Consider the following 72,089-nt stretch of genomic DNA (forward strand, 5'->3'; position numbering starts at 1 on the left):
CATTTTAATTAATAAAGTTATTTCTCCTTATTTATTTAATTATAAAAAACCTCATCATTTTTTCTAAAACTATTTATTTTTAAAGAAATAAAATCCTTTTTAATTTATTCTACGAAAAAATGGGGTGTTACACATATGGTAACAACCTTCACATAACTGTTTGTGATGCAATCCTACCCCCCAAGGGCAATGGATAGAAGACTCCAAGAAGATTGGGCCAAAGATGCAAGAGAATGCCCTAGGATTCTCATGAGTCTTAGGGTAGATTTCGGGCCCATGGGCTAAGTATGAGCCCAATTATCTTTGTACATGTTAGATTAAGGTTTCATTATTTTTGGCCCTTGTATTTAGGGCTCCATAATGTAGGTAGGGTACCCTAGAAAAGTAGGAATTTTCAGCCCTTGTATTTTAGGGCACCTAGACTAGTTTTTGTATTAGGGGTAGTTTTGTAATTTCACATGCATTAAGTGAATATTTGATGTGTGTGGTGGGAAATAAATTTAATTGAATTGGGAGAAGCCCAATCCAATTAAATTTTAGATGGGGAGGTGAGCATTTGCTTGCTACACCCCATTGCCACATCATATAGTCACACTTTGTGCATGTCCTTCATGCTTTACATGCCTCATGACACCTAAGCACACTTAGTGGAGAATCTTGGACTTGATCTTGGATTAGTGGGCTGAACCATAGCTAAAATTCACTAATCATAATTAGTGAAATTTTGGCTCCAAAATTTGGCAATACAAATTCAATTTCAAATTCAAGTGAAATTTGAATAGAAATTCAAATTTCCCTCCAATTTTGTGTGACACTTAGGCTATAAATAGAGGCCATATGTGTGCATTTTTTAAAACTTTGATCATTTGAATATTAAACTTCAGATTTCAGAGCTCTTTTAGAGCACAAAATTTCGTGTTCTTCTCTTCCTCTCCCTTCATTCATCTCCTTCTTCCTCCAAGCTCTTATCAATTGCCTCCTATGGTGGTGAGCTTCTTCTAGACTCATCTTCTCCTTGAAGTGGCGTCTCCTCTCTCTCTTCCTTCTCCATTCCGCTGCCATTCTTCTTCCAAGAAGCAAAGTAATCCATTGATGAAGATGATCCTAGGCCTACAAGCTCCAATGCAGCTTACAACATGTGGTATCAAGAGCATCTTCATCTAGGTGATGTTCTTTTGCTTCCTCTATCTTTTTGTTCGGTGAATTCTCTTTAATTTCTTGTTCTTCATCTTATTCTCCATGTATATCCTCCATTGTCTTGTGGTTTGCTGCTGTTTAGAGTAGATTAAAAAAAAACAACCGATTAAATCTTAGATCTACACTTGTTCTTGCATTTCTATGGTTCAAATTTTGTAGATCTACTCTTGAATCATGTTTTTGTGTTTATTTTAGGTTCTATCATTTTTCATTCATAATATTCTTGTGCTGAACCTTAGATCTAAATTTTTCTTCCAAAATATTGATTAGAAAAAAAAAACCACAAAAATCTAAGTGTAAATCACTTAATCCATGTTGTCTTAGAGTCATGTTTAGTCATAGTAATTGTCACATTATGTTCTAAGTTTGTGTTGAATTTTTATTTTGTTGATTGAATTCTAGATACATTTTTTCATGTATTCTTGTCACTCTTAGCCTATCTTTTGAATTTTGAGTCTAATTCATACATGTTATTTAGTTCATAACATGTTCTAAATCAATTCCTAGAAGTAGTCTTGTTGTTGAACTCTTTTTTTTTGTTTTGTTTTCTAAGTTTCCTACATGATGCCTATGATGAAGTTGAGTTGTGGTGCTGAGTTGTGGCTGTATTTGTGAATCAAAATAAGTCTTAAGCTCTCTTGAATTGTGTTATTCAAGATAATTGAGCATAAGCAAACACAAATTGTAACTATCCAAGCCTTAAGCAACATAAACACTACTCTTGATTTCTAGGTTGAAATCGCTGGTGCTGGCAGCTTGAACATACAAACTTGTATAAATTCCAGGGAATTGGCTACTATGTGTTTTGAGCTGAAACTTTTACTAAATTTTCTAGACATCTGGACCAAAATTATGAAAAAAGAACCAAGCAATTTGGATTAAATGAAAAAATAAGAAAAATCAGACAATTTGGCAGAAAAATTAGTGTCCAAGAAAAAAAAAAGTGAAAGGGAAGTGTGCTTGTGATTTTGCCTCAAAAATTTGTTCTATAATTGGTGTCTATTTTATACCAATCCTAGTTCTGAAATTTCAATTGAAAATTATTGTGAAAAAAAGTGTCAAAACTAGAGGTTTCTTGAGTCTTTTTTTTTTTAGTTTTTTCTACTCTACTCCAGAGCCATTCTAGGTTTCTCTTTGAGTCCTAGCTTGCTTTTGTGTGCTTTTCATTGCTTTAATTGTTGAATAATCCTTGAAAATTTGTCTTGTTAAAACTCTATTGGTTTATCTTTCATTTCATTTTTTTTTGTCTTTGGTTATTGCTTGTCTCTTTGTTTCCTTGCTTGTGAGTTGCCATATAGGGAATTGGAAAGGAGGATTGGTGCCATACCTTGAAGAATTTGAGTCAAGAAGCAAGGGGCCAACCACCTTAAGAGCTATTGGACTAAGAAGCACTCCAAATTGAGTGAAACACTAAAGAGAGAATAGCCACCACAATTGAGGACTTTTTTTTTGTAATTTTGTAATTGGCAATTTGCTTTGCTTTCAAATTTTGTAACAAAAAGGCCTTTCATTGGAAGTAAGTTGGGAGCCTCCAATAGGTCACCCTACTTCTATTTGTGTGTAATAATTTTAGGCAATTTTCCCTTAGGATAGTGAGTGTTTTGTTGGGAACCTTAAATGAGGTCATCCAAACACTCTTAGGATCCGCCTAGTTTACATTTCTTGCACTTGAATTTCTTGCTTACTTTCATAGCTTATTTCCCTTCCACTACATTGTCAAACTGCCTAGATAGCTTGCCTTTTACCAATTAGTTTTAACCTTATCTTTCACACCTCTTTTAGTGTTTATTTTGGCTAGTTTCAACCATAGTTTCTTTTACCTTTTGTTTTCAAACTCCCAACAAGAAAGAACCATAACTTAGGAACCAACATGAGTCTTCATTCTTCATCTAGTGTTAATGGTGAGGGTTATACTCCTAAGGACCCCTGGTATAAGATATTAGATGAGTTGAGATCCTTTAAGTTGTGGAAAGAAAAACAAGAGAGAAAAGAAAAAGGTAAAAAAAGAGTGGAAGAAATAAGTCAAGATGAAAGAGAGAAAATAAGAGAGGAAGAAAGAAGAAAAATAATGAAAGAAATTAAAAGAGAAAAACATGCCTCCTATAGTAGTCATGACTCTTGCAAGAGTTTAAGTGAAGAACTTAGCGACTATTATAGAGGGCGCCATAGTTCACATACTAAACATCACTCCCAAAGAAAAGAAAAGGATAGAAGGCCTCAAGAGGTTAACATTAGCCTCCCATATTTCCATGGAAAAGATAATGTTGAGGCCTACTTAGATTGGGAAATGAAGGTTGAACAACTCTTTGCTTGCCATCATATTAGCGAAGAGAGAAAAGTTCCATTGGCTACCCTTAGCTTTCAAGGGTATGCCCTCTATTGGTGGACTTCACTTGTTAGGGAATGAAGGATTCATGGGAATCCTCCAGTAGAGTATTGGAATGATCTTAAGAGTGCCCTTAGGAAGAGGCACATTCCCTCCTACTATGAAAGGGAGCTTATGGACAAGCTCCAAAGGCTTAGACAAGGGAGTATGAGTGTTGAAGAATATAGACAACAAATGGAACTACTATTTTTAAGAGCTGGACTTAGGGAGGAGGAAAGAACAAACATAGCTAGGTTTCTTAGTGGGCTTAATATGGAAGTGAGGGACAAGGTTGAAGTCCTTCCATATAGGGACCTAGATGAGCTAGTCCAACTTTGTATCAGAGTAGAGCAACAAATTAAAAGAAAGCCTTCTTCAAAATCTTATGACTCTCACTCTTATCCAAGGAAGGACCGAGCCCATGGAATTTTGGGGGCTGCATCTTCAAAACCCAAGGAAGATAAGGGTAAGACCATAGAGAAATACACCTCTAAGACTAGTTCCCAAGAAAGGACTAGCAACATTAAGTGCTTCAAATGTCTTGGGAGAGGTCACATTGCCTCTCAATGCCCCACAAAGAAAACCATGATCATGAGGGGTCAAGACATTTATAGTAGTCAAGAGGAGACTACTTCTTGTCCTTCCTCTAATGGAAGTGAAGATGAAGTAAGGGGTGAAGAGTCTAGTGAGGAAGTCTACCCCCATGAAGAAGGTGACCTCTTAATGGTTAGAAGGCTCCTTGGAGGTCAATCTTGTGATTTATCTCAATCCCAAAGAGAGAACATCTTTCATACAAGATGCAAAATTTTAGATAAAACTTGTTCTCTCATTGTGGATAGTGGATCTTGTTGCAATTGTTGTAACACAAGATTAGTTTCCAAGTTGAACCTCACTATCATTTCCCACCCAAAACCTTATAAACTTCAATGGCTCAATGAGCAAGGGGAAATGATAGTTAACCAACAAGTGAAGGTACCTTTCTCCATTGGGACATATAAGGATGAAGTTAATTGTGATATAGTTCCTATGGAGGCAGGACATATTCTTTTAGGAAGGCCATGGCAATTTGATAGGAAAATCAATTACAATGTCCTAACTAATGAAATTACCCTCACCCATCTTGGCACTAAATTTGTGTTGCATCCTCAAACACCTTCACAGGTGGCCAAAGATCAACTAACTATGAAAGATAAGAGGGATGAGGAAGAAAAACTAGAAAAACAAAAGAAAAAGAAGGATAGTAAGGCCTTGTCTTCAAAGGCCAAGGGGAAGGAAAAGGAGGGAAAGGATTCCTTCAAGAAGATTGTTAAGAAGGAAAATCATTTTGGAACAAAAGGTGATATTAAAAGAGCACTCCTTCTTAAACAATCTTTCTACCTTCTCCTATCAAGGGAAACATCCCTTAGCACCGCCATACCTCTTGAGCTTGAGGTTATTCCTCAAGTAAAGGAGTTGTTGGATGAGGGTTTGGTTCGCAAGAGCTTAAATCCTTGTGCTTTGTTGGTTCCTAAAATAGGTATTATTAGGCACCAAATCCCTAAAATAGGTGGTATGATGAATGTGTTGAGTGGTGCAACCTTCTTTTGTAAAATCACTCATGCACCTAACATCTTCATGATTTGTGTACATAGGGACTCATTAGGTAGGTTTGTTCTTATTTTTTGTTTCAATGCAAACCTAGGTAGGAATAATCAACATGAAAATAAAGAAAAAAGGTATGTTTTATTCCATTACTTTCCTTAACTTTTTAAATAGTGATCAAGGGCTTCCCATGGACCCTAAAAGAATAAAGGTTATTCCTGAGTGGCCTACTCCACCAAGTATAAGGGAAATTTGGGGCTTCAATATCTTAACAAACTTTTACAAAAGGTTTGTCTCATATTTTTCTATACTTGTAGCACCACTCATTGAGTTGGTGAGGAACTATATTCTCTTATGGGAAGATGGCCAGGAAAGGGGTTTTCAGTCCTTACTGTACTCTAACATACCCAACATCACTAATACATATGTTTTTATTCTTTTTACAGGTGTTGAGAAAAGAATCAATGAGTTTCAAGAACCTCTGGATTTGAGGTCAAATCCTTTTCAAGGGGGATGGAATGATGCAATCCTAGCCCCCAAGAGCATTGGATAGAAGACTCCAAGAAGATTGGGCCAAAGATGCAAGAGAAGACCCTAGGATTCTCATGAGCCTTAGGGTAGATTTCGGGCCCATGGGCTAAGTATGAGCCCACTTATCTTTGTACATATTAGATTAAGGTTTCATTATTTTTGGGCCTTGTATTTAGGGCTCGATAATGTAAGTAGGGAACCCTAGAAAAGTAGGAATTTTCAGCCCTTGTATTTTAGGGCACCTAGACTAGTTTTTGTTTTAGGGGTAGTTTTGTAATTTCACATGCATTAAGTGAATATTTGATGTGTGTGGTAGGAAATAAATTTAATTGAATTGGGAGAAGCCCAATCCAATTAAATTTTAGATGGGGAGGTGAGCATTTGCTTGCTACACCCCATTGCCACATCATATAGTCACACTTTGTGCATGTCCTTCATGCTTTACATGCCTCATGACACCTAAGCACACTTAGTGGAGAATCTTGGACTTGATCTTGGATTAGTGGGCTGAACCATAGCTAAAATTCACTAATCATAATTAGAATAGAAATTTGGCTCCACAAATTCAATTTCAAAATTCAAGTAAAATTTGAATAGAAATTCAAATGTCCCTCCAATTTTGTGTGACACTTAGGCTATAAATAGAGACCATGTGTGTGCATTTTTTAAAACTTTGATCATTTGAATATTAAACTTCAGATATCATAGCTCTTTTAGAGCACAAAATTTCGTGTTCTTCTCTTCCTCTCCCTTCATTCATCTCCTTCTTCCTCCAAGCTCTTATCCATTACCTCCTTTGATGGTGAGCTTCTTCTAGACTCATCTTCTCCTTGAAGTGGCGTCTCCTCTCTCTCTTCCTTCTCCATTCTGCTGCCATTCTTCTTCCAAGAAACAAAGGAATCCATTGATGAAGATGATCCTAGGCCTACAAGCTCCAATGGAGCTTACATCAGTTTGCACTAACTCAAAATGAAAACAGAAAAAAATACAGATCCCTAAAATACCAGAAACTGTAAACATTCTCCCACTTGGTCGATTTATCCCATTATCAATCATAAAAGAAACTAAATACATGAATCATGATGACACGTCCTCTAATAGTGAGTATTATCTCCATGTATCACAATATATTAAGTCTTTCAACACTAGCTTTTAACTTAATGAATAAACCACATGTTTATTCTGGGTCAAAACTAAATGACATTTCTCAAAATAAATAAATATGTGCACAAAGTAAATAGGAAAATATCAAACTAAATAAGAGTTTATTCAAAACAATAAATGTGCGTACAATGAATATCACATACATGGAACCAAGTCTCATTCATACTACACGATCCTTAAAATTCTTTGGTGGCATGCCTTTAGTTAAATGATCAATAATCATCAACTCAATGTTAATGTGTTCTATGACGACTTTACTAGATCAAAACATTGCTTGGAAAACTCTCGTTGATTCTTTTTATTCTTGAAATACATGTCAATAAACTAATATCTTCTTCAAAACTCGAGTAATATTTTTTTTTTGAAAACATATACGGATAAACTTCATTGTAAAACTTAGGCAAATAAATCCCATTAAAACTTATAAAAGCATATTAACATCATTTCTTGAAAGTCAGTACAATTAAAAAAATTTCGTGATAGGTTTACAATAATTACGACCTTCAGAAATATATGAACTTTGCAACAGAATAATTAAATACAAGAGTAAAATAACATAGTCTTCATACATGATAATAAAAAGTATCATAATACCGTGTTATAGGAAAATAAAATGTAATTACAACTCATAAATGTCTGAAAGTAAGTGTAACATGTAAATCTATAACAAATATATTTATCTAAACCTATGTACACCTAACTTTGAAACGGATACATCCAAAAGAAAACCTAGGTCTCAGAGCAAACATCTACTCGACCTAGGGTACCAAACTGTATCTAAGACGGATCCTCAGAAGGATCATTCTCATCCTCCTTAAATGAAGGCTCTAACTACCACGACAGTTATATGTACTCCTTTATCTCCACAAGCATGAGATCATTATGGTATCCTTTGATGTCGGTACTTGAAAATTGTTGGTTGTATGGGTGAGTCCTTTGCTCCTCAAATTCCACAAACAACACACAAAACATACAACTTAAATAACCATGACATATGGTTTTTCTAGGCAAACAACACTCTCAATGCCCTAGAGCACATAACTATCACACTTGACATAAATGTCTATGGTACTTAACACCATTGACTATCACTCTTGGGACAATCAAATACTACACTTGGCATCATTGATAATCACACTGGACACAACTAATTGTCACACTCAACACATAACAGGGCCCAACAATGCCACCAAGCCTCCCAGGTATTGGTGGTCTTACACAACCACATGAATGCTAGTTAGGAGTGATTGCCACATACGAGTACAATGTATATGGATTCCCAAGCTCCTAACACCAAAAAGTATAGTCTTAGAGCTCTTTAGGAGTAGCAAAGTGAGGCATGTGAGTTCATTGCGCCAAATGAGTGCACCAAATGCTAGGTAGTTACCATTCGCTAATTCTCCCAGGTTCTGCGAACCTCTTCACCCGCTATACCTCAGTGTACCATGTAAATCATCCATTTCTAAACATAAACCTCACCATCTCACATATGGAACATAATCATATACATCACCATCTTATAGATGGAACATAACCACATACCTCACCATCTCATAAATGGAACATAATCATATACCTCATCATCTTATAGATGGAACATAACCACATACCTCACCATCTCATAGATGGACCATAATCATATACCTCACCATCTCATAGATGGAATATAATCATAACCACACCATCTCACAGATGAATCCTAATGACAAAACATGTCATCTCACAAATAGGATAGAACTAACGATTCCTTACTCTTCCTTCAATCTTCTTAAATCTTTTTTCCGCATCGTGTGTGTAGCCCTCGTGTCACGTACAACAAACATTCACACAACAAGAAATCATGGTGAGGATCAAACATACATACTAGTCTCAGGAATCAATCTCAATCTCTCGAGTAATAAAAAGAACATGTCTATTCACGGACAACACAAAAACTAAAATACAATCATTCAAAAATTATAGCAAATAATTTGTCGAGGGTTGGACACACTTGCACCCAAACCACAATGTGTACAAATAAAATGAAAATTTACATATATATAATAGAATATAAATTCGCATGTCATAGATATAATTGTCAGAGTTCACACTATGTTGGTCCTATCATTCAACAATAATAATAATAGTATACATGCCTTTCATAAAATGTATCAACAGAAAAATCATTACAATTTTAGAGCATGCATCAGTCATCAGATTTTGCAGTTTATCTCAACAATCATATAACAACTAGATCAATAGTTCCAAAACTAAATAATTCTAAGGTAACTTTATCCATATACACGGTTTTCAATTCTAATTTGTATATTGTCTCAAATCACTATGTTGCTTAGTTTGACAAAGTTTGACTCCTAACTTATTCTCAGTGCTCTTGGTGCACCAGGAATCAATTTTTCACAAAATGCTTCCCTACATTTTCACACCTAATAAACTCATTTTTGAGGAAAAAAATTTAATAAAACCAATCCATACAACTCTCATTGTTAGATTATTTTCGAGACATATTTTATCCGATACAATGTTCTAAAACTTTTTTATTCATAACTTTTGCTAGAAAACACTGATTTAAGTAAAATTTAAGGCTAACACTATGTTTTTAACACTCAACGAACCCATTTTTGGCATCAAAAACTCTAGGAAAAGATCTCAGCACATAGATCCAAAATAGGGAAGCAAGCACAAAAAATTGATGACAACAACATGTTCAAAGAAGTTTAAAACCAAGCATAGAACTCAAGAGTTGGAGAGACCCCCTTACCTCTTGTAGTCTCCACGTGAAAGAGAAGGGTGCAACCAAGAATGCAGTTCTCTTGAGTAGAAAACAAGCTTCAACAAAACTCAAGAACATGAGAGAAGATTCAGATGATAAAGAAGAATGAACAAGGCTAGATTGAAGGGTGAACTTGCTTACCAACAATTTTAAGCTTCAAGGTTTCTAGACCAACCCTCAAGAACAAGAAAGAGAAGAAGTTTTGTTGCTCTAAACTCCCCTAGAAGATGATGTGAAAATGAGAGGAAACGACAAGGTTTTGAGTTTTTAATGAAGCTTGTAAGTGTGCTTAAGGCTTTAGTCCAATGGATTAAGGTGTTGGCTTAATCACTCAATTTTGACTTATGAATGATCCTTGCTTGGCCATGAAAAACGTGTACATCACTACCAAATATGGTGTGCTTCACTTTTGAAATTTTACTTAAAAAGGCTATAGTAGAGTTTTGCCAAAAATGGTGAATTTTTTTTTTTATACTAAAATTGGTAAATCTTATCCTAATCTTCTAGATTAGTGTGCTAACCAACCTTAGGATATGTGTACTAATAAACATCAAATTTACCATATTATCATATGCAGCTTAAGACATTTATTTGATACTTTAGGCCTTATTTTGAATCAAACTCGTTATGTTTTAAGTTTTTAATATATTTTAGATAGGAATTACGATTATAAAAGTTTTTAATATGATTTTTTGAGTACAGAAAAATAGGGCAATTTTACAAGGTAGCCTCGCTCAAGTGAGGTATAGACGCTCATGCTAGCTCAAACAAAGGAGAAAATGAAATTTTACAAAAGATATCTCACTTAAGCAAGGAGCGCGCTAGACAGTGTGTCTAGAAATTGAATTAATTCAAAATAGAGATAATTATAGATATATAGCTCGAAGATAAATGAAGAAAATCACTTGAAAGATAATTGCAACAATTAAAATAGATTATATCAGCTGAAGAGATAATTTCCTTGTATAGATTATATTATTTTATAAATTAAGGAGATTAGTTGTCTCTATTAAACACATCTATGATTCTATAAATAGAAACATATGGGTAGTAGCATAAAAGACACCTCTTGACACCACCCTTCACTGAAAAACCATCTTCTATTCTCTCTTCTTGTATTTAATGAGTGGTTAGTTTCTTTCTTAGCTAGGAGAGGAAATGATTGAATCCTATTTGATGTGATTTTGTCACACTAATATATTTTTTGAGTTCATTATTCGCCTTCTATACTTAATGTTTTGTGAGCTTGTGCACCTCAAAGATGATTCCAAGAAATTGATGTGCACTTTGATGAGTCTCGTTGAAACCCTAACTGAATCAAACACTTACTTGGGGTTATCTCTGAGGATAGAATAATCTTGGTTAAGCCTCGCTAATCCCTGAATGATAATGTTGATTGCTTGTGTTGCTTTGCTAAAGGATTGAGAATCAAGGCAAGTGATTTAGGGTCTATCACCTAAGGGAATAAGGATAAAATATATTAGTGAATTGAGGATGAACGATATAACAACGTATAAGTGTGAGAAATTGAAACAAATAGGGGGATTTCGAGTACAACCTTAGAATCTCAACATTATTGTTTCCCTTTACAATTTTTATCCCGTCAACAAGTAACTTCTTACCTTTTCTTTTAATTTTGTTATTAAATTTTCAGCACATTAATCTCTTAAGAAAAATTTCTTTTTTTTTCTATTTTGATTAGTTTCAATTTTAGGTAGTTTAAAATATAAAACACAAAAATATCTTTATCCAAAAGATTTTAATTTTAATATTCATCCTTGCACTATTCCCTTGGGAGATGATCCGAGCTTCGATTCAGTACTATAATTGAGATTTAGTTATACTTAGCATACGTAAATTCTAAAAAAATTAAAGCGTTAACAATGTTTTTGGTATCTTTTCTGGGGATCAGTTGTTTGAAATTCAAATTAAAATATTTTAGATTTTATTTTATATTATCTTTTAGGAAATTATATTTGTAGATTAGATGTTATTCATAACTATTATCTTTGTAGATTTTATTTGTTAGATTGTTATTTATATTATCTTTTATTTTTATCTTATTAGATTTAATTGATTTATCCTTTCAAATTTTCAGCAGTTGATTTTATTTCCTTTAACTTAAAAAAAAATCTCAAAATATACATATAGATAAAGATATAATCTAGTTTTCTTATTAGATCATAGATTTATATTTTGAATTTATCTTTCTAATTTATCTTTTAGAATTTCAACATTTATTTTTTCTTACTTTTATTTTCCCTTTTGATAAAAAAATTTAAAAAATAGACAAATATATTTGAATTTTTCTTTTATTTTCAATTTTCAGCATTAAATTTTAGTTTCCCTTTTTTTATAAATTTTTTGAAAATAAATAATTATATATTTTAGTTTTTAATATAGATTTATTTTCCTATTTTTATCTTTTAATTTTCAGCAAAAAAATTTCTCTTCCCATTTTAAATATTCAAATTCTCAAAAAATATATCTATAATCCCTTCGATTGATTTTTGAAAAAAATAAATTGCCTATTTTTAATATTTTAATGTTACCTCTTATCTCTTAAATTTTATTTTTCTAAAAATATTTCTACTTACTTGTTTTAATTAGAAAAAAATTATAATAAAAAATATTTAGGCTAGATGCTTTATTCTTTATATAAATTTTCTATTTAGTTATTATCTGATATTGTCCAAAAATACCACTTACCTCTTCTTTAGGAAGAAATAATAAATATTTCTTTCTTTAGTATTACACATAAGTGTAAAAATGGCTAAAGACCCAACCATGGCCAAATTAGAAGTCCACCAAGGCATAGATGTAAAAAACCTATTCGTCCATCAAACACGCGAGAGTATAAAGTAAAAATTCCTAGTGGGATCATTAATACTCTTCATAACACTGAATTTATGAAATCTAGCAGTGAAGAACCACATACCCACCTTATGCGATTCCAACAAATAGGGACATTAGTAAGAATACCCAGAATCAAAGACAATCACATCAAGATGCTACTTTTTCAGCTTAATTCTCAGCCACACCATAGTCTATCCTTATGGGAGCAAATCAAAGGCGAGTTCTTCAAATAATTCTTTCCAGAATAAAAAATTGAAGTTATCAAGGAAAGGATAACTAGCTTCCGACAAATGGCATCTGAGTCTCTCTTTGATGCATGTGAAATGTATAAAGCTTTACTTAGAAGCTATACTTTCCACGGTTACTCCGATTACACTCAAATCTCCGTGTTTATAAAAGGAACAACTGATGAATTTAGAACAATGATAAATGTTTCAACAGGAGGATACTATGTTAATGGAACCACGACCAAAGTAAAGAAAATTATAGAAGATGTAGCAACTAGTGAACGAGGTTGTGATTGCAATTGCACCTCTCCAAAGGACGTACCCAAAGAAGACATCGAAGATGAATCCATCAAACAACAAACACAAATGAAAGCTATAATGGAGAACGTAACCAAAAGCAAGTAAAACAACTTCAACTATTGATACTGCCAAAATAACCAAGTTTTTCATGTGAAGAGTGTGGTGGTAACCAAATTCATGAGAAAAATGCACTACAAAATTAGAAGAAGCCATAATCAACCTTAGCACCACGTCCTACTCCAAACTCGAGACACCATGGAGGTATTAAATTTGTTGAAAGATCAAGTAAAGGAGTTAGCAATGCAAATAAAAGAAATTTCCAACAAGGTTGATTGCAATGCCGTAACAAAAAGAAGCAAGTTAGCAACTAAAGAGCCAGTAAGAAAGGACATGAAGGTAGACGACGAAGTAAAGGAAGACATATAGAAGGAGGACATGATAGTTGAAGAAATAGCACGAGCGCCAATTAAGACAAATAGTCAACTAACACGAGAAGCTAAACAAGCAATTACATGTGAGAAGTTGTATCCTCGCAAACCAACAAAGTAAGACAAGGAACAACGATATAAAAAGCTTATAGACTTGATTAAGCGACTCAATGTCACCATTCCTTTCACTAATGCCATAGACATGATGCTAGAATAATCAAGGCTCTTAAAGGACCTCATAACTAAGAAGAAGAGTTTGGAAGACTATGGCATAGTGACTCTTGAAGAGGATTACAATGCCATCTTGGAGAATCCAAAGAAGCTAAGTGATCCCGGTAGTTTTACTATTCCTATATCAATTGGAAATCTATCAGTAGGAAGAACATTCCTTGATCTTGGATCTAGCATCAACCTAATGCCATTATCTTTGCTAAACAAAATTATAAAGGTAGCAACGAAACCAACACGCATGATGATACAACTAGCAGATCCTTCCATTAATTTCCTCTTGGAATGATGGAGAACATGCTTGTATGAGTTAGGAGGTTCACCATGCTAGTGGACTTTCACGTCATGGATATCAAATAAGACGTCATTGTCCTTTTAATTCTAGGAAGACCATTAATGAATTCCACTAATGTCGTCATCAATGTTGTGGATGACAAATGCACTTTACGAGTGGATGACGAGGAGATCATATTTGATGTGTGTGAAGCTATTAAGCACCCGAAGAATAAAGGAGTTTGCTTCAAGGTGGATATAATTGATGAAGTAATAGAAGAGCAAACTCCACAAATCGTAACACCAACACCATTAGAGCTTGCTTTAACCAACACTAAGGAAAACCTCACACCTGAGCCTAATGAAGAGCTGAGGGAATGCATCCAGCACCTAGATTCCTCAAAGGAAGTGCTAGAAAATAAAATAGAAGATCTAGGAACCTTGATTAAACTCCTTGCCTCCTCACCTTAAATATGTCTTTTTAGAAGGCAAGTATGAGAAACCAACCATTATTAGTAGCACATTGCACAAAGAGGAAGAAAAAAGACTAATGGAGATACTAAATAAGCATAAGAAAGCCTTAGGATGGAAAATCTTCGACCTCAAAGGGATAAGCCCATCCATATGAATGCACAACTTCAACCTTGAAAAGGACTTCAAACTAGTGGCACAACCACAAAGGAAACTCAACCCGGTGATGAAAGAGGAAGTTCGAAAAGAAGTATTGAAGCTTTTTGAAGCTAGAATGATATATGTCATTTTCGACAGTTCATGGGTAAGCCCTGTGAAAGTAGTCCCCCAAAAGAGTGGAATAACAGTGATAAAGAATGACAAGAATGAGCTGATTCCCATAAGGATCGTGACCAATTGGACAATGTGTATCGATTACCGCTTTCTTAACAAGGCAATAAGGAAAGACCACTTTCCTCTTCCCTTCATGGATCAAATGCTTGAGGTTAGCCAGTCAGCCTTCTATTGCATTCTGGATGGATAATCGGGTATAATCAAATTCTTGTTAATCTGGAGGATCAAGAGAAAACAACCTTCACTTGCTCATTTGGAGTCTTTGCCTATCGAGGAATACCCTCTAGACTTTGCAATGCACCAGCCAAATTCCAAAAGTGTATGAAGGCCATCTTTTCTAACATGGTAGAAAAATGCAGAGGTATTTATGGATGATTTCTCTGTATTTGAAGATTCTTTCACGTCATGCCTCAACAACTTGGAAAGAGTCCTAGAAAGATGCATTGAAAAGAACTTGTGCTTAAATGGAAAAAATCGCACTTCATGGTAACCAAAGGTATAGTGATCCAACATTAAAATTTCAAAAGAGGTATTGAAGTTGATCAAGCCAAGATAGAAGTAATTGAAAAGCTCCCTCCACCTCGAGAGGTGAAAGGAGTAAGAAGCTTTTTGGGGAATGTTGGTTTTTATAGAAGGTTCATACAATGTTTTTCTAAAATTGCCAAACCCATTAGTAATTTACTTGTCAAAGAGAACTCATTCCACTTTAATGAAGAATACCTTCAAGCTTTCGACCTCTTGAAAAAAGAAGCTAGTAACCATACTAGTTATAGTGGCTCCTAATTGGGGAAAAATTGAATTAATGTGTGATGCTAGTGACTATGCGATAGGAGGAGTATTAGGACAAAAGAGGAATGAAAGATTTCATGCTATCTACTATGCAAAAAAGTGCTAAATGGAGCCCAAATCAACTACGAAACAACGAAGAAGAAAATGCTAGAAGTGGTTTATGCCCTTGAAAAGTTTCGATCATATCTTATAGGATCAATGGGCATTGTGTACACCAACCATTCAACTCTACTCACCAAAGTGGATTCCAAGCCAAGATTAATTAGATGGGTCCTTTTATTACAAGAGTTCCATGTAGAGATCCGAGACAAAAAAAAGGGTGTGCCATCCTAGTAGCCGATCATCTATCAAGATTGGTCAATGAAGAAGTCACCAAGAAAGAAAAAGAAATTGAAGGAGAATTTCTAGATGAGACACTCATGGAAGTAAGTTTCAAGGACGAGGACTACCCTTGGTTCGTTGACATTGAAAACTTTAAGGCCACGAGACAGCCACAGGAAGATATGAAATTTCATGAGAGAAAAAGGTTCTTTCGAGAAGCCACCAAGTATGTTTGGGATGACCCTATTCTTTTTTGTATTGTTGTTGACAATTTGTTAAGGCGATGTGTAACAAAGGGAGAACAAGCTAGCATACTTTGGCATTGCCACAACTCACCATATGGAGGTCACTTCAATGAAGAAAGAACAACTACAAAGATCCTTCAAGCTGGAGTCTATTGGCCTACACTTTTCAAAGATGCTCATAACCATGCATGATCATGCGACAACTATCAATGAACTGGCAACATATATAGACGACATGAAATGCCTTTACTGAACATCCAGGACGTAAAAGTCTTTGATTGTTGGGGAATTGATTTTGTTGGTCCCTTACCATCCTTTCATGGCAACGGATATCTCTTGGTAGCAGTGGACTATGTCTCAAAGTGGGTGGAAGCAATTGCTAGTCCAACCAATGATGCAAAGATGGTGATTAAGTTCTTAAAGAGAAACATCTTTGATAAGTTTGGAGTGCCTAGACTCTTGATTAGAGATGAAGGTACACACTTTTGTAATGTTCAACTCTCAAAGGTCCTCCAACATTATGATGTTTGACATAGAGTAGCATCGCACTATCATCCACAAACAAATGGAAGAGCTGAAGTTTCAAATAGGGAGATCAAGAGGATAATAAAAAAGACCACAATTACTTCAAGGAAGGATTGCATTGTAAAGCTTGATGATTTCCTATGGGCATATAGAACAACCTTCAAAACAGCCATTGGCCTCTCCTCGTTTCAAATAGTGTACGAAAAAGCATGCCACCTACCAGTGTAGTTAGAAATAAAAGCTCGTTGGGCCATGAAGTTCCTCAACTTTGACTCTACAACATCAGGAGAGAAAAGGAAGGTACAACTACAGGAACTTGAAGAGATGTGCCTTAACACATATGAATCACCCAAGCTCTACAAGGAAAGAACCAAGAGGAACCATGACAAAAAGATCCTCCACAAAGAATTCAGGCCCGAATGACAAGTATTACTCTACAACGCAAGATTAAAGTTGTTTCTCAGAAAATTAAAATCAAGATGGAGTGGTCCCTTTATTGTGAAAGACGTTAAGCCTTATAGAGCTAGAGAGATAGAATACCAATCCAAAGACCACAGTTGGTTGGTAAATGGCCAAAGATTAAAGATCTACCTTGGTGGAAAAGTCCCACAACACACCATAGTCATTAGGCTAAAAAATCCTTAGAGTGACACTAAACGTCAAGCTAGTGACGTTAAAGAAGCGCTTACTGGAACCCAACTTTATAACTCTTACTTTTTATATTACATTCACTTAGGATAGCTTTTAGCTTAAATTTTGGAGTTCAAAATTTTTTTTATCACTCAGTAGTGTGACATCCTGGAAATTTCTACCCGGAATTTTTGTAAACGGTGCATTTTGAATGGTTATATATATGAGTATTATTCAGTGTATGTATATATGTGTATATTCCTGGTAGAAGTAGGTATTTTGGGGGAAAGATACGCGGGTTAGGCTAATTAAGGAAGAGAAATCCATAATTGGATGGTTATAGGTTAATTCTCAATTAATTAGTCTAAAAATCATTGTTTTGCGTGTAACTTAAAATTTAACAAAACCAACCTCTGAACCACGCTCGGGGTTTCATTCTGAGCGTTTTGATATATATATTGCTCACTTTCGAAAACTGGCCCCGACGGGTGCAGAGAAACGCGAGGGACTGGAACCAGAGAAACGGCACGCAAACCGAGGCAGGATTTTAACATTTCAAAAGGTCAGATTTTTCTCTTCTTGTGACTTAGTATGAGTCACATCAAGAGAAAAAGTGGGCCCTTTTTGCTCCACTCAAAAGAAGACATGTGGCACATCTTTTTTAAAAAAATAAAAATAAAGAAAAGCCTTTTAAACTAAAAGCCACATTCTCTCTCCTCACTCATTCAGCCCAAAAATTTCAGAAAGCTCCTCTCTCTCTCTCTTTCTCACGTTGCCATCCCTTCTTCTTCCTCCACCATTGAAGCTCCATCAAAGCTCCAACCTTTGGTCATCATTTTTGCTCCAAATCGCGAAAGGAAGCCATTTTCGAAGTCGTGAAGCGCATCTCTCCATGTGGGACTTTGAAATTTCAGGTTTGGGTGGACTTCTTTCTCCCATGATTTTCGTGGGTATTGGGTTTTGGGAGATATGATGGGTAGTTTTACTAGGTTTATGCCTTATGATAGTTATTTGTGAAGAAATTTGTTGAAAGCATGCTAAACTTGTCATGTTTGGTGTGAGTCAAGCTTACCCATTCTGTTTTAGGGTTTTTATGATGATGCTTGTGATGTTTGTGTGCTGAAATTGCTTATGGAAAACTACTAGAGATGAAGAGTAGAGTTAACCTAGGGTTAGAAAGTGAGAATGTAGTGCCATGAGTGGAAAAAAGTGATGCTTTGAGAGTTTGAAAGACTAAATCTGGACTTAGTGGTAATGGGAGGTTAAAGGAAGTTAATCCTAGTTTAAAAATGTCATTTAGGACTGTGGGAAAGCTTGGGTTGTGCAAAGGAGAAAAATGAATGACCAAAGTGAAGGCAAGAGCCATTTCTAGGGTAAATTGGGTGTTGAAGAGTCAAATTTTGATTCGGTAGAGTTTTCGTCGTAAAACCAGTTTGAGCGAGTTTAGATTGATGATATAGACTTGTGTGAGGCGAGAGTTTGCTCCAAATCTACCCCATTCTCATTTTCACTTCTCAAACCTTGAAAATCCACTAAATTGAGGGGTTTTAGATACCTAGATTTTGAGTTGCTTTGGTCTGAAGCTTGTCCTTGGTTTAGACATGATTTATACATGATTTAGGACTTGTAGGATTCAATTTGGACAAAATTGGATGAGGGCAAGTGTGATTTCAAAAATCTGCACCATTATGCAGAATTTTGTTGTTGAAATGTGCAGCAGAATTTTGGCTTTGTGCAGAAAATGTTGTGTATTTGCTGGTTGTGGAAAGAGTAGTACAGATTGGGTTTTGGACGTTTTCTAGAAGATCCCAACGGTCACAATGTAGACATATGTACTAGGGACCTCCAGTAAAATTTTCGTGTCGATCCAACGGTGAACGAACTGGAACGAAGAGAATGTTACTGGGGTATTTAAGTAAGGAAAGTTGTGATATTGGTTTGTGTTTTGGGCAGAGTTTTCTGCCTTTGCCCTGTTTTCTTGGCTTTGATAGTTCATGATGCTTGGATGTTGAATTGCTTGGATGTTGTGGAAGCTTGGAGGGATTGATGGGGACCCAGTGTTGAGAGGAACGAGGATAAGGGCTACGTGGGAGTACGTGAGCTCAGTTGAAGGTGGGAAACTGGGGATGGTGGGTTTATGTTTGATTTGTGGATGTGGGAGAGCTGTTTTGCACCATCGCCCGACCGCCACCTAGTACCACATGCGACGGGTACCCCATAATCCTAAAAGCTTGAAGTGAGGAAGTGTGGAAGGGTGAAACTTCCTACTTTTATTCGTTGACCACATAGTGGTACCTGGAGATATGTCGCGGGGTTCAGGAGACCTCGGGGACGTCAGGTGGGGTGCTATTGCCCAAAATCAAGCTTGACCAATCCCGACCCAACCCGGGCATAGTCAGTTAGTGAGAACCTGTGATGTACCTAAACAAGCGAGCTCCTGGCAGTCAACCGATAAAAGAACTAAGACCATAAAGCAAGGAGGCTTGTGTGGTGTCTGGCCAGCTATGGATTTTGAGTGATATCTGGAATATGGCCTCTGTTAATCGATTACAAAGGATGTGTAATCGATTACAAGGCTTAAAAATGAAGACAGGAAGTTAAGATGGCCTCTGGTAATCGATTACCAGGCCTAAAAATAGGATCAGGAAGTCGAGATGGCTTCTGGTAATCGATTACCAAGGGATGTAATCGATTACCAGGCTTAGAAATGGAGGCAGCATGTTGTGAAGGCCTCTGGTAATCAATTACCAATACTGTGTAATCGATTACACAGAGTAACAGGCCCTGGTAATCGATTACCAGTTATGTGTAATCGATTACACAGTGCATTTTGCAGGTTTTCATGTTCTGAAGCTGTGTAATTCGAGTTTGGCCTCTGGTAATCGATTACCAAGGCTGTGTAATCGATTACCAGAGATGAAAAGCCTTGAGGCACACCTTTTAATTGTATGTAGTGGTTATGGGACGCATTGTATTGCTACCGTAGTTAGATCTCTCGTGAAAGAGTCTACCCCTTTCTTTTATTTCTTGTAGATCGTGATGGCGGCGCAAGTAATCCATGATCGAGTGGAGATGGAGTGCCTAGAGGGAGCTTGGGAGACCTTTGAAGGCAATGCGAGGTGCCGATTCCGTGGCACGATTCGATTCACGGCTACTTCATTGGTGCATCCAGAGGAACCAGCACGCATGCTTCAGCGCACTGTGGAGTGGATATTACCTACGCCTACTCCATATCGTCTAGTGGAGCCAGTCCAAGTGATCGAGGTGACGTCATTCGAGGAAGACCCTGAGGAGGACCCAGAGGAGCTACCTCCTGAGCTTGCTGTGGATGCTCTTGACTTTCTAGAGGGTAATGAGGACCCACTCCCTGAGGTCGATTCTCCTGAGGACGTCATGTCGGCATCTGAGGCAGACTCTACGGAGGAGAGCGGCCCTGGAGAGATGGCGACTAGTGGAGGCTCTTCATCATAGTAGACAGCTCCTTAGACTAGTTTTATATACTTTTGAGGGTGGGTGTATCTAGTACTGACTGTTAGGTTTACTCTTTTGTTTTTGTATGGGTAGACCTGTTGTATAGGAATTTGATGATTGTATATATATGTGGCTGAAGCCACTACAGTGGATACCTTTGCTTTGGATGTCACTATGTATTTTGCAAAACTCCCATATTTTGGACAACTTCAAATGATGATTGTACTTATGATTAATCTTGTTATTGAAAAGAAAGTGTTAACAAACTTTATTCGAAAGAGAGTTCATCGACCGCATTTTATTTTATTAATTTACCTGTGACGACCTAAAATGATGGCTGGTATACTTTTATTTTTGAAAGAGCAACATATTTTAGAGGTTATGCGTGATCAGAAAGAAATGACTCCGGATAGAGTTGTGAATTGGCCATTCATGACTCTATGGTGATGATTTTCCTTCTGAACTTAATTATTGTGAAATAGAGAAAGAAACGGAAAAGAAAAAGAAAAAGAAAAAAAAATTCCCATGTTTTTGTTACTTAAATCGTTACTATTAAACCATTCATTATTTAGGGATGCCACAAGTAGCATAGCACTAACTTGAATTTTTTAGTTTTGTTCATCATGTGCAACCTTATTAACGACCGAGTCATTTGGAGGACCACGTATTCGCTGTCCAAGGAGGTGGTGAAGCTACAATAGATACAAGGAGATATTGAGGGCTCTTCAGCCCTAAGTGAAGCCTTCTCTATCCCTCTCTTTTAGTTTTTGTTAATTTTACATTGCTAGTTTAGTTGTTTAGAATATGTGTGGTAGTTTAGGAATATGTTTATTATTTGGAAGATAAGGAAACACAAGTGATTAAAGATGCACCACCATTTTTCTTGCAAACCCACAATAAAATAAAATAAAAATTTTGTGCTTAAATCATTATGTGTGGTTGAACTCAAATGCAAAAATTGAAAACCATAGATTTTGCTTGATTAAGATATGTAATGAGTTTGGCATGAAAAATTGAAAGCAAATAAAGAAACTTGTAGACCTAGCCCGATAAGTGATGCAATCCTCCCTAGGAAGGGACCAATCACTAGAGCCATGAGTAAGAGGCTCCAAGAGGATTAGGCTAGAGCTGCTGAAGAAGGCCCTAGGGTTCTCATGAACCTCAGGGTAGATTTCTGAGCCCATGGGCCAAGGTTGGATCCAATTATCTTTGTATATATTAGACTAGGATGTCATTATATGTGGTCCTTGTATTTAGGGTTCCATAATGTAGGTAGGGTACCCTAGAAATATAGAATTTTTCAGCCCTTATATTTTAGGGCACCTAGACTAGTTTTTGTATTGGGTTAGTTTTGTAATTTCACATGCACTAAGTGAATATTTGATGTGTGTGGTTGGAAATAAATTTAATTGAATTGGTAGAAGCCCAATCCAATTAAATTTTAGAGGGGGAGGTGAGCATTTGCTTACTACACCCCATTGTCACATTATATAGTCACACTTTGTGCATGTCCTTCATGCTTTACATGCCTCATGACACCTAAGCACACTTAGTGGAGAATCTTGGAATTGATCTTGGATTAGTGGGCTGAACCATAACTAAAATTCACTAATCATAATTAGTGAAATTTTGGCTCCACAAATTCAAGTGAAATTTGAATTGAAATTCAAATTTCCCTCCAATTTTGTGTGACACTTAGGCTATAAATAGAGGTCATGTGTGTGCATTTTTTTTAAACTTTGATCATTTGAAAATTAAACTTCAGATTTCAAAGCTCTCTTAGAGCACAAAATTCCGTGCTCTTCTCTCCCTCTCCCTTCATTCATCTCCTTCTTCCTTCAAGCTCTTATCCATGGCCACCTATGGTGGTGAGCTTCTTCTAGACTCATCTTCTCCTTGAAGTAGCGTCTCCTCTCTCTCTTCCTTCTCCATTTTGCTGCCATTCATCTTCCAAGAAGAAAAGGAATCCATTGATGAAGAAGATCCTAGGCCTACAAGCTCCAATGGAGCTTACATCATGTGGTATCAGAGTATCTTCATCTAGGTGATGTTCTTTTGCTTCCTCTATCTTTTTGTTCCGTGAATTCTCTTTAATTCCTTGTTCTTCATCTTATTCTCCTTCTTCCTCCAAGCTCTTATCCATGGCCTCCTATGGTGGTGAGCTTCTTCTAGATTCATCTTCTCCTTGAATTGGCGTCTCCTCTCTCTCTTCCTTCTCTATTCCGCTGCCATTCATCTTCCAAGAAGCAAATGAATCCATAGATGAAGAAGATTATAGGCCTACAAGCTCCAATGGAGCTTACATCATGTGGTATCAGAGCGAAAAAAGAACCAAGCGATTTGGATTAAAGGAAAAAATAAGAAAAATCACACAAGTTGACAGAAAAATCAGGAAAAAAAAGTGAAAGGGAAGTGTGCTTGTGATTTTGGCTCAAAATTTGTTCTATAATTGGTGCCTATTTTATACCAATCCTAGTTTTGAAATTTCAATTGAAAATTATTGTGAAAACAAGTGCCAAAACTAAAGGTTTCTTGAGTCTTTTTTTTTAGTTTTTTCTACTCTACTCTAGAGCCATTCTAGGTTTCTCTTTGAGTCCTAGCTTGCTTTTGTGTGGTTTTCATTGCTTTAATTGTTGAATAATCCTTGAAAATTTGTCTTGTTAAAACTCTATTGGTTTAGCTTTCATATCATTTTTTTTGTCTTTGGTTATTGCTTGTCTCTTTGTTTCCTTGCTTGTGAGTTGCCATATAGGGAATTGGAAAGGAGGATTGGTGCCATACCTTGAAGAATTTGAGTCAAGAAGCAAGGGGCTAACCACCTTAAGAGCTATTGGAATAAGAAGCACTCCAAATTGAGTGAAACATAAAAGAGAGAATAGCCATCAAAATTGAGGACCTTTTTTTTTGTAATTTGTAATTGGTAATTTTCTTTGCTTTCAAACTTTGTAACAAAAAGGATTTTCATTGGAAGTAAGTTGGGAGCCTCCAATAGGTCACCCTACTTCCATTTGTGTGTAATAATTTTAGGCAATTTTCCCTTAGGATAGTGAGTGTTTTGTTGGAAACCTTAAATGAGGTCATCCAAACACTCTTAAGATCCACCTAGTTTGCATTTCTTGCACTTTAATTTCTTGCTTACTTTCATAGCTTATTTCCTTTGTCCTCCATTGTCAAACCGCTTAGATAGCTTGCCTTTTACCAATTAGTTTTTACCTTATCTTTCACACCTCTTTTAGTGTTTATTTTGGCTAATTTCAACCATAGTTTCTTTTACCTTTTGTTTTTCAAACCCCCAACAAGAAAGAACCATAACTTAGGAACCAACATGAGTCTTCATTCTTCATCTAGTGTTAATGGTGAGGGTTCTACTCCTAAGGACCCCTTGTATAAGATATTAGATGAGTTGAGATCCCTTAAGTTGTGGAAAGAAAAACAAGAGAGAAAAGAAAAAGGTAAAAAAAAGAGTGGAAGAAATAAGTCAAGATGAAAGAGAGAAAATAAGAGAGGAAGAAAGAAGAAAAATAATGAAAGAAATTAAAAGAGAAAAACATGCCTCCTATAGTAGTCATGACTCTTGCAAGAGTTTAAGTGAAGAACTTAGCAACTATTATAGAGGGCGCCATAGTTCACATACTAAACATCACTCCCAAAGAAAATAAAAGGATAGAAGGCCACAAGAGGTTAACATTAGCCTCCCACATTTCCATGGAAAAGATAATGTTGAGGCCTACTTAGATTGGGAAATAAAGGTTGAACAACTTTTGCTTGCCATCACATTAGCAAAGAGAGAAAAGTTCCATTGGCTACCCTTAGCTTTCAAGGGTATGCCCTCTATTGGTGGACTTCCCTTATTAAGGAACGAAGGATTCATAGGGATCCTCTAGTAAAGTATTGGAATGATCTTAAGAGTGCCCTTAGGAAGAGGCACATTCCCTCCTACTATGAATGAGAGCTTATGGACAAGCTCCAAAGGCTTAGACAAGGGAGTATGAGTGTTGAAGAATATAGACAACAAATGGAACTACTCCTTTTAAGAGCTGGACTTAGGGAGGAGGAAATAACAAGCATAGCTAGGTTCCTTAGTGGGCTTAATATAGAAGTGAGGGACAAGGTTGAACTCCTTCCATATAGGGACCTAGATGAGCTAGTCCAACTTTGTATAAGAGTGGAGCAACAACTTAAAAGAAAGCTTTCTTCAAAATCTTATGGCTCTGACTCTTATCCAAGGAAGGACCGAGCCCATGTAATTTTGGGGGCTGCACCTTCAAAACCCAAGGAAGATAAGGGTAAGACCATAGAGAAATACACCCCTAAGACTAGTTCCCAAGAAAGGACTAGCAACATTAAATGCTTCAAATGTCTTGGGAGAGGTCACATTGCCTCTCAATGCCCCACAAAGAAAACCATGATCATGAGGGGTCAAGACATTTATAGTAGTCAAGAGGAGACTACTTCTTGCCCGTCCTCTAGTGGAAGTGAAGATGAAGTAAGGGGTGAAGAGTCTAGTGAGGAAGTCTACCCCCATGAAGAAGGTGACCTTTTAATGGTTAGAAGGCTCCTTGGAGGTCAATCTTGTGATCTATCTCAATCCCAAAGAGAGAACATCTTTCATACAAGATGCAAAATTTTAGATAAAACTTGTTCTCTCATTGTGGATAGTGGATCTTGTTGCAATTGTTGTAGCACAAGATTAGTTTCCAAGTTGAACTTCACTATCATTCCCCATCCAAAACCTTATAAACTTCAATGGCTCAATGAGCAAGGTGAAATGATAGTTAACCAACAAGTGAAGGTACCTTTCTCCATTGGGACATATAAGGATGAAGTTAATTGTGATATAGTTCCCATGGAGGCAGGACATATTCTTTTAGGAAGGCCGTGACAATTTGATAGGAAGATCATTTACAATGGCCTAACTAATGAGATTACCCTCACCCATCTTGGCACTAAATTTGTGTTGCATCCTCAAACACCTTCACAGGTGGACAAAGATCAACTAACTATGAAAGATAAGAGGGATGAGGAAGAAAAACTAGAAAAACAAAAGAAAAAGAAGCATAGTAAGGCCTTGTCTTCAAAGGCCAAGGGGAAGGAAAACGATGGAAAAGATTCCTCCAAGAAGATTGTTAAAAAGGAAAATTATTTTGCAATAAAAGGTGATATTAAAAGAGCACTCCTTCTTAAACAATCTTTCTACCTTCTCCTATCAAGAGAAACATCCCTTAGCACTTCCACAATTCCTACATTTGAGACCTTATCCCCAAAGGTCCAAGAACTCTTACATGAATTTGGTGATATATTTCCCAAAGAGATACCCCCTGGGCTACCTCCTTTAAGGGGAATAGAACACCAAATAGATTTAGTCCCAGGAGCAAGCCTTCCTAATAGGCCAGCCTATAGGACTAACCCTCAGGAGACTAAGGAGATAGAGTCTCAGGTTAAAGAATTGTTGGAGAAGGGCTGGGTCCAAGAGAGCCTAAGCCCATGTGTTGTGCCAGTGTTGTTGGTGCCCAAAAAGGATGGTACGTGGAGAATGTGTACAGATTGTAGGGCCATCAACAACATCACTGTAAGGTATAGGCACCCCATTCCTAGACTTGATGATTTGCTTGATGAGTTGCATGGTGCCAATATCTTTTAAAAAATTGATCTTAAAAGTGGTTATCACCAAATCAGGATGAAAAAGGGTGATGAGTGGAAAACCGCTTTCAAGACCAAGTTTGGTTTGTATGAATGGCTAGTGATGCCTTTCGGGCTCACTAATGCACCAAGCACCTTTATGAGGCTTATGCATAATGTCTTAAGGGATTTCATAGGTAGATTTATAGTTGTTTATTTTGATGATATTTTAGTGTACAGTAGAAGCCTAGATGATCACTTAGGACATCTCAGGCAAGTTCTTTCAGTCCTTAGGAAAAACACCCTCTATGCAAATATAGAGAAGTGTACTTTTTGTGTAGATAATATAGTTTTCTTAGGGTTTGTAGTTGGTAGAAATGGGGTCCAAGTGGACCCTGAGAAAATCAAGGCCATCCAAGAATGGCCCACCCCAAAAAATGTGGGAGATATTAGGAGCTTCCATGGGTTAGCAAGGTTCTATAGAAGGTTCGTTCCTAATTTCTCTACAATTGCATCACCTCTCAATGAGCTGGTGAAGAAGAATGTGACCTTTACCTGGGGTGAAAAACAAGAGCAAGCCTTTACTTTGCTCAAAGAAAAGCTTATTAAGGCACCTGTTCCAGCTCTTCCTGACTTTTCTAAAACTTTTGAGCTAGAATGTGATGCCTCTGGAGTGGGAGTTGGAGCTGTATTGTTACAAGGTGGGCACCCTATTGCTTATTTTAGTGAAAAACTTCATAGTGCCACCCTCAACTACCCCACCTATGATAAAGAGCTTTATGCCTTAATAAGAGCCCTCCAAACTTGGGAACATTACCTTGTTTCCAAGGAATTTATCATTCATAATGATCATTAATCACTTAAGTACATTAGAGGGCAAAGCAAGTTAAACAAGAGGCATGCAAAATGGGTAGAGTACCTAAAGCAATTTCCATATGTTATCAAATACAAAAAGGGAAAAACAAATGTGGTAGCTGATGCCCTCTCTAGGAGACACACATTGTTTTGCTCCCTAGGAGCTCAAATTTTAGGATTTGATAATATTAGGGACTTGTATGCTTTAGATGAACATTTCTCTCCCATTTATGGGAGTTGTGGGAAAAAGGCCCAAGATGGATTCTATTTGGCTGAGGGGTATTGTTCAAAGAGGGAAAGCTTTGCATACCCCAAGGATCCATTAGGAAATTACTTGTGAAAGAGAGCCATGAGGGTGGGCTCATGGGCCACTTTGGGATAAACAAGACCCTTGTCTTACTCAAAGAAAAGTTTTATTGGCTCCATATGAAGAAAGATATCCATAAGCATTGCACTAGGTGTGTGGCTTGTTTACAAGCCAAGTCTAGGGTGATGCCTCATGGGCTATACACACCTTACCCATCCCCTATGCACCTTGGGTAGACATTAGTATGGACTTTGTCCTTGGGCTTCCTAGAACCCAAAGGGGTGTAGACTCTATCTTTGTGGTGGTGGATAGGTTTAGCGAGATGGCACACTTTATACCATGCCACAAGGTGGATGATGCTTCCCACATCTCAAAACTCTTTTTCAGGGAAGTTGTGAGACTCCATGGTTTGCCTAGGACCATTGTGTCAGATAGAGATGCTAAGTTCCTTAGCCACTTCTGGAAAACCTTATGGGCTAAGCTAGGAACTAAACTTCTTTTCTCTACCACTTGTCATCCACAAACTGATGGTCAAACAGAGGTAGTGAATAGGTCTTTATCCACCTTTTTAAGGGCTCTTCTGAAAGGCAACCATAAGTCTTGGGATGAGTATCTTCCTCATGTAGAATTTGCCTACAATAGGGGAGTTCATAGAACCACCAAGTAGTCCCCGTTTGAGGTTGTCTATGGGTTCAATCCCCTAACACCGTTAGACCTCATTACCTTCCCACGGGACACTTCTTTTATACATAAAGAAGGGGAATCTAGGTCAGAGTTTGTAAAGAAGTTGCATGAGAGGGTTAAGAACCAAATAGAGAACCAAACAAAGGTGTATTCAACTAAAGGTAATAGAGGGAGAAAAGAGCTAGTTCTTAATGAGGGTGACTGGGTTTGGCTCCATCTTAGGAAGGATAGATTCCCTACTAAAAGGAAATCCAAGCTTAGCCCTAGAGGGGATGGACCTTTTCAGGTTTTGGAGAGGATCAATAACAATGCCTATAGGTTGGACCTCCCAGAAGAGTATGGAGTCAGCACCACTTTTAACATTTCTGATTTAATTCCTTTTGCAGGTGGAGCTGATATTGAGGAGGAGAAACTAACAGATTTGAGGTCAAATCCTCTTCCAGGGGAAGGGGATGATGCAATCCTTCCTAGGAAGGGACCAATCACTAGAGCCATGAGCAAGAGGCTCTAAGAGGATTGGGTTAGAGCTGCTGAAGAAGGCCCTAGGGTTCTCATGAACCTCAGGGTAGATTTCTGAGCCCATGGGCCAAGGTTGGGTCTAATTATCTTTGTACATATTAGACTATGATGTAATTATATGTGGTCCTTGTATTTATGGCTACATAATGTAGGTAGGGTACCCTAGAAATATAGGATTTTTCAGCCCTTGTATTTTAGGGCACCTAGACTAGTTTTTGTATTGGGGTAGTTTTGTAATTTCACATGCACTAAGTGAATATTTGATGTGTGTGGTTGGAAATAAATTTAATTGAATTGGTAGAAGCCCAATCCAATTAAATTTTAGAGGGGGAGGTGAGCATTTGCTTACTACACCCCATTGCCACATCATATAGTCACACTTTGTGCATGTCCTTCATGCTTTACATGCCTCATGACACCTAAGCACACTTAGTGGATAATCTTGGAATTGATCTTGGATTAGTGGGCTGAACCATAACTAATATTCACTAATCATAATTAGTGAAATTTTGGCTCCAAAGTTTGGCTCCACAAATTCAATTTCAAATTCCAGTGAAATTTGAATTGAAATTCAAATTTCCTCCAATTTTGTGTGACACTTAGGCTATAAATAGGGGTCATGTGTGTGCATTTTTTTTTAAACTTTGATCATTTGAAAATTAAACTTCAGATTTCAAAGCTTTCTTAGAGCATAAAATTTCGTGCTCTTCTCTCCCTCTCCCTTCATTCATCTCCTTCTTCCTTCAAACTCTTATCCAAGGCCTCATATGGTGGTGAGCTTCTTCTAGACTCATCTTCTACTTGAAGTGGCATCTCCTCTCTCTCTTCCTTCTCCATTCCGCTGCCATTCATCTTCCAAGAAGCAAAGGAATCCATTGATGAAGAAGATCCTAGGCCTACAAGCTCCAATGGAGCTTACATCAATAAGTGAGTGCTCCTTATAATGATACAAATATATATTGAGAGACACTCTTATGTCATTCACAGTAGACTTTGATTGAATCTCTTGTAGATTGATTGCAATTGTATGCATTGAAATGATTAAGGCCATGTTTTCAAGTTTAGCCAAGGGCCAAAAAGCCTATCCTACATTCCTTTGCACCTTACTTTGAGCTTTTAATTCCCTAACCTTGAAATTTATATGTTTATATATTTGTTACTACCCTTAACTTAAAGGATAGGAGAACATAGGTCTAGGAATTGGGAAAAGTTTTAAGTTTGGAGTGGCAATGCACTACTCAAAGGGAACAAAATAAAGGTACCAACAAGCTATCACGTGAACAAAGGTTAAAATTATTATCCTCATTCTGTCTTGTAAAGCATTGAAAAAAATATGAAAACAAAAAAATAAAGAAAAACAAGAGAGAAACAAAGTAAAGAAAAAGTCAAAAATTGAAAACAAAGCAAAGTATGTATGAAATTGAAAATCTAGGTTACCAAGGATTGAATAGACTAATGCTTTGCTTCCTCTAAGTTACTTTGAAATATCTAGAAAAACAAATACTCATTCTTAGCCAAGCCCCATTACAAGCCAATAAAGTCCTTAGTGATCTTTGCATGCCTTTGATGTATTGATTAGCTTGAGATGAAATTCAACATTGAATTGTGGTGTTCTAAGATGTGAATAAAGTGAAACACTTACCCAATCTAAATCACAAGCTTAAGAGAGAAACACTTTATGAGAGGACAAGTTGCTAAGTGATTAGATTTGTAATGCCACTCTTGCTGCATGTTTTGAACTTTGCAAACAATTTATTTGGTTGAGCTAAAAAATTGAATGTGGGCACTATACTTAGACGATTGAAGCATATAATCAAATATATCATTGAATAAAAAGGGGGCAAAGCAAGAGAAGTGTGTTTGCAACTTATCATTGTGATTCCTTGTTCTTATTTTTAGTCTAGTTTTATTTAAAAATTTTACTGGTTAGTTTGTTTTTAGTTCAATCTTGCTTGAGGACAAGTAAGACTCTAAGTTTGGAATGTTGATAAACATCGAACTTATTGTATTTTTATATGCAATTTGAGACATTTATTTGATACTTTAATATACTTTAGGCCTTGTTTTGAATCAAATTCATTATGTTTTAATTTTTTAATATATTTTATATAAGAATTAAGATTTTAGAAGTTTTTGATATGATTTTGTGATTTTTTTATAGAAAAATAGGATAACTTTACAAGGTAGCCTCACTCAAGCAAGGTATAGGCCGCTCAAGCCAGTTCAAAGAGAGGAGAAGATGAAATTTTACAAAAGATATCTCACTTAAGCGAGGAGCACGCCAAACAGTGCGTCCAGAAACTAAATTAACTCAAAATAGAGCTCATTATGGAGATATAGCTTAAGGATAAATCAATAAAATCACTTGGAAGATAATTGCAACAATTAAAACAAATTATATCAGCTAAAGAGATAATTTCCTTGTATGATTATATTATTTTGTAAATTAAGGAGATTATTTGTCTCTTTTAAACATGTCTATGATTCTATAAATAGAGAGGCATAGGCCGCAGCAAAAAAGACACCTCTACACACCACCCTTCACTAAAAAACCATTTTCTCTTCTCTCTTCTTGTATTTCATGAGTGACTAGTTTCTTTCTTAGCTAGGAGAGGGAAGGATTGAACCCTATTTGATGCAATTTTCTCACTTTAATATATTGTTTGAGTTCATTATTCACCTTCTATACTTAATGCTTTGTGAGCCTGCACACCTCATACATGATTCCAAGAATTGACATGCATTTTGACAAGTCTTGTTGAAACCCAAATCGAATCGGATACCTAATTGGGTTATCTTTAAGAATACAATAATATTGGTTAAGCCTCTCTAATTCCCAAACGATAATGTCGATTGCTTGTGTTGGTTTGTCAAGGGATTGAGAATCAAGGCAAGTGATTTAGGGTCTATCACCTAAGAGGTTGGGGATAGAATACATTAGTGAATTGAGAATGAACGATATAAGGACTTATAAGTGTGAGGAATTGTCACAAATAAGGAGATTTTGAGTATAATCTTAGCATCTCAGCGTTATTGTTTTTGTCTACAATTGTTATCGCGTAAATAAGTAACTTCTTACCTTTTCTTTTAATTTCTATTATTAAACTTTTAGCACATTAATCTCTCTATAAAAATATATCTTTTATTTTTTGTTTTGATTAGTTTTAGTTTTAGGTTTTTTAAAATATAAATACACAAAAATATCTTTATCCAAAAGATTTTAATTTGAATATTCATTGTTGCACTATTCCTTTGGGAGATGACCTAAGCTTCGGTTCAGTACTACAATTGGGATTTGGTTATAGTTTACTAACATAAATCCTATTGTAATTTAAACGTTAATATGTACTCAGAGTGAACCTTGTACAGATTCCACTCACACAAAGATAAATTACACTGTGACTCAATGCACAATGCAATTCTTGGACAGATGGAAATGTAGCTCAAACAATTTCTATTTCTTTGCCAAGCTTTACTAAACCAATCACACACACGCGCGGGCGAACATGCATGCACATAGCACAAAATTCTATGATTAAAAACATATAACTACTGAAATTAAATTCTTACATGCACAAATGACAATACACGAAGTTTTCTCTATTAGTCTGAATTGTAATTTTTCAGGGTGTCACAACTCTAACTTATTTTAATTATTTTAGATCATATAACTAGACACTATAATTAGTCACCAACTAATTAAACTAAAATTCTATTTTTAAACTAATTGTATAGTCATTTACAAAAATGCCTTCCACTTTAAAATCTTATTACTTAATTACCCCTTTTTTAATTCTATGAAATCTAGATTAACATTAATCAACCTTAATTGTCTCCACTTAATTTATATCCTTACTTACATCAATTACTAATTTTGTTCTTTCAAACTTCTAATTTCTATTTCTAGACCAAAATCAAATTACTAACATCTAGGCCATTAATGAGTTGATCATTATTTGACCATAGAATTTTCTCTGAACTATCCTTATTCTTTCTAGACTTTAGGTTAAAAACTTAAGAGTTTAACCCTATCAAGGTATCCTATGGTAACATCTCATTTTCTATCATTTCAATAGTCTAAAAACACAACACAATCACACAACAAAGCAATCATATTGTCTACCTCACACACATGGAAAATTGGGATATTACATAATTTCTTTAATTCATTCTCTTATGACTAAATATTTAATGTCGATATGTTTACTTCAACTTCCACTCTTATTGTTCTTATCCATAAATAACATAATAGAGTTGTCACAGTACAACTTCAACGACCTAAAAATAGAGTCTACAAAGCTCGGATATAAAACTCTTCAACCATACACCGTGTGAGGTAGCCTCAAAACAAGAAACAAACTAAGCCTCCATAATGGAAATAGCAATCAAGGATTGATTTGCACTTCTCTAAGATACAACTCCACTAGCTAGAATAAAAACATGGCCAGAAGTAGATTTCCTAGTATCAATGCAACCAACAAAGTCTGAATCTGAGTAGTCAATCACCTCCAAATCATAAGTTCATTTGTACATGAGCATGTAGTCATTTGTTCCTTGAAGACATCTCATTACCTTTTTTTGTAGATTTCCAGTGGTCAACACCTTGTTGACTCCTTGACAAGTGTATCAATTTGTACACGTAGTAATAAAATGGTAAGACCGAGGATTGAGTCCATATGGACTTTGCTTGTACTCAGAGTTATATATATCTAATGTTTAAGCAATTTTTGACTCAATCAAATCTTGTTCATTGATTAGGTACAAATATAAACTAATGTTAATTAACTACAAGCAAGGAATATGAATGGTTCAGAAAACAAATGCTTGGAGTTGTGAAATGGTGTTGGTGATGAGTTATGGAACATGTTGGGGGCTCCACTTACTAGAACTACCCTTGATGCAATTGTAATTAATTTTTCTCTTTTTAACATGAATGTGATTATTACTCGCATCTTTTAACATACTCTAACCATGATCCCTCAAGTGAGAGAGCCTAAATTACCTAATATTGCTCCTAACCCCTTAAGAGTTATATTAAATAATTTGCATTATGAACAAAGATGCATAAATAGGTTAGACAATACCACTTTTATCCCTAGACATGGATCACCTAGATGTTCTTCCCAAGTTCTTAGCATATAAACATTTCCCAATGTCTAAATCCTAAAATAGTTCATGAAAATGGACGATCAGACCACAAACATGTGAATGAGCACATGAAAGAGCAACAATATCAACATCATATTAATAAATAGTTTAGAATCATTACATCAAAGAGAGTTTGGTTTACAAAGCTCCCAACAACGGGTGGTTATAGTTTCTGATTGTCATGAGAAACTTACAAGTATAAAAGATGGAATGAAATGGAAGAAAATGGAAGAGCAATGGAGTGAAATGGATTGGCCAGAGCTCTCGAAACATATTTCCTTCAACAATGGATTCTTGTTTTCCTCTACTTCTTGTGTTTCCTTGCTTTCTATTGTTTTCTTTGTTGTTAAGGAAGTTTTGAATCTTCATTTTCTTTAAATATCTACACCACTTGGTTGGCCAATCAGAACTCCCTTGTACACTTAGTGCAATGCTCGTGCTTAGCGTGCATGTCCAGTTGGATTAAGTGACCATGCATTAAGCCATAGGATGCACGTTTAGCGTGCTTGCTCATGATAGTTGTCTTCCAATGTGGCTTCTTGTGCTAAGCAGGCTTGCTTGGGCTAAGCTTTTCTAACTCGCTAAGAGAGGATGTCACACTGAGTGCGACACTTAAGTTCTCCAATCCTTTTACATGCCTCTGCTACCTCTCTACAAAAATACAACCAAAAATACTATAAAATCATTAACTTTAGCATCTTATGTATAAAAACTCAGAAGAGGCTAAGTTTCAGTTGTTTTAACACTAAAGTAGCAATAAAAGAGAAGAAAATGAGATAATTGCTATGTGACTTTAATACATAAATAATGTATGCATAACACTTATCATACCTAGATTACTCTGATATCTTTCCAAAACTCCAAGCGCAAATGCAATGTCAGGTCTGGAGCAAACCTAAGCATAGATAAGGCATGCAATATATTTAAGAACAAATAAATAAAAAGTAGAGTACTATAAGCAATGCACTTTAGTAAACAAATTAATAAATCCAACTTGTTAATGAAAACTCACATAAACACGTTTTTTACACCAAAATAGGTCACTTGTCTTCTCTTTCATATTCACTACAAGAGTAAAAGTAATAATTATTGCAAACCATAGTCATACAAATGTAAAAATACACACACACACAATGAACATAAGGCATGCAATAAACTTTAATGTATGAATTACCTAAGAAGTATTTGTATTATCAAAATCACTCTCAATGTCATTCTCACTTAATATGCATTCATCCTCGTCTGGTTCAACCATGTCTAGTTGTTTAAGTAAATCTGCATCTATCTCTTCTCCACCTCCATCAACATCCGCAAAAGATTCATTAATGACATCAAGGTCAACTTCCAATACTTCTTGAAGCCCTACAAGCTCATCATCTTGGTATGGAGCCTCTTGCTCAGTTTCACTTACTATATTGTCAGTGATTCTGCTACGAGCTTTTATCTTCATTACGATTATGTTGTGTAATAAACTTGTTCTGCTTGTTGTGCAAATATGAATTGTATGCTTTAGTATATCTTTTTTATTATCTTACTTCAACAATATCATACTTTTTATCTACTCATGTAGTCATGTCCCTATATAAGGAGTATTATCAAACCAATCACAATTGAATAGAACTAACTTCATCAATGGGGTGCCACTATACTCCAATTGAATAATATCATACAACATTCCATAAAAATCAGATTCTAGTTGACCATCAGTTCCTCATATGTGACACCATAATTAGAAGAATTCATGCCTTCATTTTAGCTAATTGTTTGAAATTTGTATCCATTTATAATGTAGATAGGACATGATTCAACTTTTCTCTTAGGTCCCTATGCCAAATTAACCAATATTGAATCTTGAATATTATTTTCTGGATTTAGAACCTAAAAAATTTAACAATTAACGTCGTATATAACACAATATCATTATGGAAGAAATATTATTTGAATAATATATAAGGTGTTAACCTACATATTTCTTGAAACATGTAGGAAAGTTGGATGAAATGTTTTGGTTAAGTTGAGCATCTAAAGCAATGAGACTTAGCTCCATCAAAAAATTCCCATAAATACTTGAAAGGAGAAAACAAATTACTCAAAGTACACAAGATAACATCATTAAATTATTAATTAGAGTTATAAAAGTATTAAAATCATCTTACCCTAAATATGGCTCAACCTCTGGACAATTTTGAAAAACATACAAGTGAGCAACATGAAGATCAACTTGGTCCAAAAAATATGTTTTGGATTTACCACTCGCTCTTCTTGGGTAATTGAAAATTGATATAGGAGGAGAAGATGAAGAACCTTCATCCGCATCAATATTCTGAGGCATCCTAGCCCTTTTAGTTGCAATTTGATCAGGATAGTAAAACGAGGCAAAGGTAGATGTCTCCTCCACTAAGTACGCTTCACAAATCGATCTCTCAACTCTAGTCTTATTCTTGACTTTATTTTTGAGGGAGTGTAAAAACCTAAATTAATTTGAATAAGTATTTTTTTAAAAATTACTATATAATACAATGGTGTATAAATGATTACTCATTTTATACCTCTCGAAAGGATACATCCAACGATATTGGACTGGACCACCAAGTCTTGCCTCATAAGGTAAGTGAACTGGAAGATGCAACATTGAATCAAAGAAGCTGGGTGGGAATATTTGTTCTAACTTACATAACAACACATGTATGTTATTTTCCATAACTCTTAGATGTTCAACATTTAATGTTGTCGAAGTTAGTTCTCTAAAAAATTGGCTAAGTTCAACAAGTGGCTTCCAAATAGGTCTTCGTAATGAGTCAAATGCAATTGGAAGCAACCATTGCATGAAAACATTACAATCATGACTTTTCATTCCATGAATTTTTCCCTTGTTAAGATTCACACACCAACTTAAATTGGAGGCATAGTCATCTGGTAACTTTAGTTCTTTGACTCATCTAAGAACAATAAGTCTTTGGGATTTGGTCACTGCATAAGCTGCCTTTGGTTTAAAGAACTTGCCACGACCAACATCTACCAACTCAAGCTCCTTCCGACATATTTCTGCTAAATCTATTTAAGCATTGTGTGTATCCTTACTTTTGTCATTGATGTCCATCACAATGTTAAAGACATTCATAAACACATTTCTCTCTGTGTGCTTGACATCAATGTTATGACACAGAAGCTGTGTTTTCCAATATGATAACAACCAAAATATACTTTGTTTCTTCCAATTATGTTCAACACCATAACCAGAAAAATCTTTTTCTTCTTGCGACTCAAGGCAGAGCAGTAAATGTGCAACTTTATTCCAAACGTCAAGACTAGACAAACGTGGAGGAAGGGGTGAGGTCTCAACCTAACCCTTCTTGAATGATTTTTTATTCCTCCTATATGCATGATTAAGCCGAAGAAATTGGTGATGACAATCAAAATAGCAAACCTTGTGAAAATTTAAAGTTGTGAATGCCTTTGATTGTTCCATGCATATGGGACAACCAAGTCTGCCAGTAGCTGTTCAACCTGACAGCATCCCATAAGCCAGGAAGTCATTGATTGTCAACATCAAAGCAGCCTTCATCAAAAAATTCTTCCTCTATGACACATCAAAAGTTGTTATTATGCCATCATTCCACAAGGCGCACACGTCATCTATGAGTGGTTGCAAGTACACATCAATCTTGTGCCTTGGATCTGATGGACCTGGAATTAAGACAGTTAAAACATAAATTCTCTCTTCATGCACATTCCAAGAGGAAGATTATATGGAGTTAAGATAATCGGCCAACAAGAGTAAGTCTTCTCAAATTGACCAAAAGGACTAAACCCATATATGACATTCCTAGGGTCATGACTAAATTCTGGATGCATTCTATCAAAATTCTTCCATGCTTCATCATCAGATGGATGACACATGACATTCGGGTCCCTCTGATTCTCACTATGCCATCTCATGTGAGATGTAGTGGCCATTGAAGAGTACAATCTTTTTAGTCTTGGAATGAGTGGAAAGTACCACATTTTTTTAACATGAAACTTTTTTTCAATCCCTCTCCTATTAACTGTCAAGTACTGATCACTTTTACATAAAAGAGCAATTAGTTATGCTCTTATCTAAATTTTCTTTGTAATACAACATGCATCCATTTGGGCAACAATCAATTTTCAAATAACCGAGACCCAATTTTTGCATTAACCTCTTAGCTTGATAAAAATTACTAACCATGGTATTTTTTTTTTGACATGGTGTCGCCCATAAGTTGAACCATATGATTAAAACACCTTTTTGACATATTATAATTAGATTTCAAGCTAAGATAGACTAAAGAAGCTGACAATTCTGAATGATACTCGCATCCTTCCCACAATAGTGCTTGTGCAATTACAAGCATATCAAAGAACTTTTGAGCTTTAGGATTAGGATTTTGCTCCATTCATTATGTCTCAATTACACCCTCTTGTTCTATGTATTGGCCAATTGATGGTCGAGCATGATCTATGATCATTTGCTCATAAGGATTCAATTCTTCCCTATGCTCACCACTTTCGTAGTATGAACCTTGCAACACTACGGGAGGAAATTGTGATAACTCTTCACTGTGGTTTATCCACCAATAATAATTTGGTATGAACCCTTCCTCATAAAGATCCCTCATCACATCATCCACAAACTTGAAAACTTTACATTTGCATTTCTTGCAGGGACGCCTTGTTTGTTCACCTTGCATTTGAAACATGTTCTGACTAGTAACTAACTGTACAAACTCAAACACTCCTTCTCTAAACTCATTTGTCCGACGTTTATTAGCATCTAACCTCTGATACATCCACCTTCGGTTCTCAAAAATCTCCATTGATACAAACTACCAACAACAAATCTCCATTAAGAAATGTTAAGAAGTAAGAAAATATAATCATGAAATGAAATGATTTGGTAGTATTTAATGGAGTGTTCATACAAACACACATACTATTACATCAATGAAGCCACCAATTATATAAACAACCAACATTGATAAAAAAAAATAAAATCATAAGAATAGTAAATCTTAATTCTACCTTACTTTCTCTTTGTCTCTAGCTATATATTGCGGAGCTGTGGGCTATTCACTTTAATACTATAGGCTACATGTCATGTTAGCTAATTAATTTGTTTGACTAACTTTTTTTTAAAGAAAATTCGTTTGACTAATTAAGAGTCCTTTCTTTCAACTTTTATTTTATCTTTCTTCTTTTTGTTATAGGCTACATGTCACGTTGGGTCATTAATTTATTTGACTAATTCATGGTATATTTAGGTTAGTAAAAACAGGAGAAAAAAAGTAAGAGAAAGTAGAAAATGATATGATTTTGTAGGTTTAATTAAAAAAATGAGATATAAAGTTTTAAATTTTATTTTCCCATTATTGTAAATGATACTAGAAACTGCTAGAGAAAGAAAGATTGGTTATTTTCCTTTCTCTCTTTCCATTCATTTGACTTTCATGTTTTCCAACATATCCGTAACAATTCTCTCTCAAATTTTTCTTTTGAAAAATCACATTTAAAAATTTAATTGTATTTAATTAATTAAACTTTAAAAAATATTTTTTTAAAAAAAGTAGGATTTTAAGATAACATTATTATTTTTTAAAGGTTTTTTTTATGCTGACTAATAGTAAAGGTGGATAACAATCAGATCCACTATTCAGTAAATGTTAGTACATAGTATATTGTCCCAAAAGAGAAATTATAGTTCCTTATAAAGGTGTCATCAGTGCGGTGTTAGTGCCTTGGTGGAAAGGTTTTCTTTTCCTAGCTATGGAGTAAAGTCATGATATTATCATTTAAAAAAGAAAAAAGAAACTGAAATCATGCATCAATCAAAATCTATCCTAAAATAAAACCATTTCTTTTTTTTGCATACAAATCCTTCAATCAACAGAGCATCTCTTTCTTTCTTTCAATATCTGATCACTCATATACGGAGATAACCTTAACTTCAAAAAAAATAAAAATTGCATGAGAGCAGAAACTAGAAAGGTTCAGGATTCATCACAGTAAACTTACAAAAGGAAAAGAAAAAAAATAAAAGTTAAAAGCAAGAACTCAGACCTTAGTACCGTGAGATTCCGAGCTTGAGGGAAAAGAGAGAGAGAAAGAAAGAAGACCTTTTGGTGCTTCTGAGGTGTTCTACAGCGCAGATCTTCGGCGTGGTTGCCAGCACGAGCCCGCGATCTATAGTTGCACGGGCGATGCGGATGATCAATTTTAAACGCATTAATTAGATTAGAAGGTTGATCAATATTTTCTTAAAAAATAAAAAATTAAAAAAATACTTGTTAGAACTAGAATCATGATCCTTTGAATGAAAGACACACTTGTTTACCATTACATCTATGTCACAATTTGAATATTTGGTACAAAATATAGTATTAGTATAAGTTTTATGTAAAAATAGTTCAAAATTCAAAGTTTATTTTTTTTTAATTTATTATATTTTTTATAATCTTATATATTATCCTTTAAAATATAGTACATAAGATTAAATTTTATTTTCACATAAATTATAATATGTATAGTTATATAAGCTTTATTTTATACTATATTTTAAAAGATAATATATAACACTCTAAAAATATAATAAATTTAAAAAGAATAAACTTTAAATTTTAAACTGTTTTCACATAAAACTTATATTAATACTATATTTTGTACCAAACATTCAAATGAATATTTGAGTATAGTGATAAATGAGTGTATTTCATCCTTTAAGGACCATGGTTTTAGTCCTTCATCAAACTTGTTTAAAGTTCTTATTCATTAAGAAAATGCTGGTAACTCAAACTTTCTAGTCTGGTCAATGTTTAAAATACTTAATTTTACAAAATTTGATTATGACATATTTTCATGATATAAAGGATATTTATTTATTATAATTTTTAAATAATTATATAAAAAACAATTATTTTATATAAAACACAAATTAAAAGATTAATCATAACCATAATTTATTTATCTTAATCTAATAATGTAAATATTGGTTTATTAATGTTATTAAAAATGATCAAAGTATAATTAAAAATATTATATAATTATTATGATTTACAAAATAATGAAATATTGATTTGTGAATTAAAAATATTACTAATATATTAATTTCAATACTTTTCAAGTATTAAATGTATTTGATTATATTATATATTTATTATGATTTCTATTAAATTAAAAATTTAGTTTCTTAATTTTTTTTTACAAAGAATCCATTTGACCACTAACCTCAATATAATTTTGTCCTAACCGAATCTAATTCGGTCGCTATCATCAGCATAACATAGCGACCGAAGTAGCGACTGAGCTTTTCAGTGTCGCTACATTTTGGTTGCTAACACGGTTGCTGACGTAAGGCAGCCACCAACAATAAATTTGGTTCCAATTAGAGACAAAGTTTCCAATCGCTAATTTTAGTCGCTAAATTGCATTTTTCTAATAGTGCAACATCAGTTTTTAAGAAAATCGATGTCGTATCATAAACAATAAACCACAAAAATGTAAAACATGCAACATTGATTTTCCTAAAAGTCGATGTTGTTGTGTTGGTTTTTAGGAAAATCAATGTTGTTATTTGTAATTTTTTTAATATTTCGTCTATTTTTTTAATATTATATAAACCTACAAATTAAAAAACAAACAAATCCAGACAGTTTCACAGTACAAATTTTTATATTATTATTGAATAATTACTATCAATTATAAGAAATAGTTAAAGAAAATAATAATGTCAATACATAAAATCATATATAGCCGAATGTAATTAAACATAACTCTAAAATTGTAAAATTCCTTAAATACGTAGTGTTTCATTTTTAACTCTGAGATAACATCTTGCTCACTGAATGCAAATTGTCTTTATTCTCTCTGATTCCAATGGTCTTGAATCAGCAAAATACCGCATAATATAATAAAACATAACTTAATCAATGTAAATAATAACATGTATAACACAAGAAATTAGTTTTGAAATAAACAATTATCATTTTCCAATTATTCTTGAAACCTCTTAGGACTACCATTGACATTCAATGCATCACATAATAGTCGCACTCGGTGTTTTCTCTTTGCTTATTATACTAAATTGAATAAGATATTCAAAGTTAACCGAAAATTAGTGTATATAGTAATAAAACGTAATTTTTAAGACATCAAGCATTGTTTAAATTACTTAATTTAACTAGAATCCATTTAGCAGTAGCCTTAGATTTACTTCCTTGACTATCGTTGAATCCTTTCAAAGCACTGGTTAAGAGAAATATGTATGCATATTGTGCAATTAAAATATTGATGTCAAATACTAATGATAAAAAAAATGTAATACAAAATACAAAATAATTTCTTTCAAGTAGTAGTTGTCGGGCTTATTGTGCAAGGAACAGAACTAGACGACAACATTGTCCTTGGGACATATAAAGACCAATTGCCAATGTGCACTGCATTGAAGAGCATCAAATTATTATAGTGCATACATTATTTTAAATTGATTTGTTTACTCATTCAATTAGACTAATAGACAGACATCTCTCTGTGAATTTTGCATCCATTTCTTAATATAATCCTCAGATTCAAATTGTGATTGTCTAGATCTTTGTATGGACTGTGGTTCAAGGAATCCATACACAGATGCATTTGTTTTTGCTAATGATTTAAGGTAATTTAAATCATTACTGTGGTGTTCAAATTTATTCCTAACTCGAACTAGTTTTATTTTATCCAGCTAAACTCAAACACTCTTACTCCCACGAAACACAAAAAAGAGAACAAGGGAAAAGCATTCAGCTTATAATAATAATGAAGAGAAGAAGGGAACCTAAAACTAGCGGCGACGGAAGCTCTGTACCGACACCAACAATGGGAACCCACAGCTCCAGACGATAATCACGAGCACAAACACTTGTAGTCATGACCAACGACGACGACAACAACCACAACTTTCACGAGCATGGCAGCGGTAGCGATGGAAAAGGCCTTTCGACACTAACATAGGGCTTTGAACACAAGGTTTGGGTGTGCGATAGATTGAATCGAATGAGAATGACAACTTTTGGGTTTAATTTATAATTAGGGTCAACATCGGTTTTTATTAAAACCATTATTAACATGAGTTCTTTAACATTTGTTTTTGAAAAAATTGATGTTAGCATGAGTTCATTAACATCAGCTTTTGAAAAAATGATGTTAACGAACTCATATTGTTTATGAATATGCTACCACGTTTTTGTTAACATTGGTTTTTAAAAAAATCGATGTTAACGTAACGATGTTAAAATCATTCTCTCTATCAATGAGCTTTAATAAAAGACTATTAACTCTAGCATGATGTTACTGTTGGTAGAGTCGCGTGCAACAATTGAGATAGAAGAGGTGTTTGAGGACAAAAGGAAGAACACAGTGTTGTGGAAAATTATGATTAATAATATTTTATTCATTTTTTAATAATTAATGATTTTGATTAATTTATAATTAACTTAATAGCTAAATTAATCATAATTATTGATTAATAATCTATCAGGAGGACCAAAAGCACCAATTTATAAGCCTAGGGGACTAAATGCTACAATTAAAATCCAAGAGACCAAAATCATGGATTTGAGAAATTTAAGAGACCGAATTCACAATTTAGTCAACGAAAATATTAGTTACTTGGCTAGATAAGTGTTTAAGATGAAATATAAATTTAAAAAGCTTGGTAAAAGGAGTAAAATGAGGCAAAAATGTGTGTAATGAAATACATACCTCTTTATGGATTATAGATTTTATTTTACTTTATTAAATTAATATACACAATTAAATTCCATTGTATTTGAAAGCTAAAAAACATTCGCCTTAACTAATTGGTTCGACATTTGAGTCCTTCAACTAAAGTTTGGAATTCGATATTTGTTTTGGGCATGAAGCCTTAACTTGAGATATCACTTTATCTAAAAATAGGCCAATCCACTAGAAGAAGATTAGTTGAGTCATGGATGCTAAATAAGAAACCTCAAATACCTTTGATTAAACTATTTTTTTCTTTTTAAATTATTACCTTCGTCCCTGTGTATAATACTCTATTAACTAATGACTTAAATATATATTTTTATCTTTTCAATTTAACATTTTTTTTTTATTCTTGTCCCTGCAAGTTTTTTTTGTTTTAATTCTTACAATATGTGTTTATTTTGTTTTTTATTCTTAAAGTATTTTAGACAATATTTTTTCTGCTGTTCAAAACATTTTTTATTATTATTTAAAGCGCTATCTAAAGAACTTTAAGAAAAAATAACACAAACACATCTTGTAAGGACTAATTTTTTTTTTGTAAGGACGAAAATAAAGCCCTAAATTATATGAACCAAAAATATATCTAAACCTTAACTAATTTATATCTTTTAAGAAAATTGGTTAATATAATTAGTTGTATTTTGTTAGCAATATGTATTATTTTGTCAAAATTATCCTTACAATTGGGACTCAAAATTTCTCTCTCTATTTAATAATTACTTTTTTTCCTAATTAATTAATTAATGTCGGTTAGCCTTTTTATCTCATCTTTATCAGAGAAATAATTTACTTATTATTTTAATACATAATATTTATTGTAAAGTAATTATGAATATTTAGGTAAAAAAATTTGATAAAAAACAACTTAAAATCTTTTAAAAATGAAGAAACAAAATTGAAAAAAAGAATATTTGGGAACGAATATAGTATTGCACAAGTTATAATAAGTAATAAATCATAATCACACGGCGTGATACCGACTTTCATCCGGGCGGAGAGTGCAATACTTATAGTCTCCCTGTCCTGAAACGCAGAGCATTCAACATCTCGCAAAACTATTCAAAACCAGACACACACACAAACAAACGCTGAATCTCTCGTCGTTCTTTTTATTTGCGGTTTCTTCTTCTTCTCACGTTCTACCTAACATTTTCTAAAACATGTCTGGGGAAGAGGAAGAAAACGCCGCAGAGCTCAAAATTGGAGACGGTAATTAAACTCTCTCTCTCTCTCTCTCTCTCTCTCAATCTGTTACACCGTCATTACGCAACTTTTGAAACCCCATATTGCAATTTGTAAACTTTTCCTTTTTGCATGATAAATCTTCGGTTGAATTAGGGGAATGTTTTTAGTGTATAATGACTATGAAATTCTCATTTTAGTATAAAAAATGAAGTGAAAAAGTGCTAGGAATTAATGACATTTTGTACCTAAATTATGGATTTTATAAAGTTGGGAACTCAAGCGATTGATGCATACAGTTTAGGGATTAGAATGGGTTTTACTGTATCTATATTTTATTTAATATTAAATTTTAAATACTTGACCTGTTGATAAATGGTTAAATGCTTGAATTTGGTGCTGGTAGCAAGCATGGCTAACATGCTCACTTGCTGGTGCATGTGGTGTCAAAATGGAAGGCTGAATGGTCTGTGACACTGGGGCATGTTGAAATGTTGAGAGAAAACTTAAGTCTTACATGGGTCGGAGATAAGGCCATAATAGAATATATAAGTGGGAGACAACCTTCATCCTATGCGTTACCTTTTGGTTTTGAGTTAAGTCCAAACTCATATTCTAAGATGGTATTAGAGTCTATCTTAGATCCATTAAATGGGTCATCCACGCATCAAACTCAATAGTGCTGGGTGTGAGTGAGTGTATTGAGAATGGAAGGTTGATGAATGGTCTGTGCCATTGGGGCATGTTGAAAAACAAAGTGAACAAAAACCTGTGGTATATATGCTAAAAACCAAGTCATTGTTTGCTTTAAGATCAGGGCCTTATGTATGAATTGGCACATCTTTTGGCTCAGAGTCTCCCCTGATTTGAGCTGTATATATTTCCTTGGTAATGCCAAAAGAATTAAAAAAAATACAAGGTCATGTTGGTGATTTGGTTTTCACCTCATGGAAATGTAGCTAATAACAAAATTGTCAAGTTGTTTGGAAGTGGCGTGAAAACCTAAGAGTGAGTAACCATTATAGTGGCAGGCCAGTGTTCCTCTTTGACTGTGGCCCTTTTCACATACATGGTTCCCAGATTAAGAAAAAACCAACCTGGAAAAGTATTGAATATGGTAAAAATAAATTAATGTTTTAAGGCACTGATAAAATTATGGAAGAATTTAAGGGTAGAGATTAGAATCTTAGATAATGCAGGAAGTAAATTATCTTCATCTTTATCTGAAAAATTTAGTAGTTAGTACTTTAATTTGTATGGTTTTCAAGTTTGAGCTGTGTTATTTATTCTTGAAAATTTAATAACTTGATTTATGTGTTTAATTTATAAATCCATATCTGCAAGATGCATCATGCTCCTTGCACAAAGCTGTCTTACATCATCAGAAGTCTGATTGATTCTACAATATATGGTTTTATTGTATTGCATCGCGTTTGATTGCTTGAACATGTTTTTATCTTTGGTATAATTGTTTTCACCTTTTGATTTCACACTAATGAAATAGTTTTTTTTTTTTTTCCAGAGTTTTTGAAGGCAAAGTGCTTAATGAACTGTGAAGTTTCATTGATTCTTGAGCACAAGTATGAGCAGCTTCAACAGACATCCGATGATCCCATGAATCAAGTTTCTCAGTGAGTTAAATTCCTTATCAAGTTCATGGTTATTTAACACAAAGGTCCCGGTATAATGTTTTCTGATCCCCTTGGGATAATTAGTTTTTATCACAATTGGCTTGCACTTAATTCCTCCAAGATCTTGTCTTTTATTACACAACTGAAAATGTGCTCCACTTTTGTGTCTTTTAAATGTAATAATATTAATGTTATAAAACATGTCTGGAAAGTTCCTAATCCCAATTGACATTTTTTGCCAGAATTAGTTTTGGTATTGATAATGAGATGGAATAGGAGCAAAGTTGTTGGGCATGATTCCCATCTTATAGCACTGATTCTTTTTCTCTCTTTTATTCAGGGTATTTGAAAAGTCACTGCAGTATGTGAAGCGTTTCAGCCGCTATAAAAATCCTGATGCTGTTAGACAAGTTCGAGAGTATCCTCTTAAACTAAAATTGAATGACCCATTTTTCATTTTTCTTTGTCCATGCATTTACTTTCGGTTAAATTATGTTGAATGTTGATCTCAATACCCTATTCTTTTAGAAAATTAACCTAAGTTTCTTTCATATTGTTACTGACTTTTATTGTCTATATTAATTTTGGATTTTCCTTCAATTCAAGTTATATCTGTCTTTTGATAAATTAAAGAAAGGACAATTGTATCTCATTTGGTACTTCTGAGAAAAATTGAGCCATGCTAGTTCCTCTTTCCCTGGAAGGAAATGCTTAGTAATGTGATATTTTATTGCCGTACTTCAGAATTGTGATCTTAACTCACATGCAGAATTCTCGCAAGATATCAATTGGCTGAGTTTGAGGTAATAACCTATTTCCTTCGGTAATTCAGTTAAGGAAGCAACTGTTAAAATTTTATTTTGAAAAAAAGTTGAGTGAGTTGTCAGTTCACACATTACAATATATGATTTAAATGAATCTGTTGCAGTTGTGTGTCCTTGGAAACCTTTGCCCGGAAACTGTGGAGGAAGCTATTGCCATGGTTCCATCTATCAAGGTAAAAATGATTTGCTTCCCCCTCTCTTTGTATTAGGTATGCTTGGTTTTTTTTTGGGGGATGATTTTCATTCTCTCTTTGATGCTTGTTAAAATGAACTAGGAAGGAAATAAAGGATTTAATAAAAAAACAAATATGACATGTTTTTATAAATTTCTGCTCTTCTAATAAATGTTAAAATTCAATTTTGACAAGCACCAGAAAGTGTATAAAGTAATTTAGCTTACAAAATACTCCGAAGTGGAGAGCTCAAAAAAAGTAAATGCTCATTAATTGAAGGATTTTGTTATGTTAACTAGAGATCTCTTATTTGTATCTCCTTAAAATAATCTCAAACAATTCCCTTCATTTATCCTCCCCCAATGCATGAAACTTTGGTAGCATAGTTATCATTATTTACTGTACCCCATAAGCATATATTTGCCACACTGAACATGGTTAAAAATTTTCTCTGTTAGTAAAATTACTATGCTTATTGATTCTGGCCACATGTGTTGGTTGTGGTCTAACATGAGGTTTTTTGCGTCTGCTGGTAAGGTAACCAGTTAAACGGAAATATTATTCATGCCCTATTGGGTTCTGTGAAGCTGCTAAGCAAGTTATATTTTGCATGATATGTCTGAATGACAAACGTACCTGCCATTAAATCTTCTTCGTTAATTGCATAATTTTTTTACCTGCAGTCAAGAGGACGGGCTCAGGATGATGAAGCCATCGAGAAAATGTTAAATGACCTGTCATTGATTAAGAAATTTGAATAAATACGCAGAGTGTGTGATATAGTGTTGTTGGTACCGTATAACATATCACTTGACTGCAAGCATACATTCATGTGGTTTGTATTACAGAAAACCCTTGGTAATTATATTTAGTAGTTTATTTTGTGACAGTTATCAATAAGGATTTTGACACATGGTGCTGGTGTATGTTATGATAATTATGCGAATGTGATAGCAATCTGGACTCAGATGCTAATCGCAGGCCCAAAAGAATTATTAAAGGGCCACAAGGGTGGGAAGAGTTTGTTCACTAAAGCATCAGACCATCACCTGAATTCTGTTAGTAGTGGGATCAATATTTGTTAGTGGTATCTCTTAGTGGCTGTCCCCCTAGTGCTTAGCCATTCTGTTATGCTTGTTTCGTTTTTTATTATTATGTTATTGTTGTCCTCATCCTATTAGCAAATGTAAGCCTACAAATAGTGAGATATCAATGAAAGGGGAGAATTAGCAAGCTAAAATCCTATCTTCTTCTTACCTTTTTTTCTGGAGGTATCTCCTGACCTCGAATACAGGAAGCCAATTTCCAGTGAGAGCCATCATTTGGTGCTTTCATTGATCCCTCCCCATGATCGATAATACTCGTTCTTATTCCCTGTCTCGCCTCGAGGAGGTCGTGACCCTCTTGACCCAGAACCAAAGCGCACTCACCTCCACACAGAGCTCCCTCCACTTCAAACTGGACGAGGTTATCTCTCTCCTTCACACCCTTGAAACCGCTTCTCCTATCCGTTCATCGCGGCACCAACCTCCCCGTATGAACCTTGAGGTTCCTTGCTTCGACGGGACTGATACTATGTCTTGGATAATCAAGATTAGCCAATTTTTTGACTACCATGGCACCCCCGATGACGAGCGACTCCAAGTCGCCTTCTTCTACCTCGACGGGCTAGCCCTCAGCTGGTTTCAATGGATATTCCGCAGCGATCAATCGCCATCTTGGTATGGTTTTCTTCAGGCTTTGGAAATGCATTTTGCACCTTCCTTCTATGACGATCCCCACGACGCTCTTTTGAAACTCTCTCAGGAGGACTCAATTGATGCCTACCTTTCTGAGTTTCAAGCCTTGGCCAACCGTATCGTCGGACTCCCTCTGCCATTCCTCCTAAGTTGTTTTATCTCTAGTCTTTCGCTAGACATTTGTCGGGAGGTCCTCGCCCTTCAACCATTGTCCTTAGTGTAGGTCGCCGCCTTCGCCAAGTTGCAGGAAGACAAGTTCAATGACTCTCGCTGAATTCTCGCCATCGCCCCTCCCTTTCCCTTCCGCATCCCCCATTTCTTCTTTACCCCTACCCTAACTCCTTCCTCTCCTTCCAATCCCACCAAAAACAACTTTCAGAAAGCTTACCCCATCCGAAATGGCGTCACGTTGCAAGAAAGGATTGTGCTACAATTACGTCGAACGCTATGGCCCTAACCATAAATGTCGTGCAAAGTTTTTCCTCCTCATTGCCTCAGAGGACGAGGACATTGTTGATTCCGATTCCCAAACCTGGACCACGGTGATTTTTCTAATTCACCTAAAGAACCATCCTTGGCTCAACTAAGCCTCCACGCTCTTTCGGGCCACCCGGCTTCGGCTACTCTGCGCATCACGGGCACTGTCAACGGCCACGAGGTAGTAATCCTCGTCGATGGGGGAAGTACCCACAACTTCGTACAGGATCGAATGGTCCGCTTTCTGAATTTAGCGGCTCAATCCACTCCTCGCCTCACGTTTATGGTTGGCAATGGAAGCGAGATTAGGTGTGACCAGGTTTGCAAGAACGTACCCGTTTTGATTCAGGGCCACCAATTTCACTTGGATCTGTATGTCATGGCTCTTGGGGGTGCCGGCATGGTGTTTGGGGTAGCTTGGCTTAAACTTTTAGGTCTAGTTACTACTGACTATTCACACCTCACCATGTCCTTAGTGTGGAAAGACCAGCCCATCACACTACAAGGTTGTTCTGGTCCTGGCTCAACAGAGGTAACCCACGGCTAGGTAAAGTGCCTCCTAGACACGTCTAGGGTGGCAACCCTTTTCCACCTTCAGCTCCACGACACCACCAGCTCAATCACCATTGACACCACTCCTTTTCCACCTAAACTTCATCACCTCCTTTACTGATATTCTCCCTTTTTCTGGCAACCCACCCTCCTACCTTCGCCTCGACCAACCAACCACACCATTCACCTCACACCCAACTCCCAACTCCCAACCGGTCAACATAAGGCCATACCGGTATCCTTACTTTAAGCAAGAAATAGAGAAACAGGTCGAGGACATGCTTCATTGCCATCTGATTTGCTCAAGTCGCAGTCCTTACTCGTTGCCAGTGTTGCTTGTTAAAAAGAAAGACAGCTTGTGGCGGTTTTGTGTCAACTACCGTGCTTTAAACGCAGTTACTATAAAGGACCGGTTTCCTCTCCCTACCATCAATAAGCTCTTGGATGGTTTGGGTCACGCCACTTGGTTCTCGAAGATGGACCTCGCACAAGGTTTCCATCAAATTCGAATGGCAGAGTCTGATATCCGAAAAACCGCATTTCATACTTATCAGGGACACTATGAGTATGTGGTTATGTTGTTCAGGCTATGCAATGCCCCATCCACGTTCCAGGCCACGATGAACGACCTGTTTCGCTTGTTCATCCGAAAATTCGTCCTCGTGTTCTTCGACGATGTATTAGTATACAGACGAAACTTCAATGAACATCTCAACCACTTGGACCAAGTTTTGCAAACTCTGCAATAAGGGGAATTCAACCTTAAGCTTTCTAAATGCATGTTTGGCCAACGCCGTATCGATTACCTAAGGCACATTGTCTCGACGAATGACATTGAACCAGAACCATAAAAAATACAGGCTATGCTGGATTGGCCTGCCCCCACTTCACCAAAATCATTGCACGAATTCTTGGGTAAGACTGGCTTCTATCGTCGTTTCATCAAGAACTATGCCCAACTCACTTTTCCATTGACCCAACTTTTGTGCAAGGATCAATTTTCATGGTCCCCTAATGCTCAAACGGCCTTTGACAACCTCAAAAGGGCTATGACTCAGACACCAGTACTCTCTCTCCCCGATTTCAATATTCCGTTCTTTCTGGAGACTGATGCTTCTGGTATGGGAATGGGTGCTTTGTTGATGCAAATGGGTCATCTAATTGCTTAATTCAACAAGCAATTTTGCCCGAAGTTGTTCGTTCTTCCACTTATATTCGCGAGTTACATGCGATTACGACCGTCGTGAAACCCTAGCGCCAATATCTACTGGGCCACTCCTTCGTCATCTTAACAGACCATAAGTACTTGTGCGAGTTAATGACCCAGCCCATTCAAACACTCGAACAACATATTTACCTTGCCAAGCTATTGGGGTATGATTATACCATCCAATACACAGTCGAACATAGCAACGTCGTGGTTGATGCCCTCTCGCGCATCCACGAACCATCGTCAGAGGCTTTTTGGATTCTAACAGTGCTCCATTTTCAATTCCTGGATGATCACAAGCGCGAGTTGTTCCAGACAGAGGACCACCCTAAATTCAAAATCAGAGACGACCAAATCCTTTACAAATGACGCATTTGACTAAACAAAGTAACTCAATTGTCCCATTATTACTAAAGGAATATCATAAGTCCCCTCTCGGTGGCCACATGGGTTTGGCCAAAACCTTGAGTCACCTTCATCAAAACTTCTTATGGACTGGCATGAAACAGGATATCCGACAGTACATCATACAATGTTCAGATTGCCAACAAACCAAGTACATACCACAGAGGCCTGCAGGCTTGCTTCAACCTTCGTCGAGTCCATGGGAAGATATGGCCCTCGATTTTATCACAGGACTTCCCAATTACCAGGGCGCCATCGTCATTCTGGCAATTGTCGATCGTTTTTCGAGGGGTGCTCATTTTGGCATGCTTTCCACTCACTTCACAGCACATAAGGTAGTCAAACTATTCATTAAGATCGTTTGCAATCATTTGCAAGTTCCATGGATTTCCCAAGAGTTTGATCTCTGATAGAGACCCCATTTTCATGAGCCGATTCTGGCGCGACCTCTAAAAGCTAAACGACACTAATTTGTGCATGAGCACGACCTATCACCCCCAGAGCGACGTGTGGTGGAACAATACTTGCGTAGCTTCATACATCATAAACCTTCCCAGTAGGGAAAGTTTTTATGTCTTGTTGAGTGGTGTTATAACACCTCATGCCATTTCGCCACCAACTTGTCACCATACGAGGACACCAATGGTAAACTGTCGCCCAGTATTCTCAATCATATATCGGGCACCTCATTTGTGGAGGCAGTCGATTTTCTGCTTACTTCTCGACAGGATATGTTCCAACTCCTCAAGAGAAAACTAGGAAAGTGCTACTGTGGACCATATTAGGTCATATTACAAGTTGGCTCTCCCTGCTTTCACGAAGATCCACCCTGTGTTTCATTGCTCATTGTTTTCGCGAAGATCCACCATGTGTTTCATTGCTCATTGTTGACTCTCGAAATGCTAAACAAGTGACCTCAATAACTTAAGAGAGGGGGGGGGGGGTGAATTAAGTCTTAAATTTTTTTTGACTAACAAGTTTTAATCGCCTTTTAAATGATGTGTGATAGATTTAGAATGTAGAAGAAGAAACAACAATCAATTTAAAATTGTTCTTTAAATGTGCAAGACAAGGTAAATTACAATAAAATAAACGAGATAAGGGAAGAGAGAATTGTAAACTCGATTTACATTGGTTCAGTCATTTCTCGTGCCTACGTCCAGCACACACACACACCCACACGCACGCACACTAGTAATCAAATGATTTTTCTGAAACTTTTTCACTGATAATCGATTACATGACACTTGTAATGGATTACACAGTCATATCTTTCAAGGGTTGTGACTTTTCAATTGTTTTTTTAAAATCTCTTCGCTGGTAATCGATTATATGTCTCTTGTAATCAATTACAAAGATCAAAATTCAAATAATTTTGTGCAGTTGGTTCATCAGTTCAAAATTTTCAATATGCCATTTTCACAAACTCTCTGGTAATCGATTATACGAACTTGGTAATCGATCAACAGTTCAAAAAGAGATTTTTGAATTGATTTAACTTTAATAAAAGAATTTTGACAATAAAGATTTTGAGGTCAAACTATAGCAATCAAATTGAGATTCTTTTAACAAATTTAGTAAGTCCTTATCTTAGATTTTCTTGATCTTGTTCTTTGACTTGATTCAGTTCATGCTCATCAAGTAAACTTTTGGCATCATCTAAACTTGCATGATATACATTCACATTCTCTCCTTTTTTGATGATGACAACCATTTTTAGGTAAGGAGTAAAGAAAGAAATAATAATATCCATTTAGGGGAGTGAACGACACAAATAGATAATGAGTCTTTTATAATTCTCCTTACCATCCATCTCATTTATCTCTTTCCCTTTGGCAACATCAAAAATAAATTAAGAGTAGAGAGAAGAAAAACACACATCAATTATAATAAGTAAGATATTATCATTCAGAGTACCATCCAAGTAGAATAATAGTAAGCAATAAGGCTAAAAGTCTTAAGTACTAAATATCCTAATGTAACTTAAACAAGACTGAAAGTTTAATAATTATTATAACTAATTGTAATGCTAAGGATCGGTTGGAGGATCAAAGCAACGACGGATAAATCCCATGTCATCCTCAAGACCAATGATGCGAGAATCCATGGAATCAAACCTTTTGCAAACAAAAGCGCGAAGATCCCAAATCTCGTTGAGAACATCATTCAGTAAAGCAGGGGAGGGATCCCTAGGTGGTGGAGATGGAGTGCGTTCGTCGGGAGCATTTGCTTGGTAATCCTGTTTGTGAACCCATTGTCCATCAAGATATTTCTTATAACCAAAAGAAGCAACTGCAACGGCTCCTACTGTAAATGAACGCTTAATCTTGACAGATGGTTCATTAGTAAGAGGGACTTTGAAGTGCTTCAAAAACAGAGTAACCAGATGGGGATATGATAGAGGGGAATTTGCACGTAATGCCTTGTGCATACGGTAACAAACAAGATGTGCCCAATCAATTTGGCGTCTAGTTTGCAATGTCCACATCAAAATTAAGCCTTCCTCAGTGGCTTGAGTAAGGTTAGTAGAATGAGGAAGCAACACACGACAGAGAATGTAATGCATGATACGACATTCAAAAGTAAAGGATCCAGCACGTAAGCGACCAGATATATTAGCATTTGCAGCACAAACCATTTTACGAGCATCAAGACTAGGATAAGTTGGTTTCCAATCATCAACTAAAGTTCCTTCAAAAGGCACGCCTTAACTGCTAAGTTTGGTTAGGGAGTAAAACAAGGATTTATCAACAACAATTGATATTTTGTTCACTTTAGAAAATATCACTCCTTCACGAATTTCCAACTTGTTATAAAACACTCGAACCAATTCAGGGTAATAAGGCAATTTCTTGGTCATGAAATCCACTAGTTCAGAATTTTGAAACACTTGATATTTAGGGTCAATAATATCACAATTTGAGAATGATGAGTAATGCCTCTCACATTAGACATTAGTGGAAAACAGAGTGAGAGAGCGCGATGAGGAAAGAGATGGATTGGGTGGTGTCGGAGGGTCACCAGAAGGATCGTGGCGATGGTGGCCGACAGTGGTGGTGGAGGATGATGAGCCCTTGCGCCTCTTTGACGATTTTTCCATTTGGTGAATTTTCTTGAAAATTTCAATCGGTGGGTTTTGTAAAGGATTCAAAGAGAAGAATTTTGCACTTTGTTTGAAGCGATTTGGTGAAGAAATGAAGAAGATATGAGGATTTGATGTTTTTAGGGTGTGGGGCGCCATTAGAGAGAGAGAGGGGAGATGAGTGTTATGAACTTAGAGAGAGAGAGAGAAAAGTCGTGTTTAAGGACAGGGATGACTTGTAATTGATTACATACCATTATAATTGATTACAAGCGTTATAATGTAACTGCCTAACTGTCTGATAATTGATTACAAATCTATTGTAATCGATTACGAACATATGGTAATCGATTACACCATTATTGTTCCCTGGTAATCAATTACAGACTTAATGTAATCGATTACATTCCCTCAAATCATTAAATATATAAAGATGAAAATATTATATATAATTTTATGGGCTAGGAATCTAAGTCAGATTGATCAATAATCTCTAATTCTCGTCTAATGGTAAAGAAACTTTCTTTGGGCAGAGGTTTTATAAAGATATCGACCAATTGATTTTTTGTTTCAACAAACTCTAGTATACAATCACCCTTTTGAACATGATCTCTAAGTAAGTGATGCCTAATTTTAATGTGTTTTGTTCTAGAGTGCAAAATATGATTTTTGGATAGGTTGATTGCACTCGTATTTTCACAACGAATAGGAATGTGATCAAGCATTAAACCATAATCAAAGAGTTGTTGTCTCATCCATAGGATTTGTGCACAACAGCTTCCAGCAAAAACATATTCCGCTTTTGCAGTTGATAAGACAACACTGTTTTGCTTTTTGTTATGCGACGATACTAGTGCAAAACCAATAAAGTGGCAAGTTCCACTAGTGCTTTTTCTATCGATTTTACATCTAGTAAAGTCAGAATGAGAGTATCCTACTAAGTTATAAGAAGAATTCTTAGGATATCATAAGCCTAGATTTATAGTGTCTAATAAATACCTCATTATTCTTTTGACGGCACTTAAGTGAGATTCTTTGGGATTGACTTGATATTTAGCACACATGCAAACACTAAACATAATATCCGGTCTACTTGCTGATAAATAAAGAAGAGATCTAATCATACCTCTATATTTTTTTATATCTACTGATTGACCAGCGTCATCTTTATCCAAGTAGCAAGCAGTGCTCATTGGGGTGACCATTTGTTTAGCATTTTCCATTCCAAACCTCTTAAGCAATTCTTCACAATATTTTGCTTGACTAATAAAGATTTCATTTTTGGTTTGTTTTATTTGTAGTCCAAGAAAGAAATTCAACTCACCTATCATGGACATTTCAAATTCACTTTGCATATCATTAGAGAATTTTTTGCACAAGGAATCATTAGTAACTTCAAAGATTATATCATCTACATATATTTGAACTAGGAGAATATCATGAATTTTTCTTTTAATGAAAAGTGTGGTATCAACCCTTCCTCTTGTAAAGTCCTTTTCTAAAAGAAATTTTTTTATTCAAGATTAAAAGAATTAAATGAGTTAATGAGAGATTTTTATTTTATTTTCAAACATATAGCAACACAGATTGTTATCATTTGCAAATGCTGGATATACATGTATTAATAGCAAAAAAATTCATTTTTTGGTGAATCTAAAGGACTTGGCCCGACTTACCCTTAGGTCGGTCTTGCTATTTTCAGTTTCAATAGATAATGGTAACATATTGGCACAAGTATATGTAGAAGAATAATGTAGTAATTAAGACTTACCATCAGTTATTGCCATGCAATCATGCTCGTCTAGAGACCATGGAAATTGATTATCACTTTGATCTTGCTAATTAAGCTCCAAGCTCATCATATTCCCATTGACCAAAGAGAAGACACACACGGGAACAAAGAGAGATCCAGAAGGATCATCTTTATGTATATATATATATATATATATATATATATATATATATATATATATATATATATATATATATTCACTTCTAGCTAATGGTATTCATGAGTTGGTAATTTCCCATTCCAACATGAAATCCATGGAATTCTCTGAAATTTGTGGTGCAAATGATGTTTCTAATTCAGTGAAATTTACACCATTTAAGTAATTCATATAATTCTTCTACATTCTTGTGTTACTTGAAACTTAGAGCGACATTGCACCCATATGCACTTTGAAGCTTGAAAATTCACCATGCTTTGGCTGTAGATGACCCAAAAATATCCATGGAAACTAGAGGTGTAGACAAGCTTCCAAATGATGAATTCAGGATACAAGTTCTGTAAATGGAGACATATGAGAGAAGAAAGTACACCACATTCTAATCCTTCACATCCATGTAGGGATATATATCCAATACGTTTGGATCTCACTATTGAAAAATGCACATACTTTGTAACTACATTGTCTAGAATTAGAGTTGTTGAAGAATCCAATTGCTGTCTTAAGTTACTAAGGCTATTACAGTCCTTAAAATTTATCAATAGAAAATTATGATGCATCACCAATGGATTGGTGTTTCTCCCAACAAGCTTGGACAATCTATCAATGAGCTTCTCAACTTTCAAAATTCGGTAGTTTTGAAAAATCAAGGTGTGCGTCAAGTATGTGGAATGAATAAGATTGAGGAATTTTAGTCTCAAGCAACTTCAACAGAAATTGTTTTCAGAAGATAGAGAAGCAAATGGTTGCGGCAATTACTATTACTTTTTTTATATCTAGAAAACTAGAACGATTATAACACTCATACATTCTGGTCAATCAATTGAATTAGACCTCCTTAAAAATTACATATATCCATGAATCATTTCCTACTAGTTTAGATTCCAGCCTATGTGTTACATAGGATAAATGTTTATATTTGTATAATTAAAATTCAGAATAAATAAATATTTTAATATAATAAATAAATATCTTTGAAGGTAAAAATTATATTTCAGATTTATAATATAAATTTAAACTGTAATAAATAATTAGTTTTAAAATGATTTAAAACTTAATTTAGAGATAAAAATAAAAGAAAAGTAGTTTGAGATGGTTAAAACACAGCTTTTTTTTAGAATAATGTTCGAGATATACTTCCAAAAAAGAGAACATAACAAAAAATGTTAGAAAACATCTGAGAGTGACAGAGAAAGAGAGAGTAAACTTTGAATTATAATTTATAATATATAAGTAAACTGTTGTTTTTAAAGTCAATAAGTACTCCATACTTTTGATGAAAGTATTTAATTTAGGTTTATACTCTAAAGAAAATCCTCGCCAATATATCTACATTAGGTTTTTGTACATGATCAAATTGCAAAAGTGTTTCTTCATCTTTTCAATTACTAGTTTTTTCATCTTCAAAATCAATCGTCCAACATCTTTTGTACCCTAGTGAAGAATAGATCACCGGAGATTTTCAAAATAAGGGAAACCTCCATTGTTTTCTCACTGTAAAGCAATACATAAAGCTTATAGCCTAATAATATCCACATTCCACAACTAGAGGTTGTAATTGTAATTTACCAATGGATGTTGACTTCAAAAAAAAAAAGACAATGGATGTTGTTAGTCAGTGCCCTAATAACAATGCTTAAGAAACTAATGAATAAAATATTTTAATCAAATTTCATGCTGGAGCGCATTTGAAATTCTTATAAGAGTGCACTGATTAACATTTGTTTTTTGCTTATTTTTTATATACAAAAACATAACAAGACTCCATGAAACTGATCCGACCCTCCCATTCCATAATATGGGAGCTCAGTGTACAAAAGCATAAAGAGGTATGTTTGTTAAGAAGATGTGTAATACTTTCTTTTCAACATATTTTTATGTTTCAAATCTTCACCCAATAATAGAGTTTTTTTTTTTTTTGCTGGAACACAGCCAATAATAGAGATTGGCATTAAAAAAAAGAGTATTAAAAACGTGATGCACGTGAAAAACAAGTATATGTGCTATTAATTGGTTCGGTTTATCTAATGCACATGAAAACAACCTAACAAGTCCCCTCACAATGGAAAACCTGCTAGTGCAACAAAAATGAAATAGCTCAAATGAAAAAGATATTTCATCATTGCAAATAAAGCAGGAAAATGATATATAAACACTTAAATATATTTTTCTCTCTCATTTCTTGTCATATCATATATTTTATTATTATACCTGTACTCTTTTTTTTTCCTGTCTATAAGTATGGACGAGCATATATATTGCTGATTTTAGTGTATACTTTCCACCTTCTATAATCTGAGCATTGTTGATAGATAAAAAATTAAGAAACTAGAAACAATAAATATATAGCAGTGGAACAATAAATAGCAATGGTGTAATAACACATCGAATTAAAACAAATTTTTTATTATAATCAATTAATATAAATTATAAATGAGTTTAATGTTTATACACTGAACGGTGAAAAATAATCTTACAATATCATTCAATCATAAATTATCATTTGAATTATTTTAAGATGATTATTTTAAAAGTCAACAACCTTGTCAACAACCAAAAAGGTAGCAGACAGAAAATATTTTACGCCCAACAACTGCCTTTCAACGGATAGAAAAAGGCCAAAACTTCCCCCAATGGGCAACAAGCATGAGCTTATAACGTTCAATTAGGAAAAGATTTGGCCTAGTAAAACTATATCTTCCTTTCCAACAACCCCCATCTAATTCAAAATTTAAAGAAATAAAAAATATGATAAAAATATTTTTAATGAAGCATAATACATTGTGGTTTCAATACAAGGAACCTTCGGTGTTTGAAGCCTTATACCTAGTGCATATGATATTTCACTTGAGGAAAGTGCAATGATTTGATTGTCTTGAACTACATCTCCTTTAACCAGGGTTTAGAACACAACACAATACAATGTATGTGTTCATTTGAGTTCTAATAAGTGATTGTGTGTTACACGGTCTTGTGCATGTATCATGTTTTGTGAGTGTCACCTAGAGATTAGCTTATGTTTTTTAGTGGTGGCTCCACCATCACACTCACTAGGTGAACCCTCAAAAGTGATATATGACTATCACTCCCACAATCAATTGTTGTTGGGTTCATTAAGAGGTATTTAAAATTATCTATGATTATTTTAGTAGATTGAATGTATACCTCAACCTTATAGTTGCCACATTTTACAGTACAACTTCGTTATTGGTGTACTTTAGTCAACAAACAACTTCGTTGTTACCTGTTGAAATTCATTCATGAGATTGCCAATCACATGGAGACATGTGCCCATTGTTGTGACTAATTGATGGGCTTTAGTCTCATTCTCCTTGGCGACTAAAACATAAGTATTGACATGTCAATTCTTTTGTAAGTAGTGGATCCAAGAGATTTTATCAAATTTTCTACTTATTGAGCCACCCACAATGAGCCGACCTCAGTGCAATAAAAACCATGAATGTGGTTTTCACGTTCAACAGATATGACAACATCGAGAACCTTCTTTAAACCAAACAAATATAACACAAATAGATATGTATGAACCAAATAGAGTGTCCAACTAATAATATAAAAATCTAAATATTTTGCAATTCTTTTTTTATGAAAGACAATCTTGTGATCAATCTGTTCTTCAAAAGAAAACATGTGTCCATGTTCCAAGTTCTTTCTAGAATGATAAAGATGGCCAATAGCTATAACAACAACAATTGTTCCAATAGATCATATAAATGCCCTTTGTTGTGGATTGTAGAGTGCATTGATACGCCCATAATATGCTAGGCAACTCTTCGGCCCAAAGTCCTTTTGCTTTACCCATCCTCTTCTTCATTTCATTCAAGATGACTTTGTTTGTTGTTTCAGCTTGCCCATTGGTTTATAGATGCTCAATTGAGGACACTAAGTGTTTGATTCCAAGCTACTGTAAGAATTGTTCATGCCTTTTGTCCATGATTTACTTTTCATTATTTGTGTGACACCCTCTATCCCGATATACATATTTATATAATAAAATACACAAAAATATGGAATTACATAAAAAGAGATTTTATTTTCTAAGCATAAAAGAGTTCACGTGGGTAAAAGGTTCACATTCGCTTCATTGTTACCAAATAATACTTATCAGAAATATTTTTGGCTCAAAACAAGTTTACAAAAGAACTCAAGTTAGGCAATAGAATAAAATGAAGTAAAATAACATGTTCGAAACATTATGCAATTAAAATAGAAACTCATATCCCAATGTACATTCTATCAGAGCATTGTGTCCAGACATCCTTTGACACAAGGTTCCTTAAAGCAATCCACCTAGCCATCTACTCCCATGAACACAAGGTTCAAGATCATCACAGGATCGAAACACAAACAACACATAGGGAGTGAGTTATCACATTCCTAAACAGGTAGAGATAAACGAAAACACATACATATAATATAAGTATAACAAGCTCAATTTAACATAATTCGCATCATTTTACCACTCATTGCATAACGTCACTTGTCCCCAAGGATTTAATCACAAATCACATTTCACACTTTCACATTAATCACGTGTTCAAAACAACACATCTCTAATACAACACAACATCTCTCACACAATTCATTACCCACCATCACATAACAAGTCGCAATGATCATTACATAGGCGTTATGCAACAAATACACTAAGACTCAATCCTATATGTAATGTGGTACCATGTCAGTGAAAAATAACACCAGGGCACCTAGGAGTATATAACAAGACACACCACACAATGGGTATTTCAGGTCACTCTCACTTAGTGAAATCTTAAGGTGACCAGTTAGGGTCACTCTATTTTACGAGAATGCTTCAATCATATGGGATCAACATAGGTTTAAAGGAGCATTCAAATCGAGTATATTTACTCCCAAGGCATAGATTCCGAAGAATCCGTTAGGGCCTCACTTTTCTGATTCATGTCCAACCCCTAAAACAACTTTTGCATGCAAACATTGCTCATGAATTATATAATACACACGATCTCACACTTATTTTCAAAACACATTTAACACAATGCGCTACAATTTAAGACCTCAGGTTCTTAACTTGGAACTCTACACTTTCCTTTTAACACCTTATGCATTGCGCTACAGTTTAACATCTCAGATTCCTAACTTGGAATCCTACACTTTCCTTTTAACACCCCGTGCATTGTGCTACAATTTAACACTTCGGGTTCCTAACTTGGAACCCTACACTTTCCTTTTAACACCCCGTGCATTGCACTACAATTTAACACCTTATGTTCCTAACTTGGAATTTTACACTTTTCTTTTAACACCTCATGCATAAAAACTTTTCTCAAGGTAAACACGAGTCAGGTTATTGTATAATTCATAACTCAAAACACAAGTAATATCACATCAAGTATTAACCACACACTTATTCACAACCATATCCCATGTCCACAATTTAACACCTCCCAACATCACAATCCACCATCACATGCTCACATGTATCTCGTGAATTAACACATGCTCAACTTGTCACTTATGCTCAATCTCAATCACAATTCATAATATACAAATAGTATTACATATATAAAGACACATAGTATATAAATAACTAAACACATAAATATTATAATCATGAATTTACAAACTGAAATATAATAAAAAAAAATTGCACCAAGGATTCACTAAAACTTTCGAAGAACCTTATAGTTAAATAGACTCTAACCAATTTTAAAGAATAAAAATATGAAACAATAAATAAACTCATACTAAATATTAAAACTAAAAGAATAATCGAGAATGTCATTCTATTAGTGTATTCTAATTCAAAATTATAATATCAATTCCAAACTACATATAAAAAACCCTAAAAAATACGACAAGAGGAGAAATACAAAATCAATATCTCAGTCTCTCTTACAGTAAATCTCTTCTTACTTAATTTCATCAATTCACGCTAATTAGAAAAAAAAACCAAATTTTTAGGGTTCACACTCAATACAAGAACACATCAATTTCACAACAAGTTCGCATCGGGACATCAATTAGCCCGTCAAACATATATAATCCATATTTATAGTTGTAAAGATAAAATCAAAATTTTAGAAACACCCCAAAACTCATCTTAATTGATCCTTTAAAGATCCCTACACATGTTCTCACTACTTCTCAACTGTGAATAATTCATCCTACCTTTAAGCGGGCTCACATGCATAGTCCGGCAGTGATAGCGGTGTCTCTAGTAGTTCTTTAATATTCTTCAATTTTTTCCTTTGGTTTCTCTGTTAGGGTTTCCAAGTATTAGAGAGAAGGAGAAGAGATTGGAGCCTCAATTTCACTATATTTGTGCGAGAGGATTTTCTCTCTTTACAAACATTATTTAGTACATCCCAACGGTGGAAATGTGCAAAAATGAGTTTCGAACTTGGTGTCCAAATTTTAGGATAATCCAATGGTTAACGAGTTCAAAATCGTAGTTTTACTGACAAGTTTTTGTATATGCGGGAAAAAGAGAGGGTCTTGGAAAAGGAAGAAGAGGGAATGAATTTAGGAGGAAGAGAGAGCGTAAAAACATATCTTAATGTAAAATATGACCTAATATGTCTTTATCTATTGCTAGGATACTCTAAGCCTATTGTTTACTCTATTTTTCTTTATTTTATTATTTTATAAAAAATAACTCTATTTTCTCTTTATCAAATGAATAAATTTAATATTTCTTTATTTTCTAAAAACACATTTTTTATTTACTTTAAATAATTATTTTAATTAATAAAACTATTTTTCCTTATTTATTTAATTACATTTTTTTTTATTTTTCTAAAACTCTATTTATTTTTAAATAAAATACTTTTTAATTTATTTTACAAAAAAATAGGGTGTTACAATCTATAACTATAGCAAAAGGAAGACCATGTCTACAAATCGGTGATATCCATGTGAACTTCTAAACCTTCTCATGAGAACTTTTAAACCTTCTGAGCAATGACTTTGGCAAGTTTCCGTTTGGTGAAGTAATCAATGGCGACCAACAAGAACTTGAGTTGACCCTTTGCAATTGGAAAATGACCAAGTATGTCTGTGCCCCAACATGCAAATGACCATGGTGAATATATGTTGTGTAATTTCTTTGGGGCACTTGGTGAAGATTGACAAACTCTTGGGTGTTCTTTGCATTTCTTTGAATACTCTAGCAATCTGCTCAAATCCTTGGCCAATAATAATTAGATCAGAGAACCCGAGTTGTCATACTCCTTCCACTTGTATTCATGCAACAGATGCCCATGTGAATCTCATTCATGACATACTAGGCTTCATTATCCTTCAAACATTTCAGCAATGGGGCTGAGATTCCTCGTCTGAAGACTTCTCCATCAATAATAGCATAATGTGTTGACTTCAATTTCACCTTTTTGGCTTCATTTTCATCTTCTAGTAACAAATCATTTACCGTATAGTTCCATATCGGGCTCATCCATGAGTTGCTGCCTATTTGATTTGCAAAAATGTTTAATGTGTCCATGCCTCATGTGGTGAGAGTATCTTGTATGAATGTTTTGCATTGTCTAAACTTTTTGGAACTCGCTAATTTTGATAAGATTGTCATGCCATTGTTTTCTCTAAAAATGTGCTTAAGCTCATACTTGTCAAAGGAGCTAAGCAAGTGCATTATTAAGTGGTAGTACTTATGCATTTGTGTGTTGCTTGGAAGTCTCCATTGACCTAACCAATGACTAGTTTTGAATCACTTATGTACCTAAATTTCTTCACACCAACCTCTTTTGCTAGTTGAAAACCTGCAATCAAAGCTTTGCAATCAACATGATTATTAGAGGTTTTGAAATCAAACTTTAATGACTACTTGAATTATATTTCTCTTGGTCCCTTAAGAATAATTCCTGCTTTGCTACCCTTGGGGTTACACGCTCCATCAATGTAAAGCATCCACCAATCATCACCATAAATGTTGCTTGCTTTAGAGAAAAGCTTGACAATGAAGTCAGCCAAGCATTGTGCATTTATAGGTCCTCAAGGTTTAAACTTCAACCCGAGTTCAGATAGCTCTACAAACCATGTGACCATCCTTCCAACAAGTTTTGGTTTTCTAAGAACTTGTTTGATGAGATGATCGATTTTGACTCTTATTTGATGGTTATGGAAATATGGGTGCAAGCTCCTTGCTAATTTCATCGACGATAATACTAAGTTTTCAATCATTTGGTGTCTTTGTTCGGTCCCTTGTAAAACTCTACTAGTATAGTAGATTGGCAATTGTTTTTGTTGTCTTCTTGCATCAATATTGAACTAATCATTGTATTATAAATGAATAAATAAAGAAAAAGTTCAACACTTGAATCAGGTTAAGTCATAATGGACGGGGTCACCGAGAAATTCTTGAACTCTATAAACATTATTTCACACTCATCATCCTATTGGAAGTCATTTTGTCGCTTCTTCAATAGCTTAAAGAATGGTTTTTCCTGTAGAAGCAAATGACTTTGATGTTTTGATGATGATCATGATGATTTGATGCAAATGATGCAAATACGCTTTTCAAGATTAAATTCAAGACAATGATTCAAGAATACAAGACACAAACATTAAGATGATCACTAGTACATTAGGAAGGAAATTCCTAATTGATATAGCAAAAGGTTTGGCCAAGTAATGCATGTTTAAAAGTGTTTTTCAAGAGATTTACTCTCTGGTAATCGATTACCAGAGGATGTAATCGATTACCAGTGGCCAAAAATGCTTTACAACAGCTACTAAATATTTGAATTCAAATTTTAGACTATGTAATCGATTACACCATATTGGTAATCGATTACCAGCAGTTAATAAACGTTTTAATTCAAATATTAAAGCCTGTAATCGATTACACAAATATTGTAATCGATTACCAGAGGAGATTTTGAGAAAATAATTTTCAAGAGTCACATCTATTCAAATGGGTTATGAATGGCCATCAAAGGTCTATTTATATGTGACTTGGAAACACGAATGAAGAGAGAGTTTTTGATTGCCCAAAAAGTTTTATCCTCTCAAAAGATTAAGAGAGTTTTTCTAAATTGAAATGTCTTATCCTCTCAAAGATTCCTTGGTCAAACACTTGCATATTCAAATAAGGAATTGTGATTGATCTTCATTGTACAATCTGTCTCTTTCAAGAGAGATTTCTTCTTCTTTTCTTTTTACTTCTGAAAAGGGGTTAAGAGACCGAGGGTCTCTTGTTGTAAAGGATTCCTGAACACAAGGGAAGGGTTGTCCCTGTGTGATTCAGACTTTGTAAAAGGATTTTACAAAGAGAGTGAAAAATCTCAAGTGGGTTGCTTGAGGACTGGACGTAGGCACAGGAAGTGACCAAACCAGTATAAATCAAGTTTGCATTTCTCTCTTCCCTTAAACTTCTTTTAATTATTGCTATTTATCTTTTGAGAAGTTTATTCTGAATTGCCTTTTGAGTAATTCATGTTAAGGGTGCATTGTTAATCTAAAAAGAGAGAGCGAAATTTTAAATTGGGGAATAGTTCTTGTTATCTTAATTCAACCCCCCCCCCCCTTCTTAAGATAACTGAGGCCACTTGTCTAACATTTCCTTCTTCGCCATCTTAGGTAAGAATTGAGAAAGAGAAAGAGAGAAAGAGAAACAGACTAATCTTCTTATTAGTTTTTGAAATTCATTCACATTTTTTGGGCTCCTCAATGCTATGATAGCTTTGCACTTATCGGGATTTGCTTCTATTCCCCTATAGGTTAACATAAAACCTATAAATTTACCTCCCCCAACCCCAAAGGTTCATTTTTCAGGATTGGGTCTCATGTTATGCTTTTTGAGCTCTGCAAAGACCTTAGTCAAGTCACGAGTGTGTTGTTCAGGAGATAATGACTTCACCACCATGTCATCTAATTAGAATTATACATTTTTTCCAATCTCTTGAAAAATTTGTACATTAGCCTTTGATAAGTGGCACCTATATTTTTTAGGCTGAAGGGCATTACCTTATAGCAAAAATTAGCTCCATCAATGATGAAAGTTGTCTTTTCATGATCTAGTGGATACATCTTGATTTGGTTATAGCTTGAGTAGGCATCTAAGAAATTGAGAAATTTGAAACCGCATGCCTCATCAATTAGTTTGTCAATGTTGGGCAAGGGGTAAGTGTCTATGGGGGAGACCTTGTTTAGGTTAGTGTAGCCCATGCATACCCTCTATTTTCCGATTGCTTTCTTGACCATGACCATATTGGCTAGCCAAGTGGTGTAATCCACTTCACAAACAAAGTCAACTTTCAACAATTTATCATTTTTTGCCTCCAATGTTTTCCCCTTAATTCCCCAAATTTATGTTTTCTCTGAGCAATGGGTTTTGCTTCAGAGAAAACAATAAGCTTGTGGCATATGAAGTTGGGGTCAATGCCCAACATGTCAGAATCACTCCAAGCAAATAGGTCATCATTGCTTTGGAGCACTTGTTCCACTTCCTTAGCCAATGTGTCTTCAATTTGTATGTCGATTTTGGTACACTGATGTAACTATTTACCAATTTGGAGAGGTCAAATCTCCCCAATAGGAGTTGGGCTCTGATCTTAAGGATTTGGTCAGGGATCGAGGTTCGCCCATGATGCGCTAACGGTATTGATACTGGTAGTTGATGCTTTGTTGTTCTTTTCTCTCACCATATTGTAACTTTTAACATAACATTCATGAGCATCCTCCTTATCTGCTTTGACAATGCCAATTTCCCCATGAGATGAGGGAAACTTCATTGCCAAGTGTGGAATGGAAACTATGGCTCGAAGTACATTCAGCTTAGGCTTCCCGAGTAGGAGATTGTATGAAGTATCTGCATCCATAAAAAGATATGGAACTATCAATGATTGGGAATTTTTTCGCAAGCCAAAAGTTGTTAGCAACTCCACACATCCCCGAGTGTACTCGTTCACTTGCAAAACCTAGTAAAGGTTTTTATGAAGTTTTTAAGACTGTGAGAAACATCTAACTTTTCAAAAGTTAACCAATATAAAATGTTAGAGAAACTTTGATGATCAATTAGTGTTTTTCAAACTCTCCAACTGGCTATTATGACTATTATCACCATGGGATGAATATGTGTTGGATCGTTTTTGACGATGTCTTTATTTGAGAATGTGATTGTTGGCAGAGATTGGTGTGGGGCTTTCTTTGTTTCCACTGCATTGACACATTTTATATGTTGGTGGGTAGGTATGGTATTCTGTGTGTTTGCTTGTGATTGTTCCAACTACACTCAGATAGCTTCATTTTCTAAGTGCAATACTTGTAAATCTACTTTTAATTTTTGTCATAACGCAACCATCTCATCGACTTTCTTCTTTTGTAGAGCTTCCAACTCCTTAAATCCCTACATCACCAAACTTTCCTCCATGGTATTCGACCTAAATGTTAAACTCCTGGTCGCTACCATAAACTCTTTTGACAGAAGTTAATTTCACTCTGGCCCCACGTTGGGTGCCAAATGTTCTTACTGAGTTTTGTACTCGTTTGGTATGTTGGATGTTGTCTTCTCCTTAGGTTGAGCTTATTCTCCGGTGTGGGGTGGGATACTTGAAAAAGGGACTTTGATGGTAAAGTAAGTGTTTGTTTAGGGTGTCTAAACTGTAGAATGTAACTTACCTTCTTTTCTGCTCTGATACCTATTTATAAGGAGTCGATGGTCGAGTTGGTAACCGTCCCACTGTCCACTGAGGACATGCCATTGGTTAGTGGTAATCGGTTAAGACTGACTACCTGTAGGTCTCGTACAATACATAATATATGATTACAATTTTGTTATATATAATATATTGTTACAATTAAATTTAGTAAAATGTTTTGTTAGTTGTATTTATAATTAAAGTATGAGTTAACACCTTGAACTAAAGTGAGAATATAATTGGCCTAGATATAAACATCTAGATACCTATTGTTAAGGATGCTAAGTAAATTGGTTTATTTTTTAGAGGTCATCGAGAGTGACTATACAAAAATCCACTAGGTCTTAATCCTATGAAGACAAGACAAAATGTTTTTGAGGCATAAAAACATAATATCTAAATTCTTTAGAATTTGTCTCTTGGGAAGTATATTCCTCAAAAAAATAACATGGTGTAAAATTTGATAAGTATAAAACATATGAAAGCTAGAGGAAGCACTTTCGAGATGTAAACATAAAATATTGAACTTCATTGAAAATTGTCCTTACCAAAAAGTATATTTTATAAAAAAAATTGTTTTTCAAGGATATAATGAAGCCCAAGGTAGAAAATGACTAAGTGTTGGAGATGATATAATGAATACTTGGAAGATTTCAGAAATCGAAAGACCAAACACATTTTCGAGGAAGATAGTTTTGAGGAGCAATTCAGAATACATTTGGAAGTCAAATTTAGCGATTATTTTCCAAAAGCATCATCAAAAAGATGCTAGAAGACAATTTTTGGCCATTATCGAATTCAAAACTCCAAGGACAAGTGTCAAAATCTTTAGAATAGGGGTTAAAACTCAAGGTACACGTGTTGAAATCATATAATTTAACTATTAGACCAAAACTCCTATAAATATGAATCATATAACAATTTTTTCATTGGTTGAAAATACTTACACTATATCTTTGTAACACCACACATGCCTAGGTTTACAACTATTGGTTCATCAAGTGATGTGTGTGTTCTCACTCACTTTTCAATAAAAGTCATTTATATTTTTACCAGTTTATTGCTTTTTGATTCCTCGATTTTTGCATAATTTCTTTCTCCCTACAATTTATTTCCAAAACTTTACTTTTTCACCTCTTCATTACCATTTCTTCTCCAAACTTTAAACTTTATCACTTCTAAACCCCACCACTTCTCTAACCTCAAACTTTTGCATTAATGCAATTACTTTCGTATCTTGAACTCTACTTTTGATAACTCCTTCTTTTAACTATTGATTTTCTAAATCATTTTTCAAATTTAATATATTTCATAAAAAAATACATATTCTGCAAAGGAATTATCATTTTCATCAAAAGATGCAAACTTATTACTTATATTCAGTACTGAAACTTGCATTTTAGTACTTATTCTTTAATTAAGATTGTTTTAATATTAATATTTGAATAGTCATATTTTCTCAGGTTGAAGCGTGGAAATCACTGGGTCGAATAAAAAAAATCCACATTCTGGAATCTTATGATTCTAAGTCCCACAAATAAAAAATACTTTATTTTTTATTAGAATAATTGGGAAAAGTTATTTTATAAGTTTTCGTATTTTTCCAAATTTATTATAAATTTTCACCATCAACAACTATATATAATATCCATTCCTATATTATATGGGTAACTAGATATTTATATTCAAACTTATTATATACTTTTAAAGTAAAGGAGCTAATTGAACCTTAAAATAATAAGAGGACAAAATCTAACATTAAAAATAAATTAAAAGAAGAAAAAACTTATCCATTAAGTTATCATGAGATTGAGACATGGTTAATTGATAATGTATTCTTAAAGAATTACTTGAATTTACGAAACTTATTGCAGAAGTTATCATGTATGGACTGTTGTTTGTAGTTATTCGGTTAGCTGCATTTTTTTTATATAACAGGGGTTGAATATGTTGCTCTTACCATGTTCACAATTTGATTAAATTCATTTTTAATGTTCAATAGTGTGAATTTTTTCACGGCAATTATTAGAATTTATACTTTATACGTAAGAATAAAAAATGTGATAATTTTTTTTATTGGTGTAATATATTCATAAAATCTAAACACAAGTTACACATCTTGCTAAGCGTGCGTTGCGTGGGTGTAATTACTATACTAGATTACTAGGTTAAGTTGTCATAAAGATAACAATATGTTAGTGTGAACACTGAACTCACCATGTATCTTATTTTAAATTTTTAAAGAAAAGTAATCAGAAAAAGAAGTCCTATTGTCAAACTTAATTAACAACCAAGCTAAAGACAATTCCTTGGTAAAAAGGAAGAAAATGCAGACAAAACGGCCTTTTCTTTTTTATGATGATGGAAGACAAAACGGTCCCTTTTTTTTTTTAATATAGTAAAGTTTAGATGAGTTTGATTTTAAGGATTCATTTGAAAAGCCATAAAATTCAATGAATATTTACCAACGTACAGATTATTTATCAATAAAATTTCACATCAATCGACATTTTTATGATATATGTGTTGGTTCTTTATCAAGTGAATCAATGTTGGTAAAATTATCTTACTTACACCTTGCACCATATTTTATAAACGAATGACCAATATCATCAAGTTATTATTATTATTATAACATTATTATTGTAATGAGTCTGTCTGTTACAGCTATTTTTTATAAATAAAAATGTATTTGTTTCAATTTTTAAAACAATAAAAATTAAAACTAAAAGGTTTAAAATTAAATTTAAATCATAAACTATTTAACACATTGCTCCTTACACATCTACTTAAAAAAACAACTTTTATAACTACAAATAAACATGTGCCTAATATCTAGGTTAACTTTGTTTTTTTTTTTCTCTCTAAAATTTTAAAACAATTTTTTAGTTCTCTTAATTAAGAAATAATTTTTTTTCTTTGTTTTTGCTTTTTGCTAGAATAAAAGCAAATTTGACCCAGCTTCTTCATTTTTTTTAAAATTTCTAAAATATAATTACTAAACGATTTTCCAATATTTTTTTTTTAAATTTGTCAGAAACTGATGGAATGGAAATATAGATAGGTGCCGCACACTACGCTACAGCATCTAGAAATCACACGCGTTTTAGTCACGTTCCCCCAGTTTCGTTCTTTCTTCACAAAATCACGTCAACAGTGACGTCGTTTTGTACACGTGTCAAAACACCACGTGACTTCAATTCAATTCAACCCATACATAAAAAAGAACCATTTTCACTCACGAAATTCTTGTGCAGCAAGGAAAAAAAAAACAAAGAGTATCTAACTATCCACCCACCTTTCACGCGCAAACCCTATAAAGCCTCTCTCAACGCAACAACATCAAATCTTCATACCTCAACCTAAAAAAAACCAAAAAAAGAAAGAAAAAACTCCACCAGGTCCTCCTCTCCCGGTACCTGGTAACCCGCACCATGAGCGACAGCGACACCCGCCAAAACGACATCACAAAGCCACTCGATTTGGAAAACCTGAGAGTCGTCTCGGCCGTGGGGCGCGGCGCCAAGGGCGTCGTGTTCCTCGCGAGAACCGGTGACCGGTCGTCGGAAGAATGCGTGGCGCTAAAGGTGATACCGA

At 34.8% G+C, this 72,089-nt stretch overlaps 3 protein-coding genes across 3 annotated transcripts in view; all 3 read left to right on the forward strand.

Moving 5' to 3' along the window:
- Positions 1 to 44,589: 44,589 nt before the first annotated feature.
- LOC100527316 (DNA-directed RNA polymerase II subunit) lies at positions 44,590 to 48,408 on the forward strand. The gene is made up of 6 exons (NM_001251144.3): positions 44,590 to 44,826; positions 46,322 to 46,430; positions 46,771 to 46,848; positions 47,200 to 47,233; positions 47,359 to 47,427; positions 48,111 to 48,408. Exons 1-6 carry the CDS (start codon positions 44,778 to 44,780, stop codon positions 48,186 to 48,188), a joined length of 417 nt encoding a protein of 138 aa, NP_001238073.2. The 5' UTR covers positions 44,590 to 44,777; the 3' UTR covers positions 48,189 to 48,408.
- Positions 48,409 to 48,774: 366 nt separating this feature from the next.
- LOC113001203 (uncharacterized) lies at positions 48,775 to 50,944 on the forward strand. Its single transcript, XM_026128013.1, has 4 exons — positions 48,775 to 49,282; positions 49,733 to 49,962; positions 50,120 to 50,175; positions 50,242 to 50,944. The coding sequence occupies exons 1-4, from the start codon at positions 48,775 to 48,777 to the stop codon at positions 50,942 to 50,944; spliced, it is 1,497 nt and encodes a 498-aa protein (XP_025983798.1).
- A 20,811-nt stretch (positions 50,945 to 71,755) lies between these two features.
- Positions 71,756 to 72,089, forward strand: part of LOC100785773 (serine/threonine-protein kinase OXI1) — a 3,138-nt gene continuing 2,804 nt past the window's right edge. Inside the window, exon 1 of the mRNA XM_006576584.4 lies at positions 71,756 to 72,089. This exon is cut by the window's right edge and continues 229 nt beyond it. Within this exon, the coding sequence (XP_006576647.1) occupies positions 71,927 to 72,089 (163 nt within the window). The 5' untranslated portion in view covers positions 71,756 to 71,926.

This window comes from Glycine max, chromosome 3 (genome assembly GCF_000004515.6).
Source record: "Glycine max cultivar Williams 82 chromosome 3, Glycine_max_v4.0, whole genome shotgun sequence".
Taxonomy (NCBI): domain Eukaryota; kingdom Viridiplantae; phylum Streptophyta; class Magnoliopsida; order Fabales; family Fabaceae; genus Glycine; species Glycine max.

Bases quoted from the DNA above. Each gene is read 5' to 3' on its own strand.
- LOC100527316 (NM_001251144.3), top strand. From the start codon at position 44,778: ATGTCTGGGGAAGAGGAAGAAAACGCCGCAGAGCTCAAAATTGGAGAC. The intron at 44,827-46,321 runs GTAATTAAACTC...TTTTTTTTCCAG, and splicing joins AGAGCTCAAAATTGGAGACG to AGTTTTTGAAGGCAAAGTGC. The intron at 47,234-47,358 runs GTAATAACCTAT...AATCTGTTGCAG, and splicing joins ATCAATTGGCTGAGTTTGAG to TTGTGTGTCCTTGGAAACCT.
- LOC113001203 (XM_026128013.1), top strand. From the start codon at position 48,775: ATGATCGATAATACTCGTTCTTATTCCCTGTCTCGCCTCGAGGAGGTC. The intron at 49,283-49,732 runs GTATCGTCGGAC...ATTCACCTAAAG, and splicing joins GTTTCAAGCCTTGGCCAACC to AACCATCCTTGGCTCAACTA. The intron at 50,176-50,241 runs GTAACCCACGGC...TTCCACCTTCAG, and splicing joins CTGGTCCTGGCTCAACAGAG to CTCCACGACACCACCAGCTC.